This window comes from Schistocerca serialis, chromosome 8, assembly GCF_023864345.2.
Source record: "Schistocerca serialis cubense isolate TAMUIC-IGC-003099 chromosome 8, iqSchSeri2.2, whole genome shotgun sequence".
In the NCBI taxonomy this organism is placed as follows: Eukaryota; Metazoa; Arthropoda; class Insecta; order Orthoptera; family Acrididae; genus Schistocerca; species Schistocerca serialis.
The window spans coordinates 194,597,490-194,669,578 of NC_064645.1; positions in this window are offsets into that span (position 1 = coordinate 194,597,490).

Sequence of the window (72,089 nt, forward strand, 5' to 3'; positions counted from 1 at the left end):
GGACTTAAATCTTAAGGTCATCAGTCCCTAAGCTTACACACAATTTAAATTATCCTAATGCAAACACACAGACACCCATGTCCGAGGGAGGACTCGAACCTCCGCCGGGACCAGCCGCACAATCCATGACTGCAGCGCCTCAGACCGCACGGCTAATCCCGCGCGGCTCCAGATTGTCCCTCACCTCAACGGCAACTCGGCAAAAATCCCTCAAATGTGTTGGTGGGTCATGTCCCCAATGAAAAACCCCTTTTCAATCTATCCCAGGCATGTTCGATAGGGTTCATGTATGGAGAACATGCTGGCCACTCTAGTCGTTAACTGAGGGAAGTCATTCAAAAGAGGTGCACGATTGGGGGCGCGAATTGTCGTCCATGAAGACGAATGCCGGGCCAACACTCAGTTGGAGGATGGCATTCACGTATCGTACAGCTGTTACGGCACTTTCCATGGCCACCAGCGGCGTACGTCGTTCCTACATAATGCCACCAGAAAATAGCAGAGAACCTCCACCTTACTGCACTCGCTGCACAGCGTGTCCAAGGCGTTCAGTCTGACCAGATTAACTCCAAACATGTCTCCGACGATTGTCTGGTTGAAGCCACAGGCGTCTCTCATCGGTGAAGAGAACGTAAAGCCAATCCTGAGCGGTCCATTCGCCATGTTGTTGGCTCGATCTCTATCGTGCTGCATAGTGTCGTACCTGCTTCCTGGCAGAATGGCTAGATGTGATCGGCTGTCGGACCCCCTCCATGTAATCGGCGCTGCTCATGTTACGTTGTTTACATCTTTGGGTGGGTTTAGTGACATCTCTGAACTGTGAAAGAGACTGTGTCTGTGATACAATAACCATAGTGAACGTTTGTCTTCAGGAGTTCTGGGAACAAGGGTGATTAGTGTTGTCGTTGGCCGGCCGTGCTGGCCGAGCGGTTCTAGGCGCTTCAGTCTGGAACCGCGTGACTGCTACAGTCGCAGGTTCGAATCCTGCCTCGGGAATGGATGTGTGTGATATCCTTAGGTTAGTTAAGTTTAAATAGTTCTAAGTTTTAGGGGACTGATGACCTCAGCTGCTACGTCCCGTAGTGCTCAGAGCCATTTGAACCATCTGAAGTGCTGTCGTTAACATCCATATTAATGGAGAACATTAGAAGTCTTCAATACACAGGTAATCTGCCTTTGGCAGCACATGCAAAGTCTATATTTCATTTTCTTTGACTATCAAGAGTTGTATCCTTCTTCTAATGACCGCTTCGTAAATGAAAGTTTAAGTGCTAGTCTCGTTTACCCTTAATAAATCAGGAAGTCTCCTTACACTGTAAGAATTCCGTGCCAGAAACGCTTTTTTTTAATGATTAAAATTAGTCATGTCAGAAAATGCTCTTTATTAACCACAGTGAACAATCATTATACAAAAAGAAATTGTAATATGCAACTGAAGTAAAAAATATGTAAACATCTTTCCGGATCACAGGAAATATTCCTCTCTTACTATGTCTCAATTCTTAAAAACATTTTGGTTTTACTTCATGCGTTAAATTGGAACAAAATGGCCACATTTTTTAGGACTACCTCCATCAACCTCAGGTCTACACTACTAGCCATCAAAATTGCTAATTCACGAAGATGATGTGCTACACATGCGAGATTTAAGCGACGGGCTGTCATATGCAAAATGATTAGCTTTTGAGAGCATTCACACAAGGTTGTCGCCGGTTGCGACACCTAGAACGTGCTCACATGAGGAAAGTTTCCAACCGATTTCTCATACACAAACACCAGTTGACCGGCGTTACCTGGTGAAATGTTGTTGTGATGCATTGTGTAAGGAGGAGAAATGCGTACCATCACATTTCCGACTATGATAAAGGTCGGATTGTAGCCTATCGCGACACTGCTCCTGGCTTTGGTCGAGATCCAATGACAGTTAGCAGAATATGGAATCGGTGGGTTCAGGAGGGTAATACGGAACGCCGTGCTGGATCCCAATGGCCTCGTATCACTAGCAGTCGAGATGACAGACATCTTATCCGCATGGTTGTAACGGATCGTATAGCGACGTCTCGATCCCTGAATCAGCAGATGAGGACGTTTGCAACACAACAACCATCTGCACGAACAGTTCGACGACGTTTACAGCAAGCAGCATGGACTGTCAGCCTGGAGACCATGGCTGTAGTTACCCTTGACGCTGCATCACAGATAGCAGCGCCTGCGATGGTGTACTCAACGACGGAGCTGTGTGCACGAATGACAAAGCGTCATTTTTCGGATGAATCCTTGTTCTGTTTACACCATCATGATGGTCGCATCCGTGTTTGGCGACATCGCGGTGAATGCACATTGGAAGCGTGTATTCGTCATCGCCATACTGTCTTATCACCCGGCGTGATGGTATGGGGTACCATTGGTTACACGTCTCGATCACCTCTTGTTCGCAGTGACGGAACTTTGAGCAGTGGACGTTACATTTCAGATGTGTTACGACCCGTGGCTCTACTCTTCATTTGATCCCTGCGATACCTTACATTTCAGCAGGATAATGCACGACCGCATGTTGTAGATCCTGTACGGGCCTTTCTGGATACAAAAAATGTTCGACTGCTGTCCTGTCCAGCACATTCTCCAGATCTGTCACCAATTGAAAAAGTCTGGTCAGTGGTGGCCGAGCAACTGGCTCGTCACAATACGCCAGTCACTACTCTTGATGAACTGTAGTATCGTTTTGAAGCTGGATGTGCAGCTGTACCTATACACGCCATCCAAGCTCTGTTAGATTCAATGCCCAGGCGTATCAAGGAAGTTATTACGGCCAGAGGTGGTTGGTTCAGATGGCTCTGAGCACTATGGGACTTAACTTCTGAGGTCATCAGTCCCCTAGAACTCAGAACTACTTAAGCCTAACTAACCTATGGACATCCCACACATCCATGCCTGAGGCAGGATTCGAACCTGCGGACGCAGCGGTGGAGCGGTTCCAGACTGTAGCGCCTAGAACCGCAAGGCCACTCCGGCCGGCTGAGGCGGTTGTTCTGGGTACTGATTTCTCAGTGTCTATGCACCCAAATTGCGTGAAAATGTAATCACATGTCTAGTATTATATATGTGTCCCATGAATACCCGTTTATCATCTGCATTTCTTCTTGGTGTAGCAATTTTAATGACCAGTGGTGTAAATCTGACTATTGTGAAACAGGCGAGGCTACCACATTTATGCTTAGTGGATGGCAACGGAATGGCTCGATAGCACTGCATGACATCACAGACATAGTGCAATCTGAGTTCCCGCCGTCTGAGGGCACATATTAAGTTTCTGTTCGCTGTGCAGCGCCGTCTCTCGTATCAGGCGTTTAACAAAGCCCATCTCTGCGAAGATTGTTCGACAAGCACTCACTACTCGCACTGATTGTCGCAGAGCCTCATATCCAGGGTTTCAATGCTCTCAATGTTCCAACACATCTTAGTGTGGGCCTAAAACCTTGCCTATTATAACCATTCCTAGTATTTATTGATTAGACTATGCAGGATCAAAAACAATTTCTTTCAAATTTCTGTACTTAAGGTTTCGGTGATACTCTACGCAGTGATCGGCATTACTCCAATGATATTGGACCATGTGAGTGTCGTGACACTGACATGGGATTTTATAACTCCCTGCTACACTTAGGTCGTCGCTGTCTTTAACATATCGGAATATAAGGAGATTGTATGTGTTGTTACCCCCGAATGATAATTACACGAAATATTTCTCAGGATTCGTGAGTGGTGGTTCCTTGAGGTACAGAATACGCGAACACAGAGAAGTAAATTTAAATAGTTTATTAACATTTTTCTTACTTTGTCGTATGGCAAGTGCCCCCCCCCCCCCCCCCCCCCCATCAGGCAGGCCGTTCGCTGGGTGCGGTCTTTCAATTTGACGCCACTTTAGCGACCTGCAGTCGATGAGGATAAGATGATCATGATGAGGACAGCATAACACCCAGTCCCTGGACGGAGAAAATTCCCTGACCCTGCTGGGAATCGAACCGGTGACCAGAGGATTGACAATCCGTCATGCTGACCATTCAGCTACCGGGGACAGATCAGTTTATTAACAAAAGACTGATTATAAGACACGCAGGCTACGCGCACCCACCATCACTGTGTCTGGCATCCTAACCCCAGCTAATTATGGTCGTATCGAAAGGCTCCAGGGTAAGCTAAGAAAAGAGATATATTCTTGCCCGAGGCTCTGCTAGCTATATGGGGTGCTGCGGACGGTGGCCAAATGCTTATTCTCTGTGGCGCATTGTGGCCGGATGCACATCTACTGACCAAGCAAATCGTCAGCATTTCAATATAGGTCGGCTGGCGAGCGCGTGTTATATACTGTACGGCTACATGCAAACCCGTAGACCCTTACATCACTCTCCCCAGAGAAATAGAACAACAATATAGGTGGCTCAAAACCACCTCCTGGGCGTTATGAATCTATTTCTCCATTTGTGGCATTAGAATGCATTGCAACATGCATTTCATTTGCAGACACAGTAACGTTCGGTACAGAGAAGCGAGCTTTTGGGATGACAATTTCATACATGACAAATACTGTTGACAAAAGACAAATTAATAAAAGCAATAGAAACAAAATACTGACAATCAAGTATACATTAACATTATGAATGAATCGGAGGACTTAATTCTATTTGCTGCTTCAATGAAATTTGACTCATTATTGGAAGAAATCACATTTTGATGGATATCCTTAATTAAACCTTTGTCTTCGAAAAACTTGTTAAGGAATGCTTTCCATATGTTAAAACGCATGAATCATTGTAATAAACTCATAACATTCTTGTTAGTGGCAAATGTCCAGTTGCATCAAATGTAGCTGGCAATACACTAGACATATCAAATAGTTCACAGGATAAATTCAATTTGAGTGCAAAGGGTAGCTCTGGTGTATCGTAATTTTTACATGTAAATGTGACATAAAGGGTGGAGTGAAATGAGAAAATTATACCTTCAGAGTCTCGTTTAAGTAATGGGTGAAAATGATATATTAAAATTCTGGGCCAGTCATCTCTTGAGGGATGATTCATAAACAATTCTTTCTCACAGCTGTACACTCTACTATCTAAGAATACTGCCAATTCAGGGCCAATTAACTTATGATTACGTTTACACATATGCAAATTATTTTTATTTAGGGACACAAAATGTCTTCGATCCTTGCTGGTCAGTAGATAATCATTTAGTACATACTTTACATGAATACCTGCCTGCCTCCATTTCACAGACTGAAATTTATTTCACAGACAGAAATTTATAAGACACTCTTATAAATTTCAAAATTTTGATCTATCAATGGGTATAGAATCAATAACAGTTATTTCATCTTAAATCATTAAAGAATGTGTGTTGGTTAACTTGTACTAATCACATAAATTGTAAGAGTTAACAGCGCAAATCATATCATTTGTTGCATCTAGCTTTCGTTCAGTTGATAGTAGGATCTGTAAAAATTGTTCTGGGTGCAGTACTACACTGCTCAAACAATCATTTGAACTACATTCTAAGGTTGTTCCTAAGTTAAGGGCATCATCTGAAAAACTGTCAGCAATCCTTAACAAAGGAGTGTTCAAATCCAAGGGTGCAATCACAGCAATTAATCCTCGGTATGGTTCTTGGATATTTGCTTTCGTTTCGTTATGAATTATGTGGAAATGTGAGATAAATTGCTTTACAATATGTTCAATGAAAACTGTGTTGTTAATACTGACCCTTTGAACATTCGTTAATACGATAATTCCATTGTAGGGGTTAGTTGAATTTTTATTGGACTGTTGTTCAAGAGCAGATATTTTGCCTTTAACTTCCAGCAGATCTCGACTAGTTAAAGTATCAAATACAGTACGAAGGATACTCCCTCCAAAATCAGACCAAGCATGTTTACACCTAATTAAAGATTGGTGTGGCAAAAGCTTTGAAATACAGTAAATATCTTGTTCATAATTAGCAAATTGCTACAGCATTGGTAGAATACACTATCTTAGCAAACATTAGAATAAAAATGAGCATGGTTAATTAGTTCGAAATGTAATAGCTTCAACACTAAATTTTCACCACACATTCCCATAAGCAGATGGCTGAAAGAAATACACGCATTGCACTCTCACTCATTAAACACATTTATGCAGATTGTAGGGGTGTCTGTAACAGGATCACTCAGAACGTCGCATTACCTCAGCCTCGAAGTCTGGAATGCGACCTCGCGATTCTCGCTTCCTGGGTTTGAGAACACCAGGTCTACCTCTCAGTTGGTCCTCGTCGTCTTGTGATGCTACAGGAAATCTACCCAGAAATGACTTTACATGATTGACAAGAACGACACTCGAACAAAAGTGTAGTTGGAGCTTAATAGTGACTGGTGACAACTCCTCCAAGATCGGCTATGCTCCTTTCCAAAACTTCTTAAACGTTTTGACTTGACCTTTCAATAACACCACATTGCTCAGATACACAAGATCTCCCACTCGATACTGTAGCGCTGCTACTTGGCGGTCATGTTGTCTTGCTTGTTGAAGAAAGCATTGATGATTTCGCTATTTTACTCTCCTCCATGTTTCCTTTAGTTTGTGTGCTAGATCCCTTACGTGTTGATTGCTGATTCCGGCACTCGATCGTGCAAGTCCAACGGTGAATGCATTTTTCTTCTGTAGACGATCCCATATGGGCTTAGGCAAGTTGAACTGTGCATTTTGGCATTGCAACAACTTACCAAGTACGGTAAACTGACGTCCCAACTGTCGTGTTTGCTGCCCACGTATGGCTAACAATTTTAGTAATTGTTCTGTGGACTCAATCAACTCTTCCATTTCCTTCAGGGCTTGTGGGTGTAGTCCTCAACTGAGTTGTTTGCATGAGCTTCCAAGTCTGTTTCAGTAATTCACTCATAAAATTCGTTCCTTGATCAGTAATTATACTTAATGGTCATCAAAACTTAAGAATCTATTCCTTTACAAAAGTTTTCAATATTCTTTGAGCACTTTGATCAGGTACTAGTATCATGAGAACGTATCTAAAGAAATGATCTAACAATGTCAACATGTATTAGTTTCTATCCTTAGTCTTAGGCAACGGCATCTAGGCATCTAGTCCTACTGTTTCAAATGGCTCACGTGTCTCTGCAGGTTCTTGCAATGGTGCTCTACTTCTTTCCTACATTATTCTGTCAGTTAGAAGAATCATATTGTGAAACAAACTCGAAAACGTCAACTTTGTGGCTCGGCCAACGAAAGCATTTGAGCTACTTTAATATTTGTTGCTTTTTTACTGCGATGTCCTGATAATAAAGAATCGTGCAGTTCCCTCATGGTTTTCTCTTTCATGCTTCCGGTATTTCCTTTACTAGTGATTTTGTACAATAATATATCTATTTTGACAAATCATTGATCATTTTTCCTTAATTTTCATTGTGGACCTTCTTCTTGAGCTGCCTTTAAATCTTCTCCTCGACTTACTGTAACACAAACATAGACATTTCGACTTATCGCATCAGCATTCACATGTTGTTTACCTGGTCCGTGAATAGCCTCAAATTGGTACTCACTCAGTCTTCAAACCCATCGGGCTAACCTGGAACTTGGATCCTTTAAGCTCAATAACGATTTAAGTGCGGCGTGATCTGTCATAACTATAAATTCTCTTCATCTTCAGAAACATCTGTTATGCGGTATACCAAAAACCAAACCACATAGCTCCTTCTCAGTAGTAGTATAATTACATTCTGGTTTGTTTAATTGTCTGGAAGCAAATGAGATTGGATGTTTATTACCATCAACTTCGTTGATGTCACTATAGGCCCCCTAGTTCAGTAGCTGTTGTGGCTGAGCACCTGAAGGATAATTTGGATAATATTTCGAGTAGATTTCCCCACCATGTTATAGTTCTGGGTGGAGATCTTAATTTGCCGTATATAGACTGGGAGACTCAAACGTTCATAACGGGTGGCAGGGACAAAGAATATAGTGAAATTTTTTATTTGCTATATCTGAAAACTACCTTGAGCAGTTAAACAGAGAACCGACTCGTGGCGATAACATATTAGCCCTTCTGGTGACAATCAGACCCGAAATATTTGAAACAACGTAGAACAGGGAATCAGCGATCATAAAGCAGTTACTGCATCGATGATTTCAGCCGTAAATAGAAGTATTAAGAAAGATAGGAAGATTATTCTGTTTGGCTACAGTGACAAAAGCAGACTTCAGAGTACCTGGTGGCTCAACACAAAAGTTTTGTCTGAAGTACAGATAGTGTAGACAAAGTTCAAAACCATCGTACAATATGTGTTAGATGATATGTGCCAAGCATGATCGTAAGAGATGGTAAAGAGCCACTGTGGTACACCAACCGAGTGGGAAAACTGCTTCGGAAGCAAAGGGAACTTCACAGCAAACATAAACACAGCCAAAACCTTGCAGATAAACAAAAATTACGCGAAGCAATATGTAGTGTGAGGAGAGCTATGTGAGAGCCGTTCAATGAATTCAAAAGTAAAGTTCTATGTACTGACTTGGCAGAAAATCCTAAGAAATTTTGGTCTTATGTCAAAGCGGTTGTTGTTGTTGTGGTCTTCATTCCTGAGACTGATTTGATCCAGCTCTCCATGCTACTCTATCCTGTGAATTGGCAGAAAATCCTAAGAAATTTTGGTCTTATGTCAAAGCGGTTGTTGTTGTTGTGGTCTTCAGTCCAGAGACTGGTTTGATGCAGCTCTCCATGCTACTCTATCCTGTGAAAGCTCCTTCATCTCCCAGTACCTCCTGCAACCTACATCCCTCTGAATCTGCTTAGTGTATTCATCTCTTGGTCAAAGCGGTAGGTGGCTCAAAACAGAATGTACAGACACTCTGCACCCAAAATGGTACTGAAACAGAGGATGACAGACTAAAGGCCGAAATACTAAATGTCTTCTTCCAAAGCTGTTTCACAGAGGAAGACTGCACTGTAGTTCCTTCTCTAGATTGTCGCACAGATGACAAAACAGTGGATATCGAAATAGACGACAGAGGGATAGAGAAAGAATTAAAATCGCTCAAAAGAGGAAAGGCCGCTGGACCTGATGGGATATCAGTTCGATTTTACACAGAGTACGCGAAGGAACTTGCCCTCCTTCTTGCAAAGGTGTACCGTAGGTCTCTAGAAGAGCGTAGCGTTCCAAAGGACTGGAAAAAGGCACAGGTCATCCCCGTTTTCAAGAAGGCGAGTCGAACAGATGTGCAGAACTATATACCTATATCTCTAACGTTTATCAGTCGTAGAATTTTGGAACACGTATTATATTCGAGTATAATGACTTTTCTGGAGACTAGAAATCTACTATGTAGGAATCAGCATAGGATTTCGAAAAAGACGACCGTGTGAAACCCAGCTCGCGCTATTCGTCCACGAGACTCTGAGGGCCATAGACACGGGTTCCCAGGAAGATGTTCCGTTTCTTGACTTCCGCAAGCCGTTCGATACAGTTCCCCCACAGTCATTTGGTGAACAAAGTAAGAGCATATGGACTATCAGACCAGTTGTGTGATTGGATTGAAGATTTCCTAGATAACAGAACGCAACATGTCATTCTCAATGGAGAGAAGTCTTCCGAAGTAAGAGTGATTTCAGGTGTGCCGCAGGGGAGTGTCATAGGACCTATGCTATTCACAATATACATAAATGACCTTGTGGATGACATCGGAAGTTCACTGAGGGATTTTGCGGATGATGCTGTGGTGTATCGAGAAGTTGTAACAATGGAAAAATGCACTGAAATGCAGGAGGATCTGCAGCGAATTGACGCATGGTGCAGGGAACGGCAATTGAATCTCAATGTAGACAAGTGTAATGTGCTGCGAATACATAGAAAGAAAGAGCCCTTATCATTTAGCTACAATATAGCAGGTCAGCAACTGGAAGCAGTTAATTCCATAAATTATCTAGGACTACGCATTGGGGGTTATTTAAAATGGAATGATCGTATAAAGTTGATCGTCGGTAAAGCAGATGCCAGACTGAGATTCATTGGAAGAATCCTAAGGAAATGCAATCCGAAAACAAAGGAAATAGGTTACAGTATGCTCGTTCGCCCACAGCTTGAATACTGCTCAGCGGTGTGGGGGGGGGGGGGGGGACACTGCAGGAGCCTCCACGAAGATTGCGTTCACCACTCGAGCAACAATCGGGCGTCCCCTGGAAACGACCTAATCGGCCAATCCTGCAAACACTGGAGCACCAAAACCAAAGATGACAAAACTCTCCGAAGAGACTCAAAAAAGGCCTTTATCATGATCATCACTAGTGACAACTTCCTGCAATATTGAAGGCTTATCTGTAAATAAAGAAATTTTATTATCTGACATGTGCAAACGAAACAACTGTGACGTTTTAGTGTTACAAGAAACACACAGAGCACCAACTAGCCATAGACCAAAAATACAGGGCATGAAATTAGTTCTGGAGAGACCACACGAAAGGTACGGAAGTGCTATATTTGTGAAACCGAACTTAGACGTATGCTCCTGTGCTCTGACCTGCGAAAAAAATATAGAAATTTTAACTATTGAGCTACATTCATGTACTGTAACATCCATGTACAAACCACCCAGTGCGAGGCTCAAATTTACGGAGCCTGGAAATTTCCATTCAAAAAACATTAAAGTTGTACTAGGAGATTTTAACTGTCACGGTCTCGCATGGGGTTATAAAGAGACAAATGACGATGGCGAAATGCTGGAGACCTGGGCAGACCAGGCTAAACTGAAATTGATACATGACCAAAGTTGCCTGCATCATTTAACAGCGGAAGATGGAAACGAGGATTTAATCCAGATAACATCTTTGTCTCCGAAAAGCTATCCCTGCAAACTGTAAAGCAAATCGAGGACCCAATTCCAAGATCGCAACACAGAGCAATAACTTGCTGCATTACTGCAGTAATCAAATCAGATGTAATGCCCTTTAAGAGACGCTTCAATTTCAAAAAAGCTCATTGGGAACTTTTTACAGAGGACCTTGATAAGGAGATCTTGGAAATTAAACCAGAGATACAATCATATGAAACTTTCATAGACCTCGTCAAGAAAATCTCTCGACGGCGCATACCTAGTGGGTGCCGCACCCAGTATATCGCTGGACTAAATGGTAGCAGCAAGGAAGCTCTGAAAAAGTATGAAGAACTATACAATAAGGACCCCTTCTCAGAGGAAACGATCCAGGCAGGTGAGGCACTGATGTCTGGTATCTCCGAAGCGAGAAAGGAAAAGTGGCGCAACCTCCTACAAGAGACGGACATGAAGCACAGCAGTAGGAAGGCATGGAAACTGGTCAAAAGTCTCAACAACGACCCAACAGAACCACAACCAAATGACAGTGTGGTTACACCCGATCAGATAGCTCACCAACTACTCATGAACGGAAAAACTAAAAGGAAGATCAGGAATGGCAAAATTAAAAGAAAATTGAACGAGGAGATTAGCTTCCTAGCTCGCCCGTTCTTCATTCAGGAGCTACAAGATGCCATCAATGATTTGAAAAACAATAAGGCCGCTGGCCTCGACGATCTGAGATCTGAGCAAATTAAACTTTTTGGACCGGGAATACAAGCATGAATCCTAGAGCTGTATTACAACAATGCAAATTCCTAAACTGTGGAGGAAAGCTCGGGTTATTGCGTTACTAAAACCAGGGAAAGACCCAGCTGAAGCTAAACATTTCCGGCCCGTATCACTGCTTTCTCATTTATTTAAAGTGCTGGAGCGAATGGTCCTCAAACGCATAGCTGATTATGTGGACAAAGCCCTCATTGAGGAACAAGCTGGATTCCGACCAGGAAAATCATGCTGTGGCCAAATTCTTAATCTCACACAGTACATCGAAGACGGCTATCAGAGAGGAGAAGTGACTGGGCTCGCATTCCTGGATCTCAGTGCTGTATATGACACAGTTAACCATAAGTTGCTTACCCAGAAAGTGTATAATGTCACTAAGGACTACACCCTTTCTATGTTCGTGCAATGTCTGCTACAAAACAGACGCTACTATGTAACCTTACAATCTAAAAACAGCCGTTGGAGGACACAGAAAAATGGACTTGCACAGGGTAGTGTCTTGGCTCCAATATTATTTAACATCTATACCAATGATCTTCCCATCAGCCGCCGGACACGAATGTTCATATATGCTGATGATGCGGCAGTGGCCACACAGGATAAAACCTTTGAACAAGTGGAGGAGAATCTCACAGGAGCCTTAACAGAACTTGCTACCTATTACGACGGCAATAACCTCAAACCAAACCCTAGTAAATCTCAAGTATCCGCCTTCCATCTTAGGAACAAACAAGCCAAACGGAAACTCCGAGTCATGTGGCAAGGGGAACAGCTGAAACATACAAACAGCCCAAAATACCTGGGAGTAACATTGGACAGAGCACTTACTTTTAAGCAGCACTGTCACAACACTAAAAAAAAGGTCTGTGCCAGGAACAACATACTGCGGAAGCTAACAGGTTCATAGTGGGGAGCTCAACCACATGTTTTGCGCACCACGGGTCTGGTGCTGAGTATCTCAGCAGCGGAATATGCGGCGCCAGTTTGGAGGAACTCTGCTCACACTAAGCAAGTTGACGTCGCCGTTAACGAAACTGTACGTATTGCCACAGGATGCCTCAAACCAACTCCCACAGACATCATTTGCCCCATCATAGGCATAGTACCACCCGCTATCCGCAGACAAGTAGCCGCCGAGTTCGAAAGATCAAAACAAAAGAATGATCCTCGACACCCGTTGCATATGCACCGAAAACAACGTGTCCGGCTGAAATCCCGCAGGAGTTTCATTGAAACTACTGAAGAGCTCGTCACCAAACCCGCCGTAAGGCGGCTATGTCTTTGGGAGGAAATGGTGCCACACTCCACAATGGATGTACTTGAGGAGGGATCTGCAGGATTTCAACTACCCTTTACAACTTGGAGGTCATTAAACCGGCTGCACACTGGAGTAACTGGGTGCAAATCAAACCTATTTACATGGGGTTACAGTGATGGCGACAGGTGTGAATGCGGAGCAATACAGGACTTGGACCACCTACTGATCTGCCCAGATATGTCTATGACATGCACTAAAGATGATATTTTGAAAGTCAATGACAAAGCAATCTACGTTGCTAATTTCTGGGAAGGGAAGATATAATTGGTGCATCCGGACACGGAAGAAGAGGAAGAAGCGGTGTGAGATACGTGCCAGATAGGACTGATTGAAGAGATTGAGAAGATCCAACGGAGAGCAGCGCGCTTCGTTACAGGATCATTTAGTAATCGCAAAAGCGTTAGCAACTAGGTTACAGTATGCTTGTTCGCCCACTGCTTGAACACTGCTCAGCGGTGTGGGATCCGTACCAGATAGGGTTGATTGAAGAGATAGAGGAGATCCAACGGAGAGCAGCGCGCATCGTTACAGGATCATTTAGTAATCGCGAAAGCGTTACGGAGATGATAGATAAACTCCAGTGGAAGACTCTGCAGGAGAGACGCTCAGTAACTCGGTACGGGCTTTTGTTGAAGTTTCAAGAACATACTTTCACCGAGGAGTCAAGCAGTATATTGCTCCCTCCTACGTATATCTTGCGAGGAGACCATGAGGATAAAATCAGAGAGATTAGAGCCCACACAGAGGCATACCGACAATCCTTCTATCCAGGAACAATACGAGATTGGAACAGAAGGGGAAACAGATATAGGTACTCAAGGTACCCTCCGACACACACTGTCAGGTGGCTTGCGAAGTATGGATGTAGATGTAGATGTAGATATGATTGGACCTATGGCAAAATTGGATGCATCTGTTGAAAGAATAAAAGGTTTACTGAAATCCGGATAGGCTAACACTGGGGCTGTGGTTAGAGCAGTTTTAAGTCCTTCCATTGCCTTTTTGGCATTCTGTTGACCTTCTAAATGTGGCTCGTTTCTTCAGTAGCTGTCTCATTGGACGTGCTATATTCGTATAACCGGCTATAAATCGTCTGTAGATATTTGACAATCCCAAGAATAATTGTTGTTCTTTCAAGTTCTGTGGTTCAGGAAAATTCTTTACATCTTCAATTAATTTTGGATCAGGTCTAACACCTTCACTGGTTACGACATGACCAAGGTAGTTCCCTTCACTTTGTGCTAAATGACATTTATCTATTAATAAAAACAGGTTTGCACTTCGTATACGCTCAAAACCAGCTTGAAGTCTCTCAGTATGCTGCTTCAGGTTTTCACCAAAAATTATTACATCAACAACGTAAACAATGTGAACAATGTTACTCTGGCTGGGTTGTGGCATTTTCTCTAATTTAACGCCAATGAGTCATTCAAGTGTGAAATAAAGGTTTATCACTGCCTTTCGTATTCCAGCCAAAGTGGAGTAGACCAACCTGCATTCCAGCTTTAGATGTTCCTTGGTAGTCGGAAGATGCTCATGCTGCTGCTGCTCGAAATTCACGTTGTGCTGCACCTCTTCAGGACTGTAGATTTTGCATAATTATCCTACTTCTGACACCACTTCTATAAGGAGGCTGTTTGTGTTGTTATCCCCCTATGATAATACACGAAATAGTGGTCGGGATTCGTAAGCAGTGGGTCCTTGAGGTACAGAATACACGAATACCATGAAGTAAGTTTAAACATTTAGGAACAGAAGACTGATTATAAAACACGCACGCTATGGACACCCATCATCACTCTGTCTGACATCCTAACACCGGCTAATTACGGTCGTATCGAAAGTCTCCATGTTGAGCTACGAGACATATTGGCGCCCGAGGCCGCGCTAGTTAATACAGCGCGCTGCGGACGGTAGCCAGTCGCTTACTCTGTGTGGCGCACTGCGGCCGGACACTCGTCTACTGACCAAAAAGGAATTGTCAGCTTTCCCAGATACGTCGGCTGTCGAAAGCGTGTTACGTACTGTATGGCTACGTGCCAACCCGTAGACCCTTACAGGAAAATTTATTACCTTTGGTGGTCAGAAGACCTTTCTTTGACACTTTAGGACTCTACCAAACTTAGGCGTTATTGCTTCACAGACTTGAAGCCGCGATATATCTTGGTCCTCTTGGCTCAGCTGGATGGCATTTCGACTTGCTTTCTCTGAGAGAGCTGACCTAATGTCAAGGACCGAAAACCTATTCCGTCTAACACTGTCATCAGCTGATTAACCTCGGAAGAGGTTCCATATTGGAAACAGTTTTGTGTTGGTGTGATCAACATAGCTCTCTTCTAAAGTGAATCGTGAAAGTTATGCTCTTTGAGATGTGTGTTTTTACTCACCGATATTCCTTCATACACAATGGTTGTGTCATCTATCTTCTCTAGGTTTGTCGACTACGTCTAAGAAAGGCTACTTCCAGTCCTTCTCCATTTACGCTGTAGAATTCTACCGATCGTATGGTCAATGAACTGCGATCAGATTAAAGACTGAGATGATACTATCACTGTAGTTTCATAGCAGCTATCAATTCAGAAATCCCGATGATACTCGCGACATGGAAGTCACACTGGCTGTTACTCCTTTACCATGATGGCGAGCCTCTGGAGAAAGGGTGAGTTGGAAAATTTGTTTGTACAGTACGTATTTGTCCTCATCTTATCCACAACCACTCCTGTGCATCCTTCTAAAAGACTGGATTGGTCTATTTTGTTACGTCTGCGGAATCTAGAGAGATAACCAGAGTGTTTCTTAAATTTTTCAGCATAAGGGTACACTTATGATGGAGAGTCAGTCGGCCTAGAGATGTATGATTTCTGCCAAAAGACATCTAAGCAGGGATTGAAACCATGTAACAAGTACTCCCCATAACTGCTTCCCGTTAGAATGCGACCTGTGAAAACGCATATTGACAGGCACTCTCGTTACGGACGAATCAATGTAAGGCAGTGCTCTTTAGTCCTTTATGTAACATTTGGGAGTCATTTGCCAGTTTGAGATATTACAACGTTAGTGAGCCTTCAGAATACTTTTACAGTAGTGTAATTCAATAAAAGATTTTGTGATTATATTTATGATTTCTTTCATTTCATTTTTAAGTCCAGAATGCAACTTAGTCTGAGCGACATTGTCCACTGCAAAACACAACGACGCTCCTCTGTAGCTCGAATAAGTCGCATAATTGTTGGCCGCGGTGGCCGAGCGGTTCTAGGCGCCTCAGTCCGGAAGCGCGCGACAGCTACGGCGAAAGTTTCAATCCTGCCTCGGGCATGGTAGCATGTGATGTCCTTATGATCGTTAGGTTTAAGTAGTTTTAAGTTGTAGGGGACTGATGACCTCAGATGTTAAGTTCCATAGTGGTCAGAGCCACTTGAACCATTTCAAGTCACATGATTCCTAGTTCATACTTGTATTTGCTGAAACGATGTAATCATCAGTAGATTGATGCGGAAAAAAATCGCCTTACCAAGAAGGTTTTTTGCGATATAAGCGAGAGTTGATATCCGTGTTTTTAAATCTCAAAGATGATGTCTATTAAAATTTCACGCCATTCTCATAAAAGTGGTGCTAGAAGCACCAGTATCAAGTGGAAAATCAGGTTTACTTTAAATACATGCTGCAACGATCGTGAGAGTGTTATCTTTGAGATTATACATAGTGAGTCAATATTAATCAAGAAAGCAAGAGCTGATAAAAGCGCAGAGTGGAGATCTGTTGTCTTTTGTGATGGGAAATGATTCGGCCTCGGTTCTAGTGGTGGCAGACTGTTGGTTAGAAGAAAGCCAGTTGAAGGCGTGCAACCAACCTGGCTGCTTGCTAGTAGACTCACTGGACCTACACATGGAGTTATGGTCTGCGGTGCGATTTCGTACGACAGCAGGAGCGCTCTCGTGCTGATCCCACTCATCCTGACTGCCGATTTGTACCTCACTCTGGTGATTCGACCTGCTGTGCTGCCATTCATGGACAGCATTCCACGGAGTGTTTCCCATAAAGATATCGTTCACCCACATACTGACGGACGTTGTAACCCAACATTCTCCACAGAGCGTCGACATGTTACCTTGAACTGATCTATCACTAGACCCATTTCGAATCCAGGGCATATGGGGTATCTTCAGATAACAACTCCCACGTAACCGGCACTGTATTGACCGATCACGTGCAACAGCCATGGTATTCTGTAACACAAACTGACATCCGGTACCCGTATTACACAATTCACGGACGTTTGTATTCAACATGCTGGCAGCTGCAACGGTTATTAATGTGCCAGTATTTCACCTTCGCAGCGGCTTACGTCGCGCTTTCACTAACCTGTGATCTTCCTACGTTAATCACTTAGACATGTTGTATAGAGAAACGTATTCCCGAACTTTTTTCCCTCTACATGAATTAGTTTCTGGTGTTATGATTGTCTTTCCGTCACTGTAGGTCAAACAGATCATAACTTCATGGTTCGTTTCAAAGATCGTGCAACCGCGGGTTCCATGAAGTAAATGACTAAACTACAAAGTAAATCGAGGTTTGTAGTCAACAAAGAAATCAGCTTCAAACTTTGTTAACCGAAAACTTTGATTTGAAATGAAAACACTTTTATGATCTATTTGATGACCTGTCATGAAGTCCTAGTGCCTTCCGTTCTTCCAAGACACTTAAAATAATTTTTTAAGACTATTGTAGTTTCTTATTTGTCAAATTTCACCAACCCATTCTTAAAGATTTATCTTGATCATTAAACGCTTATGTAGCATCAAGTATACTTTGAGTATGTTTATATAATGGATATTTCACTAATCTTCTCATTTAGCTTATATGGCCTAGATTTTTTTATGTTTGTATTTGTCATCCTACTAAATGTACCTTTTTGTCAAATAAAAAATTAACATCCATCCATCTAGTTTTTAAAAGTATTATTTTCTCTTTTCTTTTTACACCCATCCACTGTCCTGACGTTTATAAATATTTTTACAACATTTAACCAGCATATATCCATCCGTATGTGATACTATTTTTTGGAGAAATCGAATATTTTCTTACGATATGTCGGTGAGTTTTAATGTTTTCGTGTACCACATAACTAGCCGAACCCTGTGGCGATATATCTTTGGATAAACGTTTTCCTTCCCCGGATGCATATCATCAAAATGGCTCTGAGCACTATGGGACTCAACTGCTGAGGTCATTAGTCCCCTAGAACTTAGAACTAGTTAAACCTAACTAACCTAAGGACATCACAAACATCCATGCCCGAGGCAGGATTCGAACCTGCGACCGTAGCGGTCTTGCGGTTCCAGACTGCAGCGCCTTTAACCGCACGGCCACTTCGGCCGGCTGCATATCATCGTTGGTCATCAATCCATGTATCGCCAGGGCAGTTGGCAGCATCATCTCCGATAATAATACTACCTGCATTATAATCTGTAACAAAATTTCTAAGTCCGATTACATGTAAGTATTACCAATACGATGGCAGTTTCTCTTCTCTCAGCCATATTTCACTGCCTTCCTCCTATTGCCTTATAATTGCTATAAAAGTTATTTTAACGCATTTGACAAAATTGACTTGTAACCTTTCGATTCCTTGTATCTACGATATTGCTATACACATTACTACGGTGTTTTCTTCCTCATTTGTTCCTTCTGTGGTCAAGCGCTAGACAATCGGTGGAGTCTAGCCTTTGTAACGTTTATCTGATAGTTATAACTGAAATGCAGCTGCGCACGGAGTTCCAGTGTTAGTTCTAATTATCGCTTGGCAGTGAAACTTTGAAGGTATTCTCATGTGTTCAAAAAATGTTCCAATGTGTGTGAGATCTTATGGGACTTAACTGCCAAGGTCATCAGTCCCTAAGCTTACACATTACTTACCCTAAATTATCCTAATGAAAAACAAACACACCCATGCCCGACGGAGGTCTCGAACCTCCGCTGGGACCAGCCGCACAGTCCATGACTGCAGCACCTCAGACTGCTCGGATAATCCCGCGCGGCTTCTAATGTGTTAATATGAAACCGAACTACACTGGAAAAACCTTAATTGCAGTTTTGGCCACCAGGTGAAAATCTGACGCTGCGAAGGCAAGAAGGACGTATAGAAATATTCCCATATATAATGAATTCGGAAAAGTATGTGGTCAGAAAACAATTGAGAAAGTCATAATGTTGGTTTTATTATTAACCGTCGCTTACACAGTGTTTTTTTTGTTTTGTTTTTATTTTTCTTCAGTACGAGGACCAGAGACGTCGACGAGCTGTTACACAGCGCCAGATTTGCGCCTGATGGCTGAAATTCTATTTTTTTCCAGCGTAAACAGCTTCTGCATTAACACATTAGCATTTCTACCTATATTCGACACCATTCGATAATTATAGCCCACAGTGGATCTCCGTCAGTCGCTCTACTTTATGGCCACCTGGTATCAGTTAACCGCTACTCATTAGGTGACTAATGTGCTTACTAGCAAACACTACAGCTCCACTCAGCATCTACTCGTCCAGCGCCCCCAGTCAACGCTGATGTAACCAGCCACCCACCGTTGGGCGGCCCCAGTTCGGTCGTAGACTCCTAGAACAAGAGTACTGAGTAATAGGAAGACGTTACTTAGTCAGCGTTCTGCGAGTAGAATTAGAGATAACGCATTTGTATGGAAGAGGCACAGAAAACAAATGAAGAAGTTAAGTTTCACTTTTTTAGAAATAAAGTGCTGAATTAATCTTTAATTGTTTTGTACAGATGACATTGGATTACTGCCACCGGCCCTGGTAACTCCTTCCTTGTTTATGTCCGTGCTGACTCCCACAGTACCGACACAACACATGCCGCACATTATTTTGATAATTAAACAGCGATTGAGAACGTAGTTATCATGTTATATAACTCCAGAGTACGATCACAGAAATTCATATTTCAGTGGTTTCCTCTGCTCTGTGAACGATCTTTCTCCATTGAAAAAAATGGTTCAAATGGCTCTGAGCACTATGTGACTTAACTTCTTTGGTCATCAGTTCCATAGAACTTAGAACTACTTAAACCTAACCATCCTAAGTACATCACACACATCCATGCCCGGTGGAAGGATTCGAATTTGCGACCGGAGCGGTCGCCTGATTCCAGAATGTAGCGCCTAGAACCACTCGGCCACTCCGGCCGGCTTTCTCCATTGAAACTGGTCACCATAAACAAAAGACCTTTTTGCGATTAAGATTCAATTTCTTGTGAAACACCCGTATTTGTTCACGAGTTTTCAGAAATCACACTTTTCATTTTTGAAGTATTAACCAGTACATTAGACTTTGGCCCTCTCTCAGTGAGTCTGTCACATGGTACCACGGTCAGACTCCATTCATCCTTAAGTCTCAAGATTAGGGACTTGAGCAATCTTCCTTTGATATTTTGTGGCACTCTTCTTTGGCACGTCTCTTGCAAATTCCAAAATTTTTCTCGATGTTGGACCTAGTCATGGTGCAAATAGGTGCACTCCTAGTCTTATGTCCCTTTTCTTACACCCACTGAGTATTTCTTCAATTCTTCTTGTAATACGCGGAATTACGTTTAGAACGTGTACCAGTGTATGGAAAGAGTGATCTTCGTTTTTCATTTGTAGACTATAATGCACTTTTGGTACTACAGTAACAGTTCTGCAACTCACCTAAGTTGCTCCACTGGGTCCATTTATGGTTATTTATATCATCCATTCTGCATGTTTGGATATGAGAAGTTGTGGAAGTAATTTATATTCTTCTTTTTCTACCCTATCGCATCCACTTCACATCCATTTCGACCAGGATACTAACCATGTTTATGATGGTGCCTCTGAATTAATGGCTTTTTTCTGTTGCGTGTGTTTAGAAATCCTCCATTTAACTGAACACCACAAGAGATTACTAAGACTATATTAAAGGTTGTTGTAAAATCTGTACATGTTTTAAAAGCCCTATATTACTTCCTTGTTAATATTAACGGCAGTCTCACGGATTTGCTCGTAAATAAACTGCCATTCCTTACGTTTATCGATTCCATATTTTCTTGATAACGGACACTATACCGAACATCAACTAGTTCCGTAAGTTAAATCAGCTTCAGAGACGTGATTGATACGTTGATGTTTTAGGAAGTGGACGCAGCGGTTTATAGTCATGAAACCCATGTCAACCAATGCGCTGCTACTTGCCACTGCACTTGTGTGGTAACATATTCGAATCATCCGTTGCGCTTATAATCAGTATTAATGCCTTTACTGGGCTTATGTCATCTGAAGTCTGACGATCCACAGAACTACGTTAGGATGTGAATGAAAGGTAAAGAGACCATGCCCATTTGAGGCCCAAACATCTTCGCCTCATACTTATTTTCTTAATTTAGATGGCGTCTTCGCACTCCAACTCTGTCTGGTGTCGCGGCATAGTATTCTTCTCTTTTTCACCACTTTAAGATAATATGGAACACCGACCTTCTATCAGGCGTTTTTGCCTATGCTCTCGTTTGATTTATGTGCACAGTTCTTTAGAAACATACCTCTTTTCCTTTAAGATGAGTAATGGAATTGGAACTCAACCGCAGTATTTTCAAAGTATTTATTATTTATTCGTGCCACTAGTTTCAACGCTACATATCTGTCATCGTCAGGTCCTGTTTATCAAGAAATAACTTATATAGTTACTACGCCTGTGTCTGATAACTTAATTCATGGAAGGCATAGGATACCTTAACTGCTTTAAGGACAGACAAAAGGCAAACGGGCTCAAAATGTAGTTTTTGGACTTATGAATAATTGAAATTCCGGCTATTTCCTACGCAATACAGTTTTTATTTCATGTTAATACAATTTTTTCGTGAGTTATGGTAGCTTTCCTGACGCTCTGTGCGATCTGGGATTTAAATTCCAAGCTTTCTTTTTTGCACTATGCAAAGACAATCTACTCGATCACTTTATTCCTGGTTATTTATTTCCAGCTTCTCTTGTTTCATCGTGTCAAGGTTTCCTACCATGTATCTGCTATCGATACCCACGATTGAGACAGTGCTTGTTATTGTTTTCGAGTGCTATTGATTGTACTTAACGAAGTTCGTTGCGAGTGGAGAAGGTATTGACCTATATTTTCTCTGGTTTCACACGTTTTCATACAGATTTCGTGAATAAAGAAATTCTAGCCTAAATTAAAATTCAGAGGAAGGAAATACGTAAAGGTAAATGAGGTTAGTAAGTCAAAGTAATCAGGATTGTTAGACATAAAGGTAATCACTACCTCAACAAAGAAACTCCAGTGCCCTCAAGGTGTTTCCTCCCAATCTGCTTGTGGAGATGAACACTCGTTTGGAAATATTGCGGTGATCCTTAGCATGCTCTGTGGTTATACACAGTACTGTGTGCAGAATTTTTGGTGCGTAAGTATCCTTGGTACAGAATCAGTGGCTTCGCAAAGGAATTGTGTCAAACCTGATATTGAATTGTACAAATACAGTGCACATGCTACAAAAATGACATAAGAAATGGCAAATAGTGATTTGTAGGAAAGTAACGTGATGCTATTGTACGGTTGCAGATATAACGATAAGGGGTGGGGGCAGGCAAACTTTAATGTACACTATTCGACTTACCAAATCCATCTGCAAAATTGATGACTTACAATAAAGTTGTTGGAATTGCTGTTGCTGCAGTTTGTAACGTCTCAATGAAGGAAACAGCTGGAGAAGCACTCAAGGAATGAGGTGATTTTTGTGCATGTTTCAATGGCAGCTGACAGAAACGCGGCCACACTTCACTAAGTGGTGTCATGAGAGCTACATCGTTTGATACAGACAAGGTAATTTGAAGTAGAGAAGTACTGTAAAACATTTGACAGTGAAACTGAGGAAGAGGATGAACATAACTATCACATGAATTATACTGGTTCAATTAGTGTGACGGATGTAGCAGGAGTTCTCAGGACTTTTAATCGTTCAGTGACAAACAAGGATATCAGATACACGTAGGTGACAGTGACAGCAAGACTTGTATGCAGAACAACCCTCTGGTCCTAATGTCACAACTTTTCTATTAGAATGCATTTGGCTTGTCCAGAAGAGAATGGGTGTTCAGGTTGAGAAGATTATTAAAAAAAGGTCAAAAATAGTATTGGAAAATGGAAGAAGACAGTTGATAAAAGTCACCTGGCAAAAGTGAACATAGATTGTTTGCAGTATTATTACGGCTTGGCCACAAGAAAAAGTGTTGGCAATTTACAAAACAAGAGAAAAGCTGAATGGGCCACTTTTTTCCATAAGTTTACACAAATGAAAATTCCCACCACAGTCTTCACCTGAATGATCCTGGCACGTGTTGGAAGTACAGGAGAAGTGTAACATATGACCACAAACATTCTTCATCTACAACAGTAATGAATCAAACTAAACCTATATTTTTAAAGATACTTTGTTGGAGAAATACCATTACAAGAAAACGCAAAACTTAAATGAATACGTGAATTCTGTCATTTGGACCAAGTTACAGAATTTATGATGCTGTTTTATGTTTCAATCGCGGTGTAACAAGAAAATTGGATGTTCTGGAAGCACAACCAAAGTATTTTACAAGTTTACACATCAATACACTGGTAGTATAGGAACCAAACTGGCAGTTGTCTCGTTATTCACAAAACGCATTCAAGAAAATATATTTAAAGAGGCAGGGACAGATGGGGAGGAATAGTGCAGCTGTGAGGTTGTCATGTACTATGAATCAATTAATCCGGAAGTACAGCATATACAACGAGCTTATATGTAACTGCATTAAAAGGAATTGCCATATCAACGCCAAAAGAACAAAGCCTCAATAACAGTAAATGGTAACCCTAGTCTTAAATGGATGCAAGTCGAAAGCTCTCTTCGTTAAGAAGAAAGAAACGTGGGGACGGTAAAAAACAGCTACCCAACTAAAAAGAGGACTTATCTACGTTATAACTGGTGTAAAATAATTGAAGGCCATATCTATAATCAAGTTTACACATTATATGTTAAAAAATGACGTACTTCCTCCAGCTGCATTAAGGTGTAGATTTTATTGGCAACCAACACCTTAATACAGCTGGAGGAATTACGTCATTTTTTAATACGCATTATACCAGCTGACGTCCCAAGTCGTCCTTTTTAATTATGGATATACGAAAAAAAAGTTTACACAGTTGACCAATGGCAGGATACGCGTCACCACCAAGCCTACCAGCAGCATACCATGTACCCACTGTAATTTATGATATCCACGATAACTCCCCGTATCAAATACTGGCTAAATTGTTGCATCGAACAGAGACAGGATGATATGAAGAAGTTAATTCGAACATATTAATAGCAAATAAAATTCTGTACTGATGGCAGTATTAAAGTAATAAAACTGGAATATGGTGAACAGAACCATTGAGTTCCACGTTAAATTAAATTAAACTATGTATGATTTCTAGTAGGCTCATGGAAAAAAAATATTAGAGAAAAATTTCCGAACAGAGAAGAATAACCTAACCAGTTCACCACGATTAGAAAGAGTTGGGGGAGAGGTGTAGATGGAAAGAATAATTTAGTTACTTTTAATGCAGCTGCATATTGGCTCCTTGTACATGTTTACTTTCTGTTTATTTGTTTCATTATTACACTACATCGTAACGGCTACATTATTCCTCCTCATCTACCCCCGTCTGTTTCATTACAAAAATGGCTCTGAGCACTATGGGACTTAACTTTTGAGGTCATCAGTCCCCTAGAATTTAGAACTATTTCAACCTATCTAATCTAAGGACATCACACACATCCATGCCCGAGGAAGGATTCGAACCTGCGACCGTAGCTCATTCTCTCCAAAATTTTCTTTGAGATAGGTTCTGCGGAGTCTAGTTAATAGGGTGCCTAAGCGATGCAGCGTTCTCGGAATGCCATGCAACAATTCAAACAAATAACATTAGTAGTTTTATTTCTAGACAGCAAATTTCCAATACTTAACTTTGGAGATTTACAAGTAGTAGTCGCAAACAAGGGACGACAAGCAATATAATTTAGAGTCCTTGATGTGCGAAATGGTCAGGCAAGTCGACACACGTCACTGATAACTAACGTCTCCATTCCGGTGTCGATCTGAGAGGCTGAGGCTATCAGGAGCGACGCTTATATTCACTTCTTCCAGGTGTCGCTCTAGGGGTGCGCGGCCCAATTCCGTGCGCTACTGGCCTGTGTTTCCTCACCGCATTCTCTGCTCCTGGGTACCGCATCTTCGTTCCGGCGCTTGTGGTTACGCCATAGCAGGTTGCATTATTCTTTACCCAGTCCAGTAGTTATATACAGCATAATGTAACGTGGTCTTAAATGTTTCTTTTTATTGCACTCTGGTGTTGTTACTTCATTGTTGGTACCGTTGTAGTGTAAGTAGGCTGTTTATGTTTTCTTATTGGCAACGTTACGTAGCGCTCAATATGAAAATCACTGGCTGTGCTGTGTGCAGACTGTGGCTGCTTTGCATTGTTGTAATACTCGCCATTGTAGTGTTGGGCAGCGGCAGCTGGCTGTGAACAGCGCGTAGCGTTGCGCAGTTGGAGGTGAGCCGCCAGCAGTGGTGGATGTGGGGAGAGAGATGGCGGAGTTTTGAAATTTGTCATGAACTGCTATATTTATGAATGATGATATCAAGGTAAATACATTGTTTGTTCTCTACTAATATCTTTCATTTGCTAACTATCCCTATCAGTAGTTAGTGCCTTCCATAGTTAGAATCTTTTATTTAGCTGGCAGTAGTGGCGCTCACTGTATTGCAGTAGCTTGAGCAGCGAAGATTTTTGTGAGGTAAGTGATTTGTGAAAGGTATAGTTTAATGTTAGTCAGGGCCATTCTTTTGTAGGGAATTTTGAAAGTCAGATTGCGTTGCGCTAACAAAATATTGCGTGTCAGTTTAAGCACAGTCGTGTATAAATTGTTCAAAGGGGAAGTTTCAGTAGTTTCATATGCAACTTATCTGTTCTGAGTTTATTATTTTTTCTGATGACTACACATTAAACTATTTACATTGATTTTCCTATTTTATGTTGTATGTTTTAAATACATTCAAATAAGTGTTGCATCGCAATTCACATTCATCTGTCTTTTCCATTGCGTTTTTTATAGCATGGATTTGAGCTCACTTTCGCCTTTATAGTAACAACATTTGATTTTGACATATGCATTAACCCACGTTATTTTTTCGTCAGGCCTCATGGGTTTTAATGACATACACTCCTGGAAATGGAAAAATGAACACATTGACACCGGTGTGTCAGACCCACCATACTTGCTCCGGACACTGCGAGAGGGCTGTACAAGCAATGATCACACGCACGGCACAGCGGACACACCAGGAACCGCGGTGTTGGCCGTCGAATGGCGCTAGCTGCGCAGCATTTGTGCACCGCCGCCGTCAGTGTCAGCCAGTTTGCCGTGGCATACGGAGCTCCATCGCAGTCTTTAACACTGGTAGCATGCCGCGACAGCGTGGACGTGAACCGTATGTGCAGTTGACGGACTTTGAGCGAGGGCGTATAGTGGGCATGCGGGAGGCCGGGTGGACATACCGCCGAATTGCTCAACACGTGGGGCGTGAGGTCTCCACAGTACATCGATGTTGTCGCCAGTGGTCGGCGGAAGGTGCACGTGCCCGTCGACCTGGGACCGGACCGCAGCGACGCACGGATGCACGCCAAGACCGTAGGATCCTACGCAGTGCCGTAGGGGACCGCACCGCCACATCCCAGCAAATTAGGGACACTGTTGCTCCTGGGGTATCGGCGAGGACCATTCGCAACCGTCTCCATGAAGCTGGGCTACGGTCCCGCACACCGTTAGGCCGTCTTCCGCTCACGCCCCAACATCGTGCAGCCCGCCTCCAGTGGTGTCGCGACAGGCGTGAATGGAGGGACGAATGGAGACGTGTCGTCTTCAGCTATGAGAGTCGCTTCTGCCTTGGTGCCAATGATGGTCGTATGCGTGTTTGGCGCCGTGCATGTGAGCGCCACAATCAGAACTGCATACGACCGAGGCACACAGGGCCAACACCCGGCATCATGGTGTGAGGAGCGATCTCCTACACTGGCCGTACACCACTGGTGATCGTCGAGAGGACACTGAATAGTGCACGGTACATCCAAACCGTCATCGAACCCATCGTTCTACCATTCCTAGACCGGCAAGGGAACTTGCTGTTCCAACAGGACAATGCACGTCCGCATGTATCCCGTGCCACCCAACGTGCTCTAGAAGGTGTTCGTCAACTACCCTGGCCAGCAAGATCTCCGGATCTGTCCCCCATTGAGCATGTTTGGGACTGGATGAAGCGTCGTCTCACGCGGTCTGCACGTCCAGCACGAACGCTGGTCCAACTGAGGCGCCAGGTGGAAATGGCATGGCAAGCCGTTCCACAGGACTACATCCAGCATCTCTACGATCGTCTCCATGGGAGAATAGCAGCCTGCATTGCTGCGAAAGGTGGATATACACTGTACTAGTGCCGACATTGTGCATGCTCTGTTGCCTGTGTCTATGTGCCTGTGGTTCTGTCAGTGTGATCATGTGATGTATCTGACCCCAGGAATGTGTCAATAAAGTTTCCCCTTTCTGGGACAATGAATTCACGGTGTTCTTATTTCAATTTCCAGGAGTGTATTTCTCTTGCTTTAGTACGACTTATTTAAGCTACATCCCTATCCTTATACATTTCAGTAACTGTGGTTGTTTGATTAGTTATCTACCATCCTACCTTTCTTTGCTTTTGCTATCCTGGTAACTAGTTACTTCATCGTCCTGTTCTTACTTTGTAACTCTGGAATATCTTGATACGTTATTCAGCATGTAGTAACAGTTTTGTGTATCAGCTTCTTTATCAGCTTCCTTAACGGCAGCCTTAACCAATTTTTATTTCACTTTTTGTTCCATATAGCTAGTTAACTAAATTCACGTTCACGAATGGCTTTGTCTCATTGTAGGATTCAATTGCGACCAACTCGGATACTTTGGCTTTGCGAGCCGAAGTTTCAACTTTTGGTCTATTATTCTCAGTATATTGTTCCTCATGGATTATCAAACTGTATCGCACTAAGCGTTCTGTGATCCCTAAACGTAATTCCTCAGTCACATTTGGTAACTACATTCTATTACTGATTTGTGTGTTATTTGGTCGTCTAGTTATGCATGAGCAATTTCTTCCGGAACTGGATTATGTAATTACTGTATTGAAGGACTGGCAATCTCCTGTGTTTACTTGCGACTACGCTTATGCTACGTATGTTCCTTATTACATATTAATTTTCATCGTTCACTTTTCTGTAATGTCAGGATACTTTCCTTATTGGTTTCATGGCGTTCTTTGTCCCAACTCGGTTTCTTTTTCCACATAATTCCTTGTACGTAACGGTCCATTACATGAGTCATATGTGATACAAGTGGCATTTTTTGCAATTATATCCTTGTTGCACCCATATCTCAATTGTATGTAAGGTGCTCTTCTATGTGGAACTCCAAAATTCTTTTACATTTTATTGTCACCTACACCTGTCCTTGAGAGTATGCTGTTACACATATGATTGATCATCTTTGTGTCTTGTGTTTGGAAAGAGTGCATTGGTGTACCGTATAGTGTTCCACACTTGGTCGCCACTTTTGATACAACATTAACTATGGACAGCCAGATATAATGCTGCCACGCCGCATTAGTACTGCTGCAAGTACATAAACCATGAGATTGTTAAACCAGTTTTCTTTAGGATGACTTTTATTAAATGAGAATTAGGTACAAAAGGATGATAATTGATATTTACTTTTAGTTTAGTTTTCTTACCATTTATGAGTTTTCTTTTTGTTTATTATGTATACATATTTTAGTGCACATGATATGTGAAATTCCAGCATTCACAATTATTTCTTGTTCTTTAAAATTAACCAAGGGCTTTAGATCAGGTTGCTACTTTTTTTCTAGGACGTTGCCTATCCCAGACTTCGTATTTACGTATCCAGTTTTGCACTTATACTTCGCTTATGGATGAACTGCAACATATGAGTTCCTTGCCATGGTTTGTCGTACTGTACAACACTTCTACAACCTGTTACCTATATTTTTTGTTGTATTCGCTGTTTATGTCATAGTTAGTCCATGTCCCAGATTTTGCATTTACCAAAATTCACAACTGTTGGAGACTACTTTGTTTTATAGTGTAACAGTTTTAAAGTAAGCCAGTTGTTGCCTCAGAGGCCTCCACCTTTCTCGCATATGCTAATACCCACTATCACGCGACTTTCCAATATGTGCAACTGGACGGTATTAATATAAAAGTTGCCTGAGTATGCACCCAAGTAATTCATAAGCAAGTAGTTTCGAAGGCTAACATATCTTTTAGCAGAATTCTAGAATTTCAGAATCACGATATATGAACTTTTTAATACACGAAAATTAATATGTCACCTGCCATACATCACACGTAATAAAAATACACAGTATTTCACTACAGAGGTGCGCATGAGAATTTCTCCGAGAATCTAGCTAATAAATTGAAAACGTCTGTTTATATAGTATTCGTCACTAGGTTGCAGCACCTTGCTCTGGCCGCTGTAGACGTCCTTACACTGTTTCTTATCAGAAGAGATATAACACTGTGGAAACTGTTGGTGGAAAATTGGAAAGATAGGAGACTGGAAGTTAGGATGCGATAAACAACTATACTGTCGTACTAAATCGTGAATTAAAAAAAAACATTTTCGTGCACCAAGGGGACTCTTACTAGCAACTGCATGAACGTCCAACTTGCACCATCTTAAATTTTCATTTTCGTAGCATAAGTTAATAAGCATCCCTAGTTCTGAATTCCCTTCATACAGAAGATGTAATATTGTGAATTGAGCTAACATTCTGGGAAAGACGCTGTGAATTGCATTAGATGATTCACCTACAACGGAGTACTGAACCTAATGTGAAGTGATTGCGTGTCTTGTCATGGTTTATAGTGAAATAAGAGCTCGGGTCTCACAGCAACTCTACCAGATTGTGTTTAAGAACTGTTTGCTTAGCAGCCACTACATGTAATGACGAAGATGAAACAAGTCTCTAGAATCTCGAAAACCCATCAGACGAACACGGAAGGACTTCAAGAGACGAGAGCGCTAGGTTCTGGAACGGTGGAACACCAGCTCACTCCTTCCGATACGGACGTTCATGTACTTATGACTGGTGACTCATAGCTTCAACGTAGTGCCAGTAATCATTATGACTAATGTGTCTGGCGCATTGCTATTTGTCGAAGAACTTTTAAACGCAAATTCATACGTTTACATGCGAGGGCAAAGTTAATCTTCATGTTTGGACTTCGAAATGAGTAGAACCATATAGTACGCCGCAGCGGCGAATTAGAATGGAAATACAAGTAAAATAAGCCTTGACACACAATTTTTAACGGAAAGTTGGTGTGTAAGCATACGTTCTAACATCGTACAGACGCCTGCAAGTGACCATTAGAATGGAGTGATGAGTTTATTCGCAGATGTGATATACTGACAGTTGTGCGATGCATAACCAAGCCGATAGAAATAAACACTGAGAAACAAAAAAGTGAAGAACGCAGAAATGGTGGAGGAAACGAAATGAAACTTCACGGGTAGGTGGTTTAGGTGATGTTATTACAGTCATTAATAAATCGAGGCAAATTGACAAAGATCTCGGCAATGGGAGCCCACTTATCAGAATGACACTGCGCCCACTGTGGCCTAGATCCATATCTGGTGTATGCCTACTCAGATCGGAAGAAGAGGAGACTGTCTCTCAGAAAGGCACCAATGGAATTTTTATCTGCTATTCAAATGAACTTCGAGTTTGTTTTTGGTGAGTTTCGATGTCACGTTATTCAGTCTCTCTAGAATAGCGTGTGGTACTAATTCCTCATCCATCATTATTCTCCACATTTCTCAGGATTATTTGTATGTTTTCGGATCTATTAACACTTTGAAACACGTATGTATTCATTACCAGCGATGGCGAGGCATGACAGAATCTCTGACCAGATAGTTATTTATCGCTGCTAGTCTGCGCTTGACCGCGCGAGAATTCAGTTGCGAGTTGTACTCGGTCTGTAGTAGATGTCTGGTGCAGTTGCGTGTAGCGAGTGAACGGTTGTACTGAGCGGCCGTCGGCATGCGTCGGCGGCGTGCTCTCCTTGCATCTCTGGTCACGGTTCGGGACGATATGTATATTATTGTAGAAGGTAATGAAGCAGCATTGCGCTCAGCTAATAACGTATGTTATTTGTAATTAATTTGTACAAAATGATGCCCCAATAATAACTTTTTATAAAGTAACTCATTTAAAGAAAAAGATTCATTTCAATTTAAAGAATATTTCCTATGCATTTCCTCCAAGAATCAAAATTAAATGTAGGCCAGCATTGCACGGAGCTGTGCCGAAAAATAAGAGCAGATATAGACGTAGTTTTACTGAGGTAAGAATTTATCAGGTTTAATTATTTCACAGGGCCGAAGGTCGGCGTTGCTGCCCTTATAAAATTTATCAGGTTTAATTATTTGTGTTGAGATGTTACATACAGTTCATGGTTCATTATTTAATAGATATTACTGTGGTTTATGGTCAATTTTCATTCCTTAATTTCTTGCGGGGAGGTTACACTTCGGCCATTATTATTCTTTAATTTTGCAAGGAGGTTACACGTGGCACATTTTTATTATTCATTTTTGTGGGGAGTCAACATTTGGCACATATTTTTCTATAATCATTTCATTTCAAATTTTTTGCGGGGAGGTTACAACTTCGACAGGGTCCCTGAACTAATTGTTCAAAATACACACATCAAAAAACGCTTCGCGTTACCTAGTTTCGAGAGTTCCGGAATCTGTACCGGAAATTGAAATTGAGATCAACATAAACATCATTTCCCCCCTTTTTACTGCTCATGAAAACCACACACTGCATGTTGTACCACCATACAGCGAGACCTTCAGAGGTAGTGATGCAGACTGCAGTACACAGCGGTACCATTAATACTCAATAGCACCTCCTCATGCATTGATGCATCCCTGTATTCATCGTGGCATACTAGCCACAAGTTAAGTAGGGCACTGTTGGTCAAGATTCTCCTACTCCTCAACGGTGATTCGTCGTAGATACCTCAGGGTGGTTGGTGAGTCACGTCGTCCATAAACATCCTTTTTTAATTTATCCCAGGCATGTTCGATAGGGTTTATGTCTGGAGAAAATGCTGACCGCCCGCAGCTCGTGGTCGTGCGGTAGCGTTCTCGCTTCCCACGCCCGGGTTCCCGGGTTCGATTCCCGGCGGGGTCAGGGATTTTCTCTGCCTCGTGATGGCTGGGTGTTGTGTGATGTCCTTAGGTTAGTTAGGTTTAAGTAGTTCTAAGTTCTAGGGGACTGATGACCATAGATGTTAAGTCCCATAGTGCTCAGAGCCAATTGAACCATTGCTGACCACTCCTGTCGAGCGATGTAGTGATCCTGAAGGAAGTGTGCACGATGGGGGCGCGAATTGGCGTCCATGAAAACGAATGTCACGCAAATATGCTGCCGATATGGTTCCACTATTGGTCAGAGGATGGAATTCACGTATCGTACAGCAGTTACGGCGCCTTCCATAACCACTAGCGGCGTTCGTTGGCCCCACATAATGCCATCCCAAAACAGCCGGAAACCTCCACCTGGCTGCACTCGCTAGACAGTGAGTCTAAGGCATTCAGCCTGACAGGATTGCCTCCAAAAACGTCTCTGACGATTATCTGGTTGAAGGCAAAGACGGTACTCATCGGTGAAGAGAACATGATGCCAATCGTGAGCGGTCCATTCGGTATTTTGTTAGTGTCGTGGTTGCAGAGATGGATCTCGCCATGAACGTCGGGAGTGAAGTTGCTCATCATCCAGCCTGTTGCGCACAGGTTGAGTCGTAACATGACGTCCTGTGGCTGCACGAAAAGAATTATTCAACATAGTGACGTTGCTGTCAGGGTTCCTCCGGGCCATAATCCGTAGATAAAGGTCATCCACTGCAGTAGTAGCCCTTGGGCGGCCTGAGCGAGGAATGTCATCGACAGTTCCTGTCTCTCTGTATCTCCTCCATGTCCGAACAACATCGCTTTGGTTCACTCCGAAACGCCTGGACATTTCCCTTGTTGAGGGACCTCCCCTGCACAAAGCAACAATGCTGGTGGCATCGAACCACGGTATTAATCGTATAGGCATGTTTGAACTACATACAACACGAGCTGTGTACATCCTTCCTGTAAAAATGACTGGAACCGATCGGCTGTCCGACACCCTCCATTTAATAGGCACTGCTCATGCATGGATATTTACATATTTGGGAGGGTTTGGTGACGTTTCTGACCAGTAAAATAGATTGCGTCTGTGATGAAATATCCACATTCAACGTCTGCCTTCAGGAATTCTGGGAACCGTGATGATGCGAAACTTTTTTTGATGTGTGTAATCTTCTGCGAAAACTTTCTGTTCAACGCCGGCTTTAAGGGTGTATTTTTGCCAACGGAGAAGTGGGGTGCGCATGTGATATAAAAGTCAAATTTTCTTTAAAGCATTTAGCAAGTGTATGAGCTGAATTGTAGGTTCGGTGAAAAGAACCAATTATTATTTTATTCCCCTTGTGAAGTCCAACTTCTACTTATACTATCTTACAGGAAATATCTTCTCTACTTTTACTACTGGGTCAACTACTTCTGACACCACCAATACTAACTTTGTTTAATCTGTTCTTTCTGGAACGACTAGTGTCTCTGCAAAAACTTATTCTGAACTTATTTCCACTGTTAGCCAGCTTTCCATACCTGTAACAATAGCATGTTCAGTGCGTTCGTTTAGCGCACGGCACTATGGTTCTTTTCTAACAACAATTTCCTACAAAAATTTTCAATAACGAATGTTGCTCACCCTTTTTCCAATTTCTGCCTTGTACCATTTCAGACTGACTCTCTTTCTGTAGTTCCCCGAGATCCTTTAACCTAAAAAGTCACCCATTCCCCTCCATATTCGCAGGACACAATGGCCTGCCTTTAACACGTCACCAAAACTCTTGTTTTACCGCAAAAGTTTCGTACAGGGCTCCACCTTCTTTCCCGGAAAGACACACCGTGTTGTACAAACGTCAAAATGGCTCCTACTCCGACAGGAACCCCGTGATCCGTCTTTAGCTCAACTGTGTAGTCCATTCTCTGTGTCGCACCTACTAGTACCATGTGGTATCCGCCAGTGGGTTAACCTATTAGAACTGGCCGTCACGTCGTACGCTTTACGCGGGGTGTCTAGTTGGTCTGCAGATGGCTGCTCTTCTTTTGAGACCAACTGCACTGCAAAATATGCTCTGAATTTTGTCAGTAAGAGTCATCGTGAACTTCTAAAGGCTATTCCTCATTGGTGCAAAGCATCATGTCTATTTTGGAGACCTTTTTCCTTACGATTTTCACACTTGATACCTTCTTTACAGCCACTACTATTTTATTTCTCGGTCTCCACTTGTTTTCATCGCGGAAATGCTTTCCCCCTGTATTGTTTGTTAAGTTGCTGTTGTCATTGTGGTCTTTGGTCCGAAAACTGTCTTTATACAGTTCTCCAAGCTACTCTATCGTGTGGAAACCTATTCATCTCCGAGTGACTAGTGCAATGACTACTTCGACCTACGTATTTCTAAATATTATTTCTGTATTTATCTGTTGGTCTCCCTCTACGACTTTTACACCCGACGCTTCCCTCCAGTGCTAAACCGGTGATCCCCTCATATCTCACAATATGTCCCACCAATTGGTCCCTTATTTTAGTCAGGTTGTGTCACAAATTTCTTTCCTCCCCGGTTTTATTCAGTACCTCCCCACCAGTAACGTAATGTACCCACCTAATTGTCAGCATTCTTGTGTAGCAGCACATCTCAAGGGCTTGTACAATGTTTATCGACCATGCTTCACTTCCATACAGAGCTACACTCCATACAAATACATTCTGAAATACTTCCTGACACTCTATCTTAATAAATTTATCTTGTTCAGAAAACCTTTTCTTCCCATTGCTAGACTACATTTTATATCCTCCCTGCTTCGGTCATTTTGCTGGTCAAATAGCAAACTTCATCTACTGCTTTAAGTGCCTCATTTCCTAATGTAATTCCCTCAGCATCACCTGATTTAATTCGACTACATTCCATTATCATCGTTTCATTTTTGTTGATTATCATTTTATATCCTCCTTTCAAGACACTGTCCATTTCGTTCAACAGCTCTTCCAAGTTTTTGCTCTCTCTGACAGTATTACAATGTTTTGGCAAATATGAAAATTTTTATTACTTCTCCCTGGATTTTAATTCCTACTCCAAATTTTTCTTGTCTTTGCTTGCTCAAAGTACAGATTGAATAATATCGGGGATAGGCTACAACCCTGTCTCACTCCTGTCAAAACCACTGCTTTCTTTTCATACCGCTCGATTCTTTTAACTGGCACCTGGTTTTTATACAGGTTGTAAGTAATCTTTCGCTCTCTGTATTTTCCCCTGCCACTCTCAGAATTTAAAGAGAGTGGTCTAATCAACATTATATACTAAGACCTGGTGGTCAAGGAAGGCAGGATTCGGTTACGATTGTGGACGGGGCCGTAATCAGTTACTGTTGACTGGCTTTTCTTTTAATCACGCACAATTTATTTAAAATGAACCACTAATTAAAATAATGGCAATAATTTAAGATTTGTTTGGCGGCTGAAGCTCTTAATGGCTATAAATAAAGGATTGATCAAACTTCCTGCAACTTACAATACGGTTACTAATATATAAAAGGCAAGTGACCAAGGTCTAAAAGCCCGCTGCAAAATACAATTGCCAAATTAAAATTCTAAGTCAAATAACGACACTCACTGCTGAAAACCTCAATGGTAATAAATTAAGAATTGTTTCACGGCTGATGATCTTAATGAAAATAAATTAAGAATTATTTAACTTGTTGCGACCTACAGACTACATTTATTAAAATATTAAAAACAAATCAGCAAGGTCTTAAAGGGTAACTTCTAAAATACAATTGCCACATTAGAATTTTGTGACAAGTAGCGAGAGTCATAGCTGAAGGCCTTTAACGACAAGAGTGCCAATTATTAACAAATGTAACAAACATACTGTCAAAGAACAAGGAAATAGCAAAAGTTAATTTGAATGACAGGCAAATGATCACCAAAAATGTGAGACAAAATAATACTAAACTTGGTCGCACAACCGTTTAAACTTGCTGGAACGCCATGAATGGCAATTATATTAAGAAGAATTAGACATAAACAATAAAGCAGCAAATGTAACAACAACGTTAATTCAAAAGGACAAGCAACTGATCAGCAAACACATGAGACAAATGATGGTAACTTGATAATGTTGTTGTTGTTGTGGTCATCAATCCTGAGACTGGTTTGATGCAGCTCTCCATGCTGCTCTATCCTGTGCAAGCCTCTTCATCTCCCAGTAGTTACTGCAGCCTACATCCTTCTGAATCTGCTATGTGTATTCATCTCTTAGCCTCCCTCTACGATTTTCACCCTTCACGCTGCCCTCCAGTGCTAAATATGTGATCCCCTGATGCCTCAAAACATGTCCTACCAACCGCTCCCTTCTTTTTACTAAGTTGTGCCACAAACTCCCCTTCTCCCCAATTCTATTCAATACTTCAACATTAGTTATGTGATCTACCAATCTAATCTTCAGCATTCTTCTGTAGCACCACATTTCGAAAGCTTCTATTCTCTTCTTGTCCAAACAATTTATCTTTCATGTTTCACTTCCATACATGGCTACTATCCATGCGAATACTTTCAGAAACGACTTCCTGACACTTAAATCTATACTCGATGTTAACAAATTTCTGTTCTTCATAAACGCTTTCCTTGCCATTGCCAGTCTACATTTTATATCGTCTCTACTTGGACCATCATCAGTCATTTTGCTCCCCAAGTAGCAAAACTCCTTTACTACCTCAAGTGTCTCATTTCCTAATCTAATACCCTCAGCATCACCCGACTTAATTCGACTACATTCCATTATTCTCGTTTTGCTTTTGTTGGTGTTCATCTTATATCCTCCTTTCAAGACACTGTGCATTCCGTTCTACTGCTCTTCCAAGTCCTTTGCTGTCTCTGACAGAATTACAATGTCATCGACGAACCTCAAAGTTTTTATTTCTTCTCCATGGATTTTAATACCTACTCCGAAGTTTTCTTTTTTTCCTTTACTGCTTGCTCAATATAGAGATTGACTAACATCGGGGAGGGGCTACAAACATGTCCCACTCCCTTCCCAACCACTGCATCCCTTTAGTGCCCCTCGACTCTTATAACTGCCATCTGATTTCTGTACAAATTGTAATTAGCATTTCGCTCCCTGTATTTTACCCCCACCACCTTTAAAATTTGATAGAGGGTATTCCAGTCATTATTGTCAAAAGGTTTCACTAAGTCTACAAATGCTAGAAACGTAGGTTTGCCTTTTCTGAATCTTTCTTCTAAGATAAGTCGTAAGGTCAGTATTGCCTCCCGTGTTACAACGTTTCTACGGAATCCCAACTGATCTTTCTCGGGGCCGGCTTCTATCAGTTTTTTAATACGTCTGTAAAGAATTCGCGCTAGAATTTGAGAGCCGTGACTTATTGAACTTATAGTTAGGTAATTTTCACATCTGTCAACACCTGCTTTCTTTAAGATTGGAATTATTATGTTCTTCTTGAAGTCTGAGGGTATTTCGCCTGTCTCATACATCTTGCTCACCAGATGGTAGAGTTCTGTAAGGACTGGCAATCCCAAGGCCGTCAGTAGTTCTAATGGAATGTTATCTACTCCCTGGGCCTTGGTTCGACTCAGGTCTTTCAGTGCTCTGTCAAACTCTTCACGCAGTATCTTATCTCCCATTTCATCCTCATCTACATCCTCTTACATTTCCATAATATTGTCCTCAAGTACATCGCCCTTGTATAGACCCTCAATATACTTCTTCCACCTTTCTGGTTTCCCTTCGTTACTTAGAACTGGAACTGAGCTCTTGATATTCATGCAAGTGGCTCTGTTTTCTCCAAAGGTCTCTTTAATGTTTCTGTAGGCAGTATCTATCTTGCCCGTAGTGAGATAAGCCTCTACATCCTTATATTTGTCCTCTAGCCATCCCTACTTAGCCCTTTTGCACTTCCTATCGATCTCATTTTTCAGACGTTTGTATTCTTTTTTGCCTGTTTCGTTTACTGCATTATTATATTTTCTCCTTTCATCAATTAAATTCAATATTTCTTCTGTTACGCAAGGATTTCTACTAGCCCATGTCGTTTTACCTACTTGATCCTCTGCTGCCTTCTCTACTTCATCCCTCAGAGCTACCCATTCTTCCTCTACTGTATTTCTTTCCCCTAATCCTACAATTTTCCCCTTATGCTCTCCCTGAAACTCTGTACGACCTCTGGTTTACTCAGTTTATCCAGTTCTCATCTCCTTAAATTTCCACCTTTTTGCAGTTTCTTCAGTTTTAATCTACAGTTTATAACCAATAGATTGTGGTCAGAGTCCACATCTGCCCCTGTAAATGTCTTATAATTTAAAACCAGTGTCCTAAATCTCTGTCTTACCATTATGTAATCTATCTTATACCTTTTAATATCTCCAGGACTGGTAATACAATAACAAAATAATAACACAATAATAAAACACAAGGGCCATTCACAGACGGTGCTCCAGGGATCGTCCTCTGAGTAGGTCGGGCCAAAAGCACTTTCATGACCGATGAGAAAGCAGCAAACAGTTGCATTCACTTCACGAGATGCTAACTAAGACTAGTGGCAGTGTAACGAATGACTAATGATAATCTGCTGAAGGTACCTGACGTCGGATAACCAATGCAACGATGGAACACCACGCCAAAGCCAGAACCGGTGGTCGTCACTACGCCCTCAGAGTGCTGTGTTTAGAGCGTCTGAAAGGAGAAAGGAACTACTGCTACCAGCGTAGAAGAATCACCAACCGACCTACAGAGCAGGTCACTGGGGTGTTAGCGGTAACCAGGCAGGAAAAATACCGCTGGTTAAACATAACAAGTAGTAACCCATCGAATGCAACAATTAGTAGCAAGACATCGAGGAAACCTAATTAGATCTACCAGCTGCTGGCAGTGGCCGATCGGTTCTAGGCGCTAAAGTCTGGAAATGCGCGACCACTACGGTCGCAGGATCGAATCCTGCCTCGGGCGTGGATGTGTGTGATGTCCTTAGGCTAGTTCGGTTTCAGGAGTTCTAAGTTTTAGTGATGACCTCGGAAGTTAAGTCCACAGCGCTCAGAGCCATTTGAACCATTTTTTAGATTAGCCTTCCCCAAGCACTCCACTCGCTGCTCTTCATGTCGGCGACACTGCGAGTAACAACATGAACCCAGGTCACTGGAGAATCACGAGATCTCACAATGGTGGAGGTTTCGCTGCTAGGATAAAATCCACTCAAACTTGTTGGATAGGTTGAGGACTAGGTCGTGTAGCCTCGCGACTACAGCCTTTCCGTCTGCCATTTCATGCGTGCCACCAGCAGTCCTGGTGTGTTCTCGCACTGCCCCCTTGACTCCTCTAGAGTCCCTAACCGAACTCCCCACACACACGACCCGGAAGAACCACGACGGCACCCCAAAGATGGGGCCACAGTTACTACATATCGAAAAAGCCGCTGCTGCCACTAGTGGACAAGCGACGATAGCGAAACCAAGTGGCGCCTATCAACACAAGACGAATACAAACACCCGCCACCAAGTCTACTAAACGATACAGTCTGGCCTCCAACCGACGGGACAGAAATCTACAACAGCACCAACGCGAGCCACAGCTCGGCTCATCTGCTGCTTTCTCGGAGAATTTATAATCGTAAGTTTACTTTTCTTTAACCTAAGTTGTATGGAGAGTCGTAGGGTCAGTACTGGGTGGCGTGCCATTACAGTTCTTTGGAATCCGAAGTGATACCCCAAGTTGGCTTTTACCAGTTTTTTCCATTCTGATGTAAAGAATTCGTGTAGATACTTTGCAATCATGGCGTATTAAACTGATACTTCGGTAATTTTCACACTATTAGTAGCTCTAACGGAGTGTTGGAGTGTTGTCCTCTCCAAGAGCTATGTTTCGGCTTAAGTCGATCGCAGAGCTCTCAAATTTTTTACGCGCTGTGTCCCATCTCATCTTCATCTACGTCCTCCTCCATTTCTGTAAAGTTGCCCTGAAGTACATCTTCCTTGTATCGGCCCTCTATATTCTTCCACCGTTCAGATTTCCCTCGTTTACCCATGACTGATTTTCCATCTCAGCTGTTGAAATTAATATAGGCGGTTCTCTTTCCTAAAAATGTCTGCTTGATTTTCCTGTTGGCAGTATCATTGTTACCCCTAGCGATATATGATTCTAAATCCTTACACCTGTCCTCTAGCCAGTCTTGCTTTGCCATTTTGTACACCCTGCCAATCTCATTTTTTTGACGCTTGTACTCCCTTTCACCTCAGTCGTTTATGCATTGTTACATTTTCCTTTCTTATCGGTTAGATTCAATATCACTTGTGTTACCCAGGATTTCTACTAGCCCTATTATTTTTACCTACTTGATCGTCTGCTGCCTTCACTATTTCGTCCCTCGAAGGTACCTATTCTTTACAGTATCCCTCTCGTCTGTTCTTGACAATCGTTCCCTCTATTTATTTCAGTTTACCCAGGAACCACTGAATTACTACCTTTCTGAAATTTCATGAATCTTATTCTACGGTTCATAACCAATAAATTGTGGTTTGATTAGATGTCTGCCCCTAGAAATGTGTTACACTTTAGACTCTGGTTCCTGACTCTCTATCATACCATTATATAATCAGTCTGAAACCTTCCAGAGTCTCCAGGTCTCTTCCACGCATACAACATTATTTCATGATTCTTAAGTCACGTGACAGCGATGTTTAATTTATGCCCTGTGCAAAATACTGCCGCAAGCTTCCTTTTTCATTCCTTTCCCCAGTCCGTATTCACCTACTATTTTTCCTTCTCTTCCCTTTCCTGATATCGTGCTCGAGTCCCCCATGTCTATCAAATGTACATCTTCCTTAACTATCTGAATAATTTCTTTTACCTCATAATACCTAACATGTAAATTGTACTACTGTGGTGTGGGTGGCTCCGTGTCCATATTGTCTACAATAAAGCATTCACTATGTGGGTCATAGTAGCTTATGCGCGTTCCTATTTTCTTGTTTGTTATTAAATCTACTTCCGCATTACTTCTATTTGATTTTGTATTTACAGCTCTGTATTCAGATGACCAGAAGTCCTGTTTCTCTTCCCACTGAACATCGCTAACTGAAACGATATCTAACTTTAACGCACCCATTTCCTTTTTTAAATTTTCTAATCTATCTTCCCGATTAGGGGATCCGACATTCCACGCACATCCTCCTGAGAAGTCCCCGCTTGGAGGTCCGAATTAGTGGACTAATTTACCTCTGTACTATTTTACCCGAGAGTACGTCTTCATCATTTACCCATAGCGTGGATCTGCAAGCACTTTGTAAACATTACGGATGTACGAGTAGTTTCCCCTTGCACAGCAATGCTTGTTTGGCTAATGGTAATAGGGTAGATCAAACAATCATCCAGACTGTTGCTCCTGCAAATGTTTCCCCTGCAACTTCTGAAACGACTGCTGCCCATCTTCAGGAAGCACACGTATCTATGGCCTCTCAGTAGATACCTGTACATTGTGGTTGCACCTACGGTACGGCTGTCTGTATCGCTGAGGCACGCGAGCCTCTTCACAGCTGGTGTGGTCCTCGATTCGTGGTGGCAGAATGTAACTATTATGTTTAACTAAATAATTTTTTCATGTGGGGAACCAAAGACGTAAATTTTTGCTAAAGGGCATTTGAAGTTTTCCACCTCCACTGTTTTTCAGAAGTATTACATTTATTACATTTGTTCACTTTCAGCCTCACAGATCATTTACAAGCACAGTGTACAAAAAGACAGATCGAAGCTACAATCAGTAGAAGTTTGGCTTCCTAACATACGAAAATAATATTTTACAGCGGAAATCCTGAAATTGTGCATACAGATGTCGATGTTTTGTACGATTACCCTGTTAATAAAAGGCGATATAGCCGATCAGATAGCTAGTACGTAACGTACAGGCGTCAGAATTAAGGCCACAACTGAAACAAAATAAAAGAATATAACATCAAGACATATTATGAAAACGTGACAATAGTTGTTTTTTAGCATAAGAGTGACAAACTGAAAAGAAGAAATAAGTCATTTATAATTTAGCTCCATGGCCTAAGATCATGTGACTAATTGTCCAAATGTTTAGATTTACCTCATTGTATGGTATTCGATATTTTAGTGCTCCGTTATTTGCCTTAAACCGCTTTCATTGAATTTTTTTGTCTGCTAACTTAAGCCCCGTTGACATTATCGAAGGCCATACCTCTTCGGAATCTAACGATTTAATATGTCAACTTTTTCAGTAGGAGTATACTCTTATCTGCAGAAAATTACAGTATAGTTATTAGTCTTTATGCGAAATGTGATACACATTTTCGTATTGGCCCCATGGTGAGTACCTAACACATGACGTCACACAGTTAGCTAATCAACGGTTGTTTACTTGCGAAGCAAGCTTTCAACTGTTCGTACATTCCCGCTTGTGTTGCGGCGTTTTCCGCTGTAGAGCTCCTGCTATTCAATCAAGTATGCAATAAATTCCTAACGGATAATAATGAAACTTAATGGTTATTGCCGGTGATACACTAATAATAGAGGAATTCACATTACGACGAGCATGCGAAACATCGAAACCCATCTTAGATCCATGAAATTAAACTGCCTGGGCAGATATTATAACATGTGATCCATTTAAGGAAACCACTTCCTTTACTATCCACCGATACGTCTGAGATTTCGTTAAGTGCGTGATAAAATGACGGAGAGCATAAGGACATTTTGGTGAGATTCCGGAACGATACCAAATATGCAAGCAAACTAACGCCGATATGTTCTCTTACGGACAGAGGCAGTGTAGTCAAGGCTTAAGGACAGGCATGTAGTGAATTCAGAGTATTCCTGAGGAGTGAAACGGTAAACGTGCCTTGCAGCGAAATGAAATTCTTCTGCCGAGATTAGAATGCAAATAACGCTGCGGTCAGGGAACGCGGAAAATGAAACAGACTGCATTCGTTACCAGACGTAATTTTACGACTTACCCTTACCATTTATGAGTCCTTCACTGTTTCTCTCATAATCCACAGAATTTAAGGCTGCGTTCCGCAAAGCACTAAGTGATAAGAGGTTCAACAGGCTCTACGATGTTTCCTCCATATAGCTAGCATGAAGAATTAATTTTGGGGCAGTCTGTAGGGTTAGTGGAAGATCGGACTATGAGAAAAAAAGGAAATATACGTGCTCCTCCAAATATACAACGGAATCTTGCGCCAGTTACGTAAATGTAGATGGAGAGAGGAAAGTATTTTTCTTACAAGCAACGGAATTAAACAAATGAGTACTTCGTCGTCTTTTAGAAATTTCGTAGATGTTTACTGGTACAGACAAATGATATTGCGACGGTTATCTGTATGAGAATGGCAATAAATATTATGTTCAATCAAAAGGTATCATTCATGTGCGTGTCTTGTATGCTAAGCTGCGTGTTCACAGCATATCACTGCTATTTTCCTCTCGCTTTTTGTTACCAAAGGAAAGACGTTTTACGTTTCAGTATGTAGTGTTGTTTCTGACAGTAAGAACCCTGCTTGTAGAATGAGGCCTAATATTCGTCTAGAGATATCATCATTCACTGTTGATCAAAGAATCCTGGATCGTGGTCTCAGTATCAGTATAGGCTTATAATTTGAATAAAAATCGTCGGAAGTGGCAGCCGCACTATTCCACTATAAGGATACATCTTGCTCTCTCAACCAGGCCGAAGATTTGCGTAAAGATTCAGGGAATTGGCGTAAACTAAGACGCGAACTGCTCCTAAAGAAAAAATCATCAACAATAGCGAAAGTATGAGGGTATAGAAGGCAAAGGAAACCACGTAGTTATATAAACAAAATGCGAATCAACAAGGAGTATAGTCTGAAACTGAAAAAATATAGTGATGATTTCTGTATAGACAGACAGACCTTATTAGCCCCCCTTTCGGATATCTGCAAGGAGTCGACGTCATAAGGAAAAAATGTATTCCTCTTTTTTTCTTGTTAGGCTAAAAACCAATTTCCTTCACTAGCCCTCAGTCTGCCCTGTGGCTGTCACTCTTAGAATTTCCATTGTTGTGGATTCCTAAATTCTTCTAGATCTTTAATGTTTCAGGTCTTGTCTCTGCTGTGTATGTCACAACTGGTCCCACTACTATTTTGTAAGTTCTTGCCTTTGCATCTTTTCCTGTAAGCTTTTTCCAAACAGTATCATTTAAACATTCTTCCACTTTGTTCGCATTTGCTTCTTGTCCTCTAGCTTCCCTTTAGACATTTCCCCTACTGGACAGATCAAAACCAAGATATTTAAATGTCATTACCTTTTGAGCAATTTCCAGTTTGCGTCTAATTGGTTTCACAGATGTGTCACATTTGAAATTTTGAGTGGATATGACCATATATAGTTAATGGCTGCTATGTTAAATGTATTTAAAAGTTCCAACACATTATCTTCACTGTTTACCAGCAGAGCTGTATCGTCAGGGTAAATATTATTTTTTTTCTTGCCCCCATATAACCCTTAAATACCAATTCCTTCTTTATTACATTCTCCATAACTCTATTAAAAAGTAGTGGGCTGAAAGAGTCACCGTGCCTAATACCATTATTAGCTACTATGCAGCTAGTCAATCTTTAACCAATTTTCGCCTGGCTGTATTTGTTGGAATACATGTTCTCAACTTTATTTTTACTAAGCTGGAAGGAATCCTCCGATTTCGGAGCTTATCGAAAGGAAGGTAAGCTGGTCTTTTGTGTACATTGGAATTCTCTAAGGCCTGTCTAAAAATGAAAACCGCATCTGTACATGACCTACTGGATCTAAAACCATAAGCCGGCCTGAGTGGCCGAGCGGTTCTAGGCGCTTCAGTCTGGAACCGCGCGGCCGCTACGGTCGCTGGTTCGAATCCTGCCTCGTGAACGGATGTGTGTGATGTTCTTAGGTTAGTTAGGATTACGTACTTCTAAGTTCTAGGGGACTGATGACCTCAGATGTTAAGTCCCATAGTGCTCAGAGACATTTGAACCATTTAAAACCATATTGCTCCTATACGAGGCCTTTAATGTTTTTAATTTTATTTCTAATTATTTTTGTTACGTCTAAACGAAGTAGATATATCCCTCTGCATTTGGATGGGTCTTTCTTATCTTCTCTCTTATACATATTAATTGTTGTAGTAGTTCTACATCCATTTGAAATTTTATTACCAGTTGTAATAATGTTAAGGAACCTGGTTAATTCTTCAGTTAGTGGACATTCTCCATACTTCAGTCATTCTTTCGGAATTCTGACAATCCCTAGAGATTTCCCATTTTTAACAGACTTACAGCTTATTCAATCTCTGTGTGTGTAACACTTATATCACCATTTACTTGTATACTGATCTTCGATGTCTCTTCGTCTTATGATGATTTTTTACCTTTCTTTATACAACACTATTGAATATTTGAACCATGATCACTCATTTATATCGTTTGATTTCCAAATTTAATTTAATTCTTTTCTCTGTTATCTTATTATTCTCCAAATACGTTTGTGCAACCCATAGAAGACAATTTCTAAATTTTTGGAAAAGTCGTCCCAGTGTTCCTGTTTAAAATAATTCACTAGTGATTTTGTCTCATTGCGAGTTTTAGTCTTCATAAGTCTCTCATGTTTTGAGTGTTTTATATTTTAAATAAGCACATCCCTTTTTTACCACACATCTCTTTAACCTCTGTGAAACTGTGGTGTTCTGCTTACTTCCCTCTATTTCTCTATTGCTTTCTCATTTGTACACATAAAGCTTCTATAGCTGCTGCTTCAATGTTTTCTTTGATTTCCTCCCAACTCTGATCTACGTTATCCTCTACATTAATGGGGTTTTGTTTCATTTTTGCTGCTAATAATTTCTGTTCTGAAAGTTCTGTAGATTCATTTCATAATGACTCTGTATTAAAATGTTGTTCTTTTGATGTTGGTTCTCGTGCAGTCTTGTTCTTTTCTATAAGCAGTCTGGTATCTAATACTGACTAAAGCCACATGTTCTGTTTGTAATGGTGTAATCTATTACTGATTTGTGAACTCTTGTGTTCTGTAAAGTGTAATTGTACTGCTCGTCGTGCTCAAAGAAGCATTATTTACTCTTAGTTCGTAGCTTGAACATGAGTTGATTATAACCTCACTGGTGTCACTTGGTAAATCGTTGCTAAACTCCAAGACTGGTACTGTTTCCTATACAACCATTAAAATCCCCCGTTTCGACTGCAAGTTCGTTTGAATGTATCAGCTTGATAATGTCTTGTAAGAGCTTGTAGAAGGCTTCTATTTCTGTTCTAAGTTTATAATCCTCTGGGGTGTATGGAGGGATAACGTTCAATTTTTGATGACTCAGTTTCAGTTTTAGTAAAACTCCTCTCTCGGAGATATATTAGCACTCCTCAATCAGATAGTAACGGTACCACCGACAACAGTGAACGGCCATCGATGCTAAAGTTATACCTCTGCGAAGAATTTTTGAGATGTGACAGTGAGATAAGCTAATGGAAATACAGCAATCAAACTGGGATTCGTTTCCCAAATACTCCAGCAGAGTATAAGCAATAGCAAACGGTGGGTCAGGAACACACGTTCTCCCAGTACAAAAGTAAGTCGTAACATTGCACATTAAAACAGGTCGTCAGCCTAATTAGGTATTCTTGTATCAAGCAAAGTGATAAAGCACAAGGCAGTGGTAAGGCTGACCCGACCTTCTTTGACACACGCACTGAACTCTTTCATTATCTCAGATCACACTACCACACAGTAACCTAACCATCCAGATAAATGGGCTACTAGTTAGTAAGTCCGATAAGCAAATGGCCAATGAGATAGTAAACTGCCACAAATGACTCTCAACAACACCTACCTTAAATGAACTTGCAGCAACAGTTTGTAAAACCAAATACCGACACACATGAAACTGAATAGCGAAATGCTTGAAATGATTCTGCATTTAAATCAGGGGGTCTACTGCTAATCATAATCTATAACTTCGTTGCCTAATACAGGGTCTCTACGCCTGTCATTAATCAGCTTCCATTAGAATAGATAACACGGTAAACAATTGTTTCTTAAAGTCAGTTTGATGCAATTAAACAGAATGCAAATCTAACTACGTTGGCCCTGTAGGAGCCTTTGGATTGCTTCAATAAATAATTAGGCTGGTCCATGAGTAACCTTAAGCTTTCATGCTTTCAAGAACCGTGCTGATTAAGTAAAGTACACCAGTATGTAAGAGAAAAGGTAAGTATTCTTATCATTAATTATTAGTTAAATAAGGCATAACGAACTATAACTCTTTAAATAACAAATGTGCTTTCATAGGCAGTCTTTTGACCTACTCAAAATTAGAATTAGCTTTACAGAAGACGACACAACGTTAAATCCAAGCTTAGAAACTTTCTTATAAGAAATTAGGGCACTCGGAACTAAAGACACAAGGATAGTAATCCTGTCCAGGTTTTAGATTTGAGATAATCACGGGTGTAAGATAGAGTTTTTAGCAACACCTCGCTTATTGCTAAAATCAAGCAGATTTCACCAATACCTGGTTCATTTACAGAGTGACAAGTACAAAACATCTTATTGGAAGGCTCGTGGCATTGGTGGTGCATTTTGCAGTGGCTACTAACCTAGCGGCAATCCAGTCATGGCATTCTGTTGGCCACGCCCCATTACCGATCTTCCTGGCGACGAAATAATATTTTTACAGCGCCAAAAACCATGCCACTATAATGGTATCACCAAATTCAGCATCCGAGGCCCATAAATACTGACCTTAAGCTCTTCTTGCCTCAAAACTCCAGGAATATCAGCCACTATGATCCGCTGCTGCTAGCGAGGCATTAACCACAGCACTGCTCAGCCCCGACTCCTTACTCGTCGCAAAGGACAAGTTTCCACTTGCACGCCAACCACACCTTTTCCACACCGCCACTTTCGTAGCTTCGGGGCTTCCCTACGCCTTTTACATTGAACCCTACGTTCCCTAATCATGGACCAAGTCATTTATAGCATATTACATAAGAATCATTTTAGTAGTTATTTAAATTCAACAGCATAATTTAAAAAACTTCGTTCAAAGATTCACATAACTGAATCATATCAAAGAATTTCCATGACAGATACAACATTATACAGAAGCAATACCACAAATTTTCATAGAAATATCGATAAAGATACAAAATGGGTCAAAAACAGGTGTTACGAGATCCATGTATTTCTTGTGGATAAGTATCCTTATTTTTGCTTTAGCTCTTGTCTCTTTCTCAGCTCTACTTTAAATGAATCGGTCCCGGTCATACTGCTTCTGCACTTTGCGATTACTTTTTGTTTCTTGGATATTATGTACTCAAATTTAATATTGTTTCAAATCTACTATAAGCTCTTGATCATTCTTGTTAAAATATTTAACGTTCGGTGTTTCAACTCTCATAATACTTGAATTTTTACATGTGTCAGACCTGTTTCTAACGTTGGTCATCATAATGGTAGTCCGTCACAGTACTGGTACCCTGAGCAGTGACATTACACCTCCGGAAGTTAGCTGGCCTGTCTTTCGGTGGGTTTGTTTTCGACATTTTCCGTCCCCTAGGCTGGCTGCTTTCATTGCAAAATTAGAACATCCTGTTCCACCAGCCTTCGTTTTGGAATTTTGGCATGTCCTAGCCTTTGGTGCTCCCGAATCATTGGCGCAGCAAGGCAGCATGCTGAGCTGATTTTTTCTTATGGGTTTTCTTGTCAGGCTTTGGTGATCCAACACCCTCTTCTACAAGACAGCAGCTTTGAAGATCTTCCCTCGGACCTTGAAATCTAATACCGTTGAGATCTAAAAACCAAGAGTTGGCCAACAGAGGCCCATAGGAAAGGAAAATGAAGGAGTTTGACACCTGTAAGTGGAATAAATGTCAAACTCAGATAAGGGTCCCACACTCGCTAACCTGTATACTTGCAACAAGGGAGCATCCTGTGGAGAAAAGGATTATTTCCTACAGTCGGAACATACAAATACGTCTAAATATGATACTGACGTTAAGAAAAAGAATTGGACAATTTAAGAAGTAGATCAGGAAATCAAAATATAAAAGACTTCCTGTAGGGCAATATCAACAGAGGCAGAAAAGTTATAAGGTGAATATTATTCCCTATGAATATGAACGTAAAACATATGTCTAGTTATAGTGAATTTTTATGTGATACAATTATTCTGATCAAATACTAGACTGAAGCAACATCAACAACAAGAATTCACGCAGACATTCCAAACAGAATATTTATAGATGTGGAGCACATACGAGTGGGTTGTGAACTCGGTACGTAAAGAGAGATGTAAGTCTAATAACCATGCAGTACTAGAATGTCACAAAACGGGAATGAGTAGAAACATTTATTGGAATATGTGGACGCGGTAGCAGGAGAGACACAGTGGGAAAAATCCTCGAGTTCTGTGATAAAAATCAAACAGTTCCTGAAAATGTTTTGTTCCAAAATCACAACAGGACGAGTGTTCTTCTACCACGCTAGGAGACAGAGATGCGGACATAAGACACTGAATAAAAACAAGTACGCAGGGCAGATACAAATTCAGAATACTATTTAGTCATAAGCGCGCCCGGCTAGCCGTGTGGTCTAACACGTTGCTTCCCGAGCAGGAAGGCGTTTCGGTCCCCGGCATGAGTCCGCCCGACGGATTAGTGTCGAGGTTCAGTGTGCTGGCTTGCCTGTGGATGGTTTTTAAGACAGTTTTCTATCTGCCTCGGTGAATGCTGGCTGGTTCCCCTTATTCCGCCTCAGTTACACTATGTCGGTGATTGCAGCCTAAAAACTGTATCCACGTAGGCGTACACCATAATTGCTCTACCACGCAAACATTTAGGGCTGCACTCAAGGTTCGGTGTGGAGCGGCGGTGGGATGGGTGGTCTGCTGTGGCCTGTTGTGGGATTGTGAACCACTGAGGGCTACGGCGGGACGAAGGCTCCCCATCGTTTCTAGCTCCCGGGTTCAATACACAATACTATTTAGTCACAGTGTAGGGTGGTGTTTCAGACAATCATCACGGAGAGTAAAAGGGCAAGGAAATGATATACTAAAGAATTGAGGAATGATTTGTATTAGAAATTCTCTGAAGGTGTGGAACCTGTGATAATGAATATCACAGTAGGGTATTCAGTTCAGGAGGACTGGAGATCCCTAAAAAGGGTTATTGCAGAAAATGGACGGGCAGATACAGATATGGGGAAGGAAAGTCCGCAAAACCATACGTGAAATAAGTAATGTATCTATGGATCGACGAAAGAAATAAACAAGAAAAAAATGTTCTCGAAAAGAAAGTAATACAGCTGTGTAAATTACTTAACAAACGAAACTTATACGAAGCATGGGGAAGCTAAAGCGTGAGGGCTAAAACCAGGATAAGAAGCAATCCAAAAGCATCTCTTTGTCACAAGGTCAAACTGAGAGTATATAAATGACAAAAGAACTTTTGGTTAAATTAAAAGCAAAGTCTTCTGCATTAGGAATATCAAGTGGATTAATGTTAAACGTTGAGGAGACAGAAGAAAGTAGGGGAGGGTACATTCCGGTCTCTATGAGAGGGACGAACATTTGCTTTCGCGGCAGAAGAGGAAAAAGGTGTCGATTTGGTAGACGTAGGTGATGTCGTATTACAGAGTGTCATCAAGTTTTGGATGACTTGAAATTAATCAACGTTGATAACAAGCTTTTTCGGAATTCTATGATCGTGTCAGAAATGGCAGTCATGCACTGATTCAGCTTGGCATGGGAAATCAACGAGACTGGATACGCATTAGATTTTGTGGAGAATATAACGCACGTTATGCCAAAAACTGCAAGAGGAGATTAAAGCGCACAAACTTCATAGCAGTTCTTTCAACTTCTTAACGAGAGTAACAAGCAGAAGAAAGGAAAAGGAAAGTATGAATCGGTTGGATGACGATCTGTCTCAGCTTGGGGTAGGTAAAGCCACCAAAACTGCCTCCAGTAGCTCGATAGCAATCAGAATCGTTTCCAGTTGCTTACAAACAGCATCTAACTGTGGCTGAGGAGTGCACTGAGACTTGCTCAATGTTTTACAGATTAGTAAAGAAATATCTCTCAACCAAACAAATCCGGTTAACTTAAATGTCTGCATCTGTTGAGCTACAAGGATTACCAGTTCATTTTACCTGAAACAAACCGATGACAGTGATTGTTATACCAACAAGAGATTAATCGGTGATACAATTAAACTGAGTTCATGAAACTGTATCTTTTGCTGTGTCTCTATGAGTTGGCCGGCCGAAGTGGCCGTGCGGTTAAAGGCGCTGCAGCCTGGAACCGCGGGTCCGCTACGGTCGCAGGTTCGAATCCTGCCTCGGGCATGGATGTTTGTGATGTCATTAGGTTAGTTAGGTTTAACTAGTTCTAAGTTCTAGGGGAATAATGACCTCAGCAGTTGAGTCCCATAGTGCTCAGAACCATTTGAACCATTTTTTTCTCTATGAGTTGCACTCACCGATTTACTATGTAATACGTCTGACAGTCATAAACTTCCGAAGTTCTCGATCACCGTCCGTTTAGGTGCTTTAAATGACGAGCCCTCAGGGCTTCCCTTTATCGGTCTAAGAATTCGCCTCTAGTCACGAAAGACGAGAAGTCCCTTGCTGACTCAAATATACTCCTGAAGCCTGTCAAATAAGCTCAGTTAATTTCAGTTGTTTCTGTTTCCAGCAGACTCAGTCCTCGGCTATCGTTACCTGTGTTTAGCTACACAATAAAAAGCACACTGTTAATCCAAGAATTGCCTATAAACATAGGGCCAAGGCGAGGGTAACCGATTTTGATCAGGTTCTGCAAGGATGTTCTATAAAATGGACACATGTTTAGGTTTCTTCCTGTATACTCCCTAGAATCTGAAAAGGTCTAGATCAAAGATTAGGACGGAAAATATTATTTTGAAATTCATACATCGAAAGATCGTCTGAAAGCAAATATTTTCATTAACATAATATGGGGTCCAAAATTCATAATGATCGAGTTATTAATGGTTTTGTGATTGGATACTGTACTTGGGTACCTGTCATTCTACGCTTCTACCAGATCGAGGTGACTGATCATGTGGTCAAGACATTATATTACCAAACCGCTAGTCCGTGTAAGATTGTCGGTTGTCGCTGTTTTCATTCCATATTTTTTTCCGAGTATGCCATAATCCGTGTATTGTGTATGCCACAATAATTTTCTTGGTCTCTTTTTGAAGCTGAATATCGGGAGGTGTGATTAAATAATCAAATAAATACGTGTATAATGTATCGACAGTTATTTTCATTAAGGAAGATACTATTAAAAATACACCCAAAGTGTATTAGCGCATAATCCTAACTGATCGTCTATTCTTCATCTTTCCCTCAATCAGTGGGGTGAAACTTATCATAGAAACAGCAAAAACAAAAATATTTCTTGCATCATGCGCAACAGACGAACGAAATCTCGCCATACTGACATTTTTCCAGTAAATTGTTCGTGCAAAATATTTCTCATTCACGATGCTGGAAACAGATCTCTCTTGTTTTGTTTGCATGCATTACAACCTTATGAAAGCGTATCATGGAAGACAGGCCCGGGCTTCCACTTACGCACCAATGCATGAATTTTGATAACATCCTCCTTATGCCGTATTTCCCTGCTTTGATGTGATGTTGCATGTTTTTGAAGTCCTCCATTGGAATTCTTCACCTCTCGGAAAAAGTAAAAATCGCACGGTTTGCAAAGAGATGTTCATTTCGTTGGTATAAGGTCGGTTGAGGACCACCATCTATAAAAGTCCTATCGTTGCGAATCACGTGTCACAATGAATATAAATGTCAGTACATTATCAATACTTTATTCATTATTAATCAAAAAAGGTAAAGGAAAGTGGTCTGACTGTCAGAATATTATCACAGACACCGAAAAAACTCTTGAATTAAAGAACAACGACTACTAAGAATCGAACACGGACGAGCGGGTTGGTGGTTTAATGTCTTGACCACTCGACTGGCGATCTTCTTGTGCTAGACGTGTAGAAAGACGAGTACCAGAGCTACAGCATGGAACCACACAAAAACTGAATAACTCTGATATTATTAACTTTGATAGTGTATTATATGAATAAAAATGTTTGTTTTTGGATGATCTTTCGATATCTCGCATTGAAAACAAGATTTTCCGTCATGTCTTATGACATCGATTGTTTTAAAGCTAGGGAGCGTCTAGCAAAAAGGCGAAACACATGTCCCTTTATTTTCAATATAGAACACCCTTCCAAAATTTTATGAAAATCTGTGAGTAACATATTAGACGCTCCCTTATAAGTACTGTTGCTACGCTGTTCTCGATTATCGCTTGCATGTAAGGAAACTAATAACCATATCTATTTCAAAGTATGAAACTGCGCTACAACATCACAAAATGTTGATCTATTATTTACGAAACAAGGAAATCAGATAAAAAAAATTACTGTTCAACAGGTGTAATATATAAGTATCTACTGCTCACGTCTGTATATGGGCATGGTAGACGTCGAATAAACTAGGTATTATATACAAACTACCTACTCCAAGTATTCCAGTCCACGCGTAGAAAAGTAGCACTACGCTACAGAGCAGCCTCGCCTGACTCCAAGGCACGCATCATCCAGCAAGGCTTACTAAAATTATTCAACAAAGTTACTGCTGAGTTTTTCACTTAAGTACGTAAGAAAACGACAAAACTAAAACGGTGTAACTGTGTAACGGTGTAATAGGAGAGATAATGGACTGTAGGACAGTTTTGGTTACAAAAGGATGCTACACCATCTTTCTGGAGAGAGGGCCAACATAAGTTATTCATAGCTTTTCTTTTCTTTCCGTCTCAACTCTGAAAAGAGTTTTATCAATAAACAACGCCACAGTACACCGGAAAGCACATTATTAATCCAACGGATCATAATGAGCATTCGCTGTTGAGGCGCGTAAAATTGTAGGATTCATGTAAAAGAAAATAAGCGAAACGGAACGGAGAGAAAAGAATCTATGAGGAGAAAATGTAAAAAATGAAAGGTTATCGCAAGTAAAATTCGTTCAGTCAGGTATTAGAATGATCTGTGTTAGAAAACTGGTTATTCGTAATTATTTATGTCTACCAATTTTAGTGAATTTGAAGCAAGAAAGTTAGATGAGGAGAGGAAAGCAAGCTTTTCTTCGGAGTTTGGGTACGAAACTATACTCTAACTCAGATTTTCAAACTTTATTTTTCACAGATGTCTGTTAAATAAAATACCGTATAAAACTTTCCAGACATAATATAAAATTTAAGTTTTTGGAAAAAAATGCATTGAAGTGAGTACATATTATACTGAGGAGCAAACAAAGCTAAAGGACAACTTTCTTGAGCTGACAATAGTTACAAAGAAAAGACAATTTCACATGCACCCCATGAATTTTATTTATAGCAGCAGATGTGTGTAGTCTTTTTTACTAGGTACCTTCAGTGAGTGTCAGCAAATGTGTAACTCACTTCTTGAATGGAATGTAGCTTACCCCCCCCCCCGTGTAAAACTGACTGAACATAGCACTATTTAATTGTAGAGTCACTTCATTTTAATAAATTATTACATATTATGAAATTAAGTGCCTCAACAAAAAAAAAAAAAAAAACTTTCAACAGGTTTTCAACGTGTGAGAGTACTGCGTGATAATCAAATAATGAATTACACTTATAGAGACACCCACTGAGACATTTTCTGTACTATGTTTATAAATCTGAATCAAGGCTGGAGGATGCCCCTAACCAATGTTATGATAAAATATTGCTATAAAGATGTTCCTGTAGGTTATATCTGAATAGTGGAAGATCGTTAACCAAAATTATCATGAAATCCACAAAATGAAGATTCGTAGGTTAGCATCTGCGAAAATATCTCTTACTGTTTAATAAACAAATTTATTATCATAGCAGGCTAGCGAATGCAGTCACCGTCACCTTCTCTAAACATAAAATAACTGATTGCAAAGTTTGACCTCTGTACACAACGAATACACCGTCACAATAATAACAGCTTATGTACGTAGCAGGCTATACTGTATTTGTTACTTGTGGGTCACCTAACGGAGAGAAAGTTCTAGAACTACTAAGGGATTTCGAAGCTCCGTGGACGAACACGTAGCTTGCCAGCTGTTCACGATGTGGATTGCGTCATTTATCTTTCCCCGAAGTCAGATGGCGTACACCGAACAGCACCAGAATAGCAGCAGAAGAAAAATTCGACAAAATTTAGTTCACATCCCTCAACTGGATAACCGTGAAGAAATTGGGTCGGAGTGGCCGAGCGGTTCTAGGCGCTACAGTCTGGAACCGCGCGACCGCTACGATCACAGGTTCGAATCCTGCCACGGGCATGGCTGTGTGTGATGTCCTTAGGTTAGTTAGGTTTAAGTAGTTCTAAGTTCTAGGTGACTGATGACTTCTTATTTCTTCTTCTTCTTTTGCTACTGCCTTTATCCCTCATTGTGCGCAGGGCCAGCACGGTTAAATACGGGTTTGGCATGCTGAAGTAAAGGGGTGGCCATATGCATTTCCTGCCGCCACCCCATACGCCCTGGGACGGAATTAGTGTACACCAGCTTTCTGCATCTAGTGTAAATAATGAAATAGTGTGAATGTGTTGCAAATGTCTGCGATTTGTGGAACTGAGGCGAGACGTAGGAACCGGCCCGGTATTCACCTAGTAAGATGTGGGAAACCGCCTAAAAACCACATCCATGCTGGCCGGCACACAGGCAGTCGTCGTTAATCCGCCGCGCGGATCCGATCTGGCGCCGGCGCGCCTAACCTCGTCCCGGAAGCAGAGCGCTGGCGGGTTTCTAGGGAACTGATGATCTCAGCTGTCAAGTTCCATAGAGCTCAGAGCCATTTGAATCATTTTTGAACTGTCAAAGAAGTCCACATGAAGGGAACGACTCAGTGCCGTGGCTAATGTCACGAACGACAGTTTCTCTCACTTCACGTAAAAACACTAGAGTGCAGCAGAAACGTCCAACTCTAGGAGTACAACACACACCTTAACAAGCAGGTTGGTGGTGCTTGTATCATGCAGTGTTTCCCTGAATACTCAGTCTCTTCACGCCAAGTACGGTCCACTGAATGTCGATTCATTCGACTGGATATACCAAAATTTTGAAGTGAAAGCAATGGCTTTCTCCCACTGAGTGGGTGGCAACAGGATGGCCTATCGTCTCATGTCCGTACAGAGAAGGATAAATATCTAGTTCAGTTGTTCTCTATGGATACCGGTCCCAATTTAGTGGTCATTGACCCTCGCGGGTATAAGAGGCTGGCGCTCACAAACAAAAGTACAGGTTGGGACTCAGATCCAATTCTGTGAAAACAGCTCAGTTCCCTGGGGCTTGTCATCCCTCCTGTCGAGTTTCACTAACAGCCTTCTGGCAACAATAGGAATATGAGACCACCCTGGTGCTGCACCATCCCGGCAAGGCATACAGTACACTATTTCCCCAGCAAGTATGACTAGTTGTCATAATAAAATTACCACGAAATACAGACAGGAAATGAAACAATATGACAATGTGATATACCGCAGTCATCTCACATCACACCCTTATTGTTCTTTTAAAAAGAATAAAAAGGCTCACAAAATTGGAATATCTATTTGTGAAATCTTTTGGCATCCCAGAAATTAAGTAAGTGAAACAGCCATTGGAATCACAGCAGGTCTTGTAGTAGTCGTCCATCACGCAACAGGAACTGCAAAAGGGCCACATTGAATTCTTGGTTTACAAGAACATCATTATGTTAGGATAAATATGGCACACCAAGTTTGTAAATTGATATAATGCGTAAGTAACATCAAACAAACAAAATACATGAAATCTCAGTTGTACATAAAAAGTTTCAATAATCACTGTGTTATCCTTTAGCACAATGCAGACGTGATATGGGAGCGTAGACTTAAACGAACTAATTAATCAAATTTTTGTGTTAATTAACACAAAATCTGTAGTGTGTATGTTGCTTGGACCTGTACACAGCAATCTTCTATTACGACAACATCCCATTTAAAATAATTGATGGTCTTTTTTCTCAAAGCGCAAGTGAAATTGTACATAACACTACCTTTCTTTAAAATAATGATCACACATCAATAAGTAATATTGTCTGACACCGAGATTTCATAACTACAGTAATAATATTGTTTGTTTGTGCATATATGTGTCAAAAAAAATCTTCTCTCTAACAAAGTTCAATCAGAATGATTTGTTGTGAATATGATGGTTCATGAGAATCTATTAATTAACATCACGTGACGTAATATCTCATGTTGTTTGTACTAGAAAATGTCTGTTACTTTGTTCTTCCTAGTTGCAAATCACATCACATATTCATATGAGGTAAGAAATGAAACCAAAATTAACAAAGTAATCTCAAATCTGAGCCTGATATGTGACGGGGCCTTAATGACAATACAAAATTGATTATAGTAATAACATCCTAGCATGTAGGAGATACGGACATGCATTGCACCCTCAAATGGTCGAGTGTACCACATCTTTACACTGAAAAATAAATTGACTGCGAAAAATGATCCACAGCTCGTGCGAATCTTTGAGAGCTCCCGATGGCCAGACGTTTAGAAAAATTGCAATTTTCGCACAAGCCGGATAGGGCATGAGCCGTTTACATTGTCGTAGCTCCTGGGTAAGCGGTTGGTTCGGCGGAAAAAGCACAGAAATGCAATTCGGTCAAGAACTGGAGTCGTTATGCGGAAAATTTATTTATTTTTAATTTCAACTTCTGTATTACATACGTAAAAGTTGAAAATAAAAAAATATATATATTACGCTCCTTGGACTTAGTCTTATATCCTGAACAAAAATCGTCAGTAGAGGCGGCCGAAGGCTTCCGGTATAAGAAGTCCCCGTAGTTCTCCCAGAGGACCTGTCAAAGACAGCGGGGTAGCGGACAGAGTTTCAGGACACTCTCTCGTCTTGAGGTGGGGAAGTGACCGTAAAAGGCGGACGAATCAGCTATGATCAACGGCACGATGATGTAAAACGCAATTGAAACCACTACTTTAAAGACACATAAAATATATCCATAGAACATTACGCTAGTAATTAAAAAAAACCATAATGATGTGTCTTTGGCAAAAGATTTCGGACTATTCCCCATACGGACTTCCAACAGGGAGTTAACAGTGGAAATGAAGTGTGGTGTCACCGCCAGACACCACACTTGATAGGTGGTAGCCTTTAAATCGGCCGCGGTCCGTTAGTATACGTCGGACCCGCGTGTCGCCACTATCAGTGATTGCAGACCGAGCGCCGCCACACGGAAGGTCTAGAGAGACTTCCTAGCACTCGCCCCAGTTGTACAGCCGACTTTGCTAGCGATGGTTCACTGACAAATTACGCTCTCATTTGCCGAGACGATAGTTAGCACAGCCTTCAGCTACGTCATTTGCTACGACCTAGCAAGGCGCCATTATCATTTGCTATTTACCTTGTGATGCAAGTACCGTCAGACCAATGTTCACCAATTAGGGATTAAAGTAAAGTATTCCAGAAGCTCCGTACTTTGTTACTAGACTCAACTCCTTTAACTGTTCCAGACCTCACGCAAGCCTGCGTGAGCTTAGTCGCGTGCCTTTCGGCTTTCTCTCCTAGTGGCTTGGCTGTCTTGCCAAGTCACAACATGAAGACTAAATAACCAACGAAATTTAACGTTCTACATTTCCGGGCTCGAAATGTGACGTGTAATGCGATGAAGACAGTTATTTCTGGACAGACGAGTATAGGGTAATATCACTATCAGCAGAAAACGATAAAACCGGTGTAGGATTTGTTATGAATAAGAAGGTAGGACAGAGAGTAAGCTGCAGTGAACAGTTCAGTGATAGCGACAACGTTAGTTCAGGTACACATGCCGACGTCGCAAGCCCAAGATGAACAAACAGAAAATTATGTTAGGATATTGAACAGGTAGTTCAGTACGTAAAGAGAGATGATAATCTAATACCAATGGGATATCGGAATGTGGCTGTATGGGAAGTGATAGAAGAAATGGTTACGGGAGAATATGGTCTTCGGGGTAGGAATGAGAGAGAGGATTAAGTTCTGCAATAAATTTAGGTTAGTAATAGCGAACACTTTGTTCAAGAATCGCAAGGGGAGGAGGTATGCTTGGGAGAGGCTTGAAGATGCGGGAAAAATTCAGTTAGATTATACTACGATCAGGCACAGATTTGGACTTCAAAACTAAATAGTAAGGCGTACCCTGGATCAGATATAGACTCAGATCACAATTTAGTAACGATGAAAAGTATGCTAAAGTTTGAGACGCCAGGAATAATAACTGCGTAAAGAAGAGGAAAACAGGAGAACTAAGGAATGAAGAGACACTATTATAGTTTTCTGAGGCTGTGGATACTGCTATAATGCGCATCTCAGTTCATTTGAAGAGAAATAGACAGCCCTAAAAAGGACCATGACAGAAGATGAAAAGAAAACCATAGGTACAAGGAAGGTAACTGCGAAGAAACACAAGAAATATTTCGGTTGCTCGACATACGAAGGAAGTGCAAAAAGTTTCAATGACATATGGGAATACGAATATAAGTCACTTAAAAATGAATTAAATAGGTATTGTAGGGAAGTTGAGGCAAATGGCTCCATCAAAAATAAGTGACATAGAATAAGATGTAATTGTAGGAAGGATTGACTCAGCGTACACTAAAGTCAAAACAAGCTATGGTGAAATTAAAAGCAAGAGTGGTAACATTAAGAGTGCGTTGGGACTCACACTGGTAAATGCAGAAGAATGAGCGAGTAGGAGGAAAGAGCACATTGAAAACCTCTTCATCGTTCAAATAAATTCTCAGGAATGTAGCTGGAAAATAATAGATGTGTAGGTCTTCAGGAGAAGCAGGTGACTACGAGTACATGCCACGTTCTTCATATTTCATCTGTGCAAGGTTTAAGAACCACTAGATTCCTTATTGCTGTGATACTCCATAACCTGTACGAAGATAGACTCTATTAGCACGCATATAGCTAGGTAACAAAAATACACCAAATTCAGTTTCATCTGTATTGTTAAATTTTGCACTACCACAGAGATAACTGCTAATTATTTTGGATATTAATTTAATAGCAGATTAAAGCGAATAGTAACTATGAACAATTGTGCCATAGAAACTGTCAAAGGAAACCGAAATTCGCTTTACAAATTGTGATCGCGTTGAGCCCTGTTGTCCACCGATTTCCTCGCTGTGTTGTGCATGCGCTGTCTGATACAGTTATGGCAGTGTTGTATACTTCTCCAGTCATCTAGCGAGCTACGATTTTGGCATATTTTATTTATTTTAAAGAACTACCGGTAGTGTGTCTTAGCAGCTAAATTTTTTACATTGTGTTTCTTTCGGTGTAATCTTACTGTATAAAAGCAATTCAGGGCAAGTTTAGACATGTCGAACTGACCAATTCCCCTGTCAGCTTAGATAACTTACTTAGTTATAGGAAGTTGCGCTCCTTTAATAGGGTGGCCTCCTATGAGGCTTAGAGTTCATCAATAGCCGGTATTTGTCAACGTGTATAGTATGCTGATCAACACGGCGATAACATCAGGTGTGAAGCAGACGCTCATTTGTAGCTTTGCACTCGGGTTGGCCACTGACTGTGCCATTCCAGATGTGAGGGGATCCTGTCGCTCTCCCATCATCTGCTTCATGGCCCGAATGCTTTTTGTTACAGTCCTAAGAAACAATTAGCAAGCTTAGCAACTGTACAAAACAAGACCACATCATAAACCTAGCATCAAATTTTCCGCACGAGTGAACAATAGAATGAATTCTGACCACTGCAAATGTGACAAAAAATTAATGAAAAGACTCTAATGTAGCAAATGAAGCGCAGATGTGGTTTAATGTGCAAGTAAATACAAAGAGACAAAAATGGTCTAAAATTTATTGCGTCCAAAGATGTGTCTTACTGTGCAGTCCTAACTGCAGGATATCAGGTAAGATCTTCTCTAAGCGCTGACATGAAACGTTTTCTTTATCCTACGTTTGTAAATTTCAGTGTAGCGGTATGTCCTTGTCCTGAGTTACGATAAAATCGCGTTAAATGAATGATGATGTCAGCTGTGTCTGAACAGTGCAAATTTGTTAACAAAAATTATCGTGGAAAGCATAAAGTAATTATTGAGAGCTAAGCCACATCAAAAACTTCTCTCACTGCTTAATATAGAAATTTCTTATTATAGTAGACAAGCGAACGCCCTACTCGTTACCTTCTCTAAACGTAAATGATTCTTATGTTTGGCAGCTATACACAAAGAATACACCGTCCCTAATTGGACAACAACTTAGCTAGACACCAGATTACATTCTAGCTACCTGTGAATCGCCATCCAAGAAGGAAGTTGTAGGATGATTAATGGACTTCGAAATATGACTGAAGATTGAGTATAACAATTTTTTCCCTGCTTCACTGAGTAAACAGGATTCATAAAGATACTGACTGAGAGCAACATACCTTAAAGCCTCGATTGAAATTGGAAAAACAGAAGTTACCACAGTCGGAGGGGGTGGGGGGGGGGGGGGGGTGGGAAATTGGGGTGAAGTATCAAATATTATGAAAGATGTGAAGAAAACAGATCAATGGTATCACCATATGTAACAGTATCATCTCACCAGTACCTCTTCAAACATCGACTGTGCTAGAACCGACCGTGTTCAACTACTTAGACTGACTACACCGCGATCCGTTTCCCCTTAATTATCTGTATATTTTAAGATAGTTGAAACAAACAATATTCTACTGTCCCTCAGTTTAGCTGAACGTTACAGACACACAGATAAGTAATTATCGAAAACTGTAACATAATGGATGATCACCCATTAGCTAAAGTCAAACAGGTGACCACTGATAAAATATTCTCCTGAACAAACTGAACTACTCGTGGCGTGCCTCTGCCTACTAATGAAATGGCGGATACGCACAGCGCAAACTTCACCAGCACAGCACGATAATCAGTACGAGATTAACGGCTGAACAATAAATCATGCAGATACAGGGAAACATTAACAAACGACATAAATAAAGAAAAAACGGCGATTAAAAGCATTTACAAAGAAGCAAAATTGTTTAACTTTTATCTCATTAATATTGGCAGCTACTGTTCCCAATGATGACTGTGTCCGGAATTGATGATTTGCCAAGTTATTATGGTTATGAAGAGATGTAATTCAATGAATGAAACTAAGTTTAAGCTACTGTTCAGATTGTTATTGAAATTAAAGCTGAAAAGCGTTCTCTCTCCCTCTATTCGTTTAGTCGGTTCCGACTCTTCGTGACCCCATGAACCAAATCACGCCACTTTTTCCTGTCTTACACTTTCTCCCGTAGACCTTCCAGGTTGGAACCCACTACTTCTGTGATGCCATCTATCCATCTCATCCTGTGACGTCCTCTTCTTCTAGTTTCTTCAATCTTCCCCAGCATTAAGGTTTTTTCCAGCGAGGCATGCCTTGGCATTGTGTGTCCAAAGTAGGTCAGCTTTTGTTCTAACATTAGACCTTCCACGGAGAAATCTGGTTTTATTTGATCCCATATTGATCTGTTGGTTCTCTTTGCAGTCCATGGAGCTCTAAGAAGTTTCCTCCAACACCACAATTAGAAGGAGTCGATTCTTCGCCGTTCAGCCTTTCTTAAGGTCCAGGTCCCACATCCATACATCACAACTGGAAAGACCATAGCCTTCACAGTACAGATCTTTGTTGCTAGTGTTATACCTCTAGACCTTATAACCTTGTCAAGTTTTGACATCTCCTGTCTACTGAGCAATAAATAAATGGTTCAAATGGCTCTGAGCACTATGGTACTTACCATCTATGGTCATCAGTCCCCTAGAACTTAGAACTACTTAAACGTAACTAACCTAAGGACAGCACACAACGCCCAGTCATCATGAGGCAGAGAAAATCTCTGAACCCGCCGGCAATCGAACCAGGGAACCCGGGCGTGGGAAGCGCTACCGAGCAACAGGCTTCTCTGGATTTCATGGCTGCAGTCGCCATCATCAGAGATCTGGGAACCGAGATAACTGGATGTGGTCACTACCTCCATGGTTTCTCCTGCTATATCCCACGAGTTGGTAGGTGTAGTAGCCATTATTTTCGTTTTCTTCACGTTCAGCCTAAGACCGGCCTTTTCACTTTCGTCTTTCACCTTCAGCAAGAGTGTTCTCAATTCTTCTTACATTTCAGTACAACAATTTACAAGTAGAGTGCATATAGTGAATGATTAAGGAAAGTTCTTGTTATATCTAGATACAGAGTTATGACATCACTGATTAGAACAACGTTGTTCGCGGTAATATCTCAGTTTCCACTTAGCTGATACTGCCGGCGAGTCGTCAACGTCCGCATTGTCAGCCCATGACCCTTGAGCATCCATTCCTATCATTGGTGTCGTCTTGCTAATCTCCTTGATCCTGGGCGCCTGTTTTGAATGTAGCCGGCACGCTCGATGTTCGCAGAATTATTCCAATTTGCGTATCTGCATGCGACGACGAACATAAGACTCTGTTCTTTCCATTAGCGCATGACGTAAGCTGATGTCATTTTTGTTAAACAGTTTAGGCACAGATTTCAGGTTTGTGCTTTACAATCGTGGGGCCACACTTTTCACAATATATCCGTTCGAACTACGAAAGTAAATCAGGTCAGTGGTACTGTTAACCAATGCTCCGCTGTTTAAACTGAACGATAAGTGTCACACATAATTGTCTGCGTAATCACTTCAATCACGCGGCGATGAGAACTGCGTACATTCACATTTAGAAATCCTTGTATCAGTATACGACAAGAAAATGTGTTACTACATTTTCTGTTTGATTTCACAGTCCGTGGTACGCACTAAACAGTCTGTGGTGTCTACAATCTGAACGGTATCATTGCGGGCTGCACACAGCTTACCAGAGTGCACATCAACATTTTATACTTCATGAGTCAAAATTTAGTTCCAGCAAATGAGCAACGCGGTACACACCGGGATCAAAAATGTAGCACTGTTCAGACTATGATATTTTTCATCGTTCACGAACAGGATGTGTAGCACAGTACACTCTTCCATTTCGCTCATACATTTTTGATGACACTGAATTACAGCATTTACTAAACCATACATTCATGTTATTCTGTTCACAGAAAATGAATTCAAATAACAGGTTAACTAATAAGGAAGCAAGCAGAATTAATTAAATGACAGTGACAATCGAAACAAGTACTTTATGTAACGAGAAACGTTTCTGTACCAAGAACTGAATTGACATATCTTATTCCGAGATAACGTTCTCAGTGTACGATGGAAGTAAAGTAGGAAATAAGTAAAAAAGAACACAGAAAAAGTAAAAATAAAAAAATATCTATATCGATATTTTCCACCGTGTATGTTGAGCGATGAGAGGATACGGGAATAAAAGATCTAATGAACTTGTGTCCGCAAATGCATGATTTTCCGTGCCAGAGACCATTTATTCAATCATACATTGTTACAGAGACTGCGGTCAGATACGTGCTGTGCCATGCAGCCACAATTACAGTATGTGTTGAAAATGGTTTCCATGCGCCTCAACGCGGCGTGTACACGCCGTAGCATATTCTGTCTCACACGTTCAAACAGACGAGGCTGCATCCGAATAGTGGCAGATGAATACTCTGCTCCATTGTCTCCACATCTCGAATGAGCTTTGCATACACGATACTATTGAGATGGACCCATCGCGAGGGTTGAGATCTGGTGAACGAGCAGGCCATGCAACTGGACCTCCGTCCGATCCAGGGAAGACACGACTGAGATGCCTCCGGACGTTAATGGTGATGTGGTCTGGAACAACGTTATGTTGCAGCCACATAACGTTTCTAATCGGCAGTGACACTTGTTCCAGCAAGGGAGGCAAAGCCACCCACGAGAAACCCCGATAGTTCCGAGCTGGTAGGCGACGTGGAAGGAAATCTGGTCCCCAAATACGGTCGCCTATTATCCCGATCCACACATTCCGGCTGCACCGGTACTCATGATTCCCTCTCACCACATCACCCTCCAGAAGGAAGCCTTGCATACTGTAACTGTGGCCGCAGGATACAGCGCGTATTACACCGCAGTCTCTGTAATGATGTATGATACAAGAACCGGTGTCTACCATGGGAAACGTGCATTTCCGGACATAACTTCATTAGATTTTACTTGTTCCCTATCCTCTCATCGATCAATCCCTGTAGTTACAACGTGATGGAAAAAATTGATCTGTATAGTGTTTTTATACCGACTTACGGAATGGCCAGACTGGGTTCAGCTGTTAATGGTTCCTGCCCCTTACCAAAACTACTTTTATTTTATTTAAGCAAACCCCTCAACATTTATTAGCTCATACACAGGGTGGTCCATTGATCGTGACCGGGCCAAATATCTCACGAAATAAGCGTCAAACGAAAAAACTACAAAGAACGATATTTGTCTAGCATGAAGGGGGAAAGCAGATGGCGCTATGGTTGGCCCGTTAGATGGCGCTGCCATATGTCAAACGGATATAAACTGCGTTCGTGTAGTACGCAAAGAAATATGAATGTTTTTGTTGGACCACTTTTTTCGCTTTGTGATAGATGGCTCTGTAATAGTCCCAAACATATGGCTCACAATTGTAGACGAACAGCTGGGAACAGGTAGGTTTTTTAAATTAAAACATTGAACGTAGGTACATTTGAACATTTTATTTCGGTTGTTCCAATGTGATACATGTTCCTTTGTGAACTTATCATTTCTGATAACGCATGCTGTTACAGCGTGATTACCTGTAAATACCACATTAAATGCTCAAAATGGTGTCAGTCAACTTGAATCCACTTGGCAATACGTATAACGACATTCCTGTCAACAACGAGTAGTTCGCCTTCCGTAATGTTGGCACATGCATTGACAATGCGCTGACGCATGTTGTCGGCGAATCACGATGCCAAATATCCTTCAACTTTCCCCCCCCCCCCCCCCCCGAAGGAAATCCGGGGACGTCAGGTCCAGTGAACGTGTGACGTGCGGGCCATGGAATGGTACCTCGACGACCAATCCAACTGTTATGAAACATGCTATTCAATACCGCTTCAACCGCACGCGAATTGTGTGTCGTACATCCATCATGTTGGAAGTACATCGCCATTCTGTCATGCAGTGAAACATCTTGTAGTAACATCGGTAGAACATTACGAGAAAATCAGCATACATTGCACCATTTAGATTGCCATCGATAAAATGGTGGCCAGTTATCCTTCCTCCCATAATGATGCACCATACATTAACCCGCCAAGGTCACTGATGTTCCACTTGTTGCAGCCATCGTGGATTTTCCGTTGCCCAGTAGTGTATATTATGCAGGTTTACGTTACCGCTGTTGGTGAATGACGCTTCGTCGTTAAATAGACCGCGTGCAAAAAATCTGTCATCGTCCTGTAATTTCTCTTGTGCCCAGTGGCAGAACTGTACATGACATTCAAAGTCGTCGCCATGCAATTCCTGGTGCATAGAAATATTATACCGGTGCAATCGATGTTGATGTAGCATTGTCAAAACCGACGTTTTTGAGATTCCCGATTCTCGCGCCATCAATTACAGAGCGATCTATCACAAAGCGAAAAAAGTGGTCCAACTAAATCATTCATATTTCTTTACGTACTACACGAATATGTAATAAAAATGGGGGTTCCTATCTAAAAAAACGCAGTTGATATCCGTTTGACCTATGGCAGCGCCATCTAGCCGTCCAACCATCGCGCCATCTGGTTTCCCCCTTCAAGCTAGACGAGTTTCGTTCTTTGTAGTTTTTTAGTTTGATGCTTATTTCGTGAGACATTTCGCCCGGTCACTATCAATGAACCAACCTGTATACAGTAAAATTTTAGTTATATTTAAGGTAGTTTCATTTTCCAGAATAAGAGCTGGTGCAACATGAAATAACGAGTTTGCTCTATAGCAGGTGACTCAGGAAAAAATAAAAAAAGACTAGATTCCCAAGAAATAGTGTGAAAACAACTTGCAATTGCCAATACCAAACATGGAATACATATACTGCTCGAAATTATAATCAGTTAAGTTTAAATGCACAGTAAAGCAATAATTCGTTCCACACGATAGTTCATTAAATTGTTCACAAATTGTGAGTAATTTTTATCATATACTGAAAAAATTATGCAAAGAGGGGAATACTACTTAACATTTTAAAAGAAAAAACACACAAAATAAGGAGTGGATTGGTTACAGCAACATAAACGGAACATCATCCGACGGCATATACATGAGGAATTAAGAGGTGCGTACCCAGGTCACCCAGCGAGTACAGGTAATAAAATGTGTGCCGATGAGGCTGAATTACACACAGTACATACAACAACACACACTAAATACCGACATTTGCAGACACCCAACCAGCAGTGAACAGGCCACTCTTATAACACACCAACACAGCAAAGCTCGTTGTCTGTAGGTTTTCTTTCGGAAACGGCCATCCAGCTAGTCGTGAAGCAACCTGGGCCCGGCGTCGCCGCACCGCCAGTATCCGGCAAGTGCACCCTCCCTTACTGCCGCTGTTCCTCCACGGCAGTCACGGCGTGCAGTCAAATCCAGCGTCCGTTTCCTCTTGTGGTATCTGCCCATGGCCTGTTGCTCACTCGCTCTAGAAAACAAGTCTCCTCTCTCGCTTCCTGCTCTCCAGCAGGTTCTCGCTGTGGCGCCTGTGTCGTGATAGAGGTGGCGCAGCGCCGCCACTGATTCAAAAATAAATTATAATCATCTCGGCAACACACGTTCTGTGGGTGAAAAAGTAAGCTACAACCAGCTCAGAGTATAGACTGTGATACTGCTACTGCGACACTTACATTTTCCCGAAATCAGCTAGCGTGCAAGGATCAGTACCAGTCCATGGTCGGAAGACAAATTCCCCGAAATCTAGTTCACTGCCCTCAGCGGCTCAGCACTGAAAAATATCCACGAGGAAGAAGCGACTGTATACTCTTCCCAATGCGACGAATCAAAATTTCGCTTATAACCGTAAAAAAGTGAACTTTACCCGTGAGGCATGCAAAACGCACCTTCACAATTAAGATTTGGCCCCTGGCATGTACCAGTGTCTTACCAATTGGTCACCCACTTGTATCCAAATATGGTATCGGCGCTGGCTCACTCGACTGCATAAAGTAAGATTTTGCAGCCAAGCTGACTTTCTCACATGTGTCGGCCTTTGATGTCCGTACAGAAATGCAAAACAGCGTGTTCACTTGAGGCACTGAGAACCATAAGTCCCAGACAACTTTTAGAGAAAACTAGATGTTCGTGTGAACAAAATTTATATAGAAACCAAGAGCCTCATAGGTCTAACTCATTTTTATTCCAGTATCCTACACCTCTCAATTGAAGACATAAAGTCTGAAAATATTTAATAGGCTCGTCTTGAACAAATAAACTATTACCCTTCACTGTTACCGGTTTCGGCTGCTGCAGACCATAAAATATTGTAATGTAGGTATCAGCGTCAAATTATGCATGTAAGTACATAGTAAGTGCTTAGCATTTACTATGACCTACATGTCTCATTTGACGTTGATACCTACATAGAAATATATTATGATCTGAAGATGGCAATATTAGAAACCGGTAAAAGTGAAGTGTAAAAGTTTGTATGATGACGACGGACCAGTAACATGAAATTCTATACTTCCTATGAAAAAATTATGTACCCTGTTTCTATAAAATATTAATCAATATTTAAGATTATACTTACTGTTAACGTTAACTCACAAAATTTCCGTGTACACGATCGTGACAACACTGACTTTAGACTGTTGTAAAGTTTATAATTAATGTGAAATTATGGTTAGAAACATCTCCATGTGGAATGTTCTCAAAAATTTATAATAATTAACAGGTACTAGGTGCATTTCACACACAGTCATGACCCATTCCAACAGCCCATGGTCCTCGTTATCATCATTTTCATTAAGCACATTCCATGGTTTGAGGTTCAGATGGAAAATGCCGATATTCCTTACGAAGTATTATTCTTACGTGTATGATGTAGACACTAAATTGTCAACCATAGACACCAACTCAGTAGCTACGAAGCAACACAATTGTGCTTCGGATCCCTCATGGAAACGAGTGTCCTAGATATTGGTGAGACAGCTTTTTGTGAATATTAATATACTCAGTGTGGGGCTGTGGATACAGGTTAAGGTTGTTCGTCATGAGATCACCAAACGTGGGGAGAATGCATACATGCTACAATCTCAAAATCAAGGACGGTGTTCTTTAAACCACTCTTAGCGCCTCAATTATTCTATGAATACAGGAGTGGTGATTCGGTCAGGTCTAGCCAACATATGTACACAACGTGTTTCCTTTCCAGTTCTGTGAAAAATGCTCAGGCCCCCAAGGACGCTCTTCCCTCCTATTGGGCGGCCGGGGTGGCCGAGAAGTTCTACGCGCTGGAACGACGTGACTGCTACGGTCGCAGTTTCGAATACTGCCTCGGGCATGGCTGTGTGTGATGTCCTTAGGTTTGTTAATTTCAAGTAGATCTAGGGGACTGATGACCTCAGAAGTTGTCCCATGGTGCTCAGAGCCATTTGAACCCACCCTGCTATTGGGGTTCATTGACTGCCTTCTGGCGACGAACAGGAATTTCAGACCGTGTCGACAAACCACCCTCCCGGCGCCTGGTACATAAATAAAATTGATGTGCCTCAGGAATAGGGCGTTACCTCGCTAACTACTACATTCTAAAGAGCTTGTAGAGCCACCGCGAAACAAAATTGTTCTACTCTGTGGGAGGGAAACGTGTGCAAGGATACAATCCCCACTCTTCGGCGAAGCAGACTTCCGCAAACTATCGTTATATGAGACGGTGGAACTATTACCTACCGTAGCCTGTGTACAGCTACCTACTAGGTACGTGTTGCCACTTCACATCGGAGTTGTATTCACGCACACACTAGGTGTTCATAACGGCTGCGGAAGCCGGCTTTAATCGCCCACTCGGGCAAATTGAATAGCACTCGCCGCAACAGACTTGGGGCCGTCCGGAGCGCTGTAAAAGCTGCCATGCCATCTCCCGTGCTCCGGTGGTGGGCTGTTAATTATTTGGCGTTAGGGACGAGGGAGTTACGCAAAAGCCGGTCGCCGGTGCAAGTTTAATTTTCTTGGGAGAGCGCGCGGCGGCGGCTGTGCAGGTCGCACTCACACGGCAGCCTTAATAATTCAGAATTTAATAATGAACCGTGAGGCGCGGCAGGGATTTACCGCCCCTGCCTCACCCCTTGACACGTGCACTATTCACCGCAGACCAGCGTGGCAGGACCGATATCAGCCAATATTGATTACGCTGCTCGTAGATGCGGTGCAGATTGGCATTGGTCTGCACTGACCTTAATTTGCATTAAACGTTGGTTCTTTACTAAGTTTCTACGAATTGATATTGCGAGACAGCATAACATAAACCGAAGCCTCATATCGCAGCCAGGATTTTCTTTCTTCCTTTATTATTATTATTATTATTACTATTACACTACTGACCATTAAAATTGCTACACCAAGAAGAAATGCAGATGACAAGCGGGTATAAATTGGACAAATATATTATACTAGAACTGACATTTGATTACATTTTCGCGGAATTTGGGTGCATAGATACTGAGAAATCAGTACCCAGAACAACCACCTCTGGCCGTAATAACTGCCTTGATACGCCTGGGCATTGAGTCAAACAGAGCTTGGATGGCGTGTGCAGGTACAGCTGCCCATGCAGCTTCAACACGATACCACAGTTCATCAAGAGTAGTGATTGGCGTATTGTGACGAGCCAGTTGCTTGGCCATCATTGACCAGACGTTTTCAGTTGTGAGAGATCTGGAGAGTGTGCTGGAAAGGGCAGAACATTTTCTGTATCCAGAATGGCCCTTACAGGACCTGCAACATGCGGTCGTGCATTATCCTGCTGAAATGTAGGGTTTCTTAGGGATAGAATGAGGGGTAGAGAAATGGGTCGTAACACATCGGAAATGTAACGTACACTGTTCAAAGTGCCATAAATGCGAACAAGAGGTGACCGAGACGTGAAACCAATGGCACCCCATACCATCACGACGGGTGATACGCCAGTATGGCGATGACGAATACACGCTTCCAATGTGCGTTCACCGCGATGTCGCCAAACACGGACCCGACCATCATGATGCTGTAAATAGAACCTGGATTCATCCGAATGAATCTCGTTTTACCATTCGTGCACCCAGGCTCGTCGTTGAGTACATCATCGCCGGCGCTCCTGTCTGCGATGCAGCGTCAAGGGTAACCCCAGCCATGGTCTCCGAGCTGATAGTCCATGCTGCTGCAAACGCCGTCGAACTGTTCGTGCAGATGTTTGTTGTCTTGCAAAAGTCCCCATCTGTTGACTCAGGGATCGAGACGTCGTTGCACAATCCGTTACAGCCATGCGGATAAGATGCCTGTCATCTCGACTGCTAGTGATACGAGGCTAGTGATACGAGCGTTCCGTATTACCATCCTGAACCCACCGATTCCATATTCTGCTAACAGTCAATGGATCTCGACCAACGCGAGCAGCAATGTCGCGATACGATAAACCGCAATCGCGATAGGTTACAATCCACCGTTTATCAAAGTCGGAAACATGATACGTATTTCTCCTCCTTACACGAGGCATCACAACAACA